General features: G+C 33.5%; 4 protein-coding genes across 4 annotated transcripts; 3 read left to right on the top strand and 1 right to left on the bottom strand.

Annotated features, from left to right (window-relative positions):
- Positions 1-11,895: 11,895 nt before the first annotated feature.
- Positions 11,896-17,778, top strand: LOC132628048 (probable jasmonic acid carboxyl methyltransferase 2). The gene is made up of 4 exons (XM_060343738.1): positions 11,896-12,140; positions 12,702-13,106; positions 16,070-16,345; positions 17,229-17,778. Exons 1-4 carry the CDS (start codon positions 12,066-12,068, stop codon positions 17,601-17,603), a joined length of 1,131 nt encoding a protein of 376 aa, XP_060199721.1. The 5' UTR covers positions 11,896-12,065; the 3' UTR covers positions 17,604-17,778.
- Positions 17,779-31,207: 13,429 nt separating this feature from the next.
- On the top strand, positions 31,208-37,417 carry LOC132628047 (abscisic acid 8'-hydroxylase 4). The gene is made up of 10 exons (XM_060343737.1): positions 31,208-31,615; positions 32,522-32,843; positions 33,657-33,806; positions 35,375-35,540; positions 35,656-35,735; positions 35,995-36,081; positions 36,284-36,362; positions 36,448-36,554; positions 36,652-36,770; positions 36,904-37,417. Exons 1-10 carry the CDS (start codon positions 31,392-31,394, stop codon positions 37,031-37,033), a joined length of 1,464 nt encoding a protein of 487 aa, XP_060199720.1. The 5' UTR covers positions 31,208-31,391; the 3' UTR covers positions 37,034-37,417.
- Positions 37,418-39,363: 1,946 nt separating this feature from the next.
- On the top strand, positions 39,364-40,626 carry LOC132629145 (uncharacterized). The gene is made up of 4 exons (XM_060344875.1): positions 39,364-39,759; positions 39,849-39,881; positions 39,977-40,347; positions 40,502-40,626. The coding sequence occupies exons 1-3, from the start codon at positions 39,364-39,366 to the stop codon at positions 40,097-40,099; spliced, it is 552 nt and encodes a 183-aa protein (XP_060200858.1). The 3' UTR covers positions 40,100-40,347; positions 40,502-40,626.
- Positions 40,627-66,207: 25,581 nt separating this feature from the next.
- LOC132629144 (uncharacterized) lies at positions 66,208-66,954 on the bottom strand. The gene has a single exon (XM_060344874.1). The coding sequence runs from the start codon at positions 66,952-66,954 to the stop codon at positions 66,208-66,210; it is 747 nt and encodes a 248-aa protein (XP_060200857.1).
- Between the last annotated feature and the right edge of the window lie 5,135 nt (positions 66,955-72,089).

The following is a 72,089-nucleotide window of genomic DNA, read 5'->3' as shown; positions in this document are numbered from 1 at the left end:
GACAATAATGTTGGATATCTATTCTTTAGCTTTGCATAATTGATTTAGAGAGTGAAAATACATATATATAATTTATTTTCTTTGTCCTGTAATTAATACTTATTAGCCGACCGTACTTATTTTAGTATGACTTAGTATTTTTAGATTATGGTCATTTTCTATATGGCTTATTAATTAACAATATTTATTTTAACCGGTTTTATTATTTTTTTTAATACAATGTCATCACTCATATCACATTTTGTGTTATTTTCTTCAGAAACACCTTAATTATATACTTATATCTTACTAGGACCAAAAAAATAATTGACGTAAAAGTGTTTATGTTTTGTATGAAGACGATTCCCGAAAAACCCGAGAAAACCGAATAAATCGAGAAAATCCAAGGTTGAAAAACCCGAATTATTGGTTTGGTTTGGTGTATAAATTTAAAAATCCGATGCAATTGGTTTGGTTTGATATTTAAAAAATCCGAACCAACCCGATTCATGTACACCCCTAGCTGGGGTTGGTCTCTACTCTTTATCCCTCAAAATAGTGGTCTTTAAATTTTTCCCTTCAGGCAGAATTTACCTTGTGATTTTTTTTTTTTTTACTAAGCTGGGGTTCGAACTCACAAACTCGGGGTGTTAGGCGAGGGGTAAAACTTAAAGACCACCAATTTGAAAGATAAAAATTAAAGACCACCCCAAATGAAGGCCAATCCTTGCCAAAAAAAAAAATCGTAATTAGCGAATAAGTATTGGGTTCATATATTTATTGGGCCCAATGGTGGGTGTAATGCTATTAGTCATTTCAACTTGTATGGATTACCGACCAATACGAGGAGTAAAGCATCAATCTAAAAAGGATTTTGGGGTCATTGGCACTTACGTCCCAATTTTGTTTAGGTCTTTAATCTTTGGCCCTCATAACAAACAACTATTTCGCTGGACATAAGATTATATTTCGCATCATAATATCTCAAGTTATGCCTCGTGCTCCTAAAAAACTTGGCACTAAGCATAAGTTCGATTGCTAAGGACAAAATTAAAAACTAGCTCATTTGAAAGGCAAAAATTAAAGATCAACCCATTTAAAGGACAAACGGTGCAATTGCTTCTTTTCCTTCAGTTTCAGCCAGGTAGTGCTTAAGAGTGGTATTCAAAATTTGCATTTTTGAAAATATGAACTACAAATTGCATCCTAATAAAAATGTGATGTATAAATTAAATAGTTAAAATGTCAGTAAGCTAAAGCCATCTTTCAGATTGTCTATTATCTTAATTAAATTAGAACACATGCAAATCGCTCACATTGCTCTTGCATATTTTTAAAATTTCTCACAAAAATTATACCCCAGTGGAGTTTTCCAACCAAAATTAGGAAAATATTATCCGCGGTAGTCCCTCTTATAAGAAGTTTAATTTATGATTCTCTTTAGATAAGTACTTTTTTCATTTTAAACTTTGGTGGTGGGACGAAATGACGAAGGTAAAAAAAGTTGCGGTGAACTGAATTTCTTGTGTTTCTTTAGTAGAACACTTTTATTTCTTTCTTGGGCTTGGCCTACTTATTTAAGTTCAAGGAAGCCCAAATAAAAAGATCTTGAAGGGGGCAATTTGCAGGAATGCCCTTCGCTGGAGGTGGTCTTTAATTTTTACCCCTCAAAATGGTGGGCAGAAATTCTGCCTGTGCCCATGCAAATTCTGCCTTAAGGCCCAAATAGGCAGAATTTGCATGGCAGATTCAGGCAGAATTTGCAACTTCTGCCTCTCGAAAATTTTGCCTTGTGATTTTTTTTTTATTGAGTTGGGGTTCGAACCCACAACCTCAAGGTGTTAGGCGAGGGGCAAGGCTTAAAGACCATCAATTTGAAGGGCAAAAATTAAAGACCACCCCAAATGAAGGGCAATCTGCGCAAAAAAAAAAAAGAAAAATATCAACCATCAAGCAAATGAAATGGAAAAAATGTGGGAAAAAATCATTACTAGACAGTATTTAAAAATATTTGCATAATAGTAGCAACATTAGTTAGTTATCATTCCATGACAACTAAATATTAACACATAAAACAACTTCCAAATAAAAATCTCTAAATTTTAGTCGGATCTTATTTTTCCGGTCAAAGTTTTATCTCCCGCAACGGCCATTCCATTCTCTTTTGTCATTTCCTTTTCTCGTGTCTTTCTTTTTTATTTTCTTTTTATGCATGCAAATTCTTCCTTTTGTTCCATTGAATATTAACATTTTAACATGTTAAAACTTTAATTGGTGGTACTTGCATATTTTCTATTTCAATAATATATGTAACACAGCATGTATTAGTGGTACGTATTAAGTATAATGCACATCTACTAATTATTATTATTATTATTATTATTATTTATTTTTATATTTATATATATAAACACACACACACACGCACACTCCATGTATATCTTTATTATACCGTATGGTTATATATGTTATACCATGCATATTTTATCGTACCCCGTATGTATTTATATATTATACCATGAATAATTTATTATACCATATTTTATTAAACCACGTATGTATTTATATGTTATACCTGTATATACATGGTATAAAAAATATACATGGCATAACATATACTAAAACCAAAATGAAAAAAAAAAAAGGATCATCAATGGTAAACAAATTTCTTAAATAGTGGAGAAAATAATGATGAAAGAGAAAAGATTAGGATTATACGACTAGTCGTATAGTAATTTTTTAATTAGTGAAAAAGATGACGATGATGAAAGAGAAAATGGTATGATTAATCAAGATTTAAAATGAATTCCTTAATTGATGGTCCTTCTTTATTTGTGAGTTCTCTTAAGAATTAAGATTTGCTAAATTCGTAAAAAGATATTTCATTTTAGGAATAAACAAAAAGTGAGTATCATTTATGATAACACTCCTAGAGAAAAAAGAAAGAGACGATGATGATGAAAGAGAAAATGGTATAATTAATCAAGATTTAAAATGAATTCCTTAATTGGTGGTCCTTCTTTATCCTTGAATTATCTTAAGAATTAAGATTTTCTAAATTCGTAAAAAAATCTATCATTTTTAGGAATAAATAAAAAGTAATATCATTTATGGTAATAGTATATTGGTTGATTGAAATGACAATACCTCTTCATCTAGTATATTGTTGATTGAAAAGTCAAATTCTTTTTAAACGTTGCATGTATTTGGATGTGACGTGTCTTCAAACTTGTGGTTCTTAACTCATCTTTTATTCCAAGAAATTTGATGCATAAAAAACGTGTAATGCATAATATCTGAATCAATTTGAGAATGTGTCGAAATTAACAAGAAGTTTAAATTAACTTATTTTTTGGTACGAAAGAAATTTAAATTGACGTATATATTGATTGGGAGATATGAAACGTCAATCCTAATGTGAAACACATTGTTGGAATAGCATCATGTTAAGCCAATGAGTGATTTAACATGACAAAAGAATATAATTAGCTCTAGATTTCTGCAACTTTATAACTTCTTGGATATTGATGCTGAATTTCACAAATATCAGGAAACTATAAACAACTCAGAATTTATAAAATCAAATCAGTTTAAAAAAAAAAACTATGGAATATTGAGTGCCACAGGCTGCATGGTGCGTATATACAGAAGTTAAAACAAGTTTGATCTAAAACGAATAATAATTCTGTGAATGGCATTGTTCCTCTAATAGATTATTTTGCACGAGGTGAATTAAATGGGTGAATGGCATATAAATACAAAATAAGAAAAGTATTTACAGAATATGATGAAATTTTTTAAATTACGGAACATAACGAATTTTCATCTTTCATACAAACTTTTTTAAAAAAAGGAAAAATATTTTTTAATTAATTTTTTAATTTTTTTAATTGTTTTTAAAAAATTAAAAATATATTTTTTAAAAATAAAAAATAATTTTTTCTGCTTAAGGCTTCAAGGATTCGCTCAAAATTTTGTGTATGAAATATGTATGTCTCAGTCAAGATTTAAAAAGTTTGCTCAAAATTTAGTGTATGAAAACTGTATGAAATGTGTATCTCGTTCAAGGCTTACAAAATTCGCTGGAAATTTTGTGTATGAAAACGGTATGAAATTTGTATCTTGCTCAAGGTTTAGAATTTCGCTCACATTAGAATTTCGCTCACATTTTTGTGTATAAAATTCATGTTAGGTTTCTATAAAATTAATACAACTATAACAACATTATATACAACTTTCATACAACATTCAAGACTTAAAATAATCGCTCAAAATTTTGTGTATAAAATGTGCATATTTTGTGTAGAATAGTCATTTTAAAATAACTCCTTTGATATTCTATTTCGTTATTGGGCTCAGAATGTTGTGAGTAGCGAGTTTGAACCACTCCGTGAATTTGTTGAAGTTCGAACTGCATATCATAACTCTACTAATAATTCTTGAAGTTTAATCTCAAATAAAAGTTTATGGTGTTTTTTTTTTCGTATTTTAGCTAGGTGTTTTTTTGTCAATTTTTTTTTTATATTAAAAAGTGACTAAATATTGAATAATTTTGAACACTGCCTAAAATTTAAATAGTGGTGTAAAAAATGATTATCTACGAATTTCTCTCAAATATTACTCCAACTTAAAAGCCAAAATAGTATAATAAAATATCCAACTGAAGTGATTGATGAACACTCCTATTATTATATTATTAAAACAGGCAAAAAGGATGATGTGCCAGGAAGGGAGGTGGAAAAGCAAAGAAAAGACTGAAATTGAGCATGACAGCTATCATTTCTGGTTAGAGAGTTGTCATATTAGCAGGCGCTACATGAAGAAAATATGTGGATAATACCTCTTCATCAAATATATTGGTGATTGAATAGTCCTACAACAACATACCAGTGTTCCAGCAAGAAGGATCTCGACAGGATAGAGTGTACACAAATTTTACTCTTATTTTAAAAAATGGAGAGTGGTTCATGAATTATTATTAGTTTTTCAAAAATTACCTTGAGAAAAAATAGGATAATTAAAATTAACGTGTGTGTTGACATTTTCTTAATGATTTCAGGTCTCTCCGCCGAATAATGACCAGTCTATGACAGTAGACACACTAGCTAAGTATGAGAGTACCTCAGCGGCTGCGCCTCACATGAATTATAGCTGAAAATGAAGATGATTTTTGAAACTATATCCTCATGTATTCGCTATTTCTCTTTTCCGGAAAATATTTTTTTGGATTGAATCGTCAAGATTAAATAAGGCGTTTGGATATGCAATTTTATCTCACGAAATGAAATCACAAATCATCTAAAAAAATATGATTTCGGATTTCATATCATGAACTCAAATTTTTTAAATGTAAACGTTAGACCCATAAGTTTATATTTTGTAAAAAAAATTCATAAGTTGGTTGGTATATTTACCAATCATGTTTACCGGCCATTTATATAAAAAATTAAAAGATCTACAAGTTGGTAGTATATTTATAATAAAGTTACTCTTACTAACCATGTTGGAGGATTATATTAAAGAGTAATTACATTACAACTCATATTTAATTTTTCATTTTATTGAACTAAAATTTGATAAATTGGTGTTGTATTTTCTAGAAAGGCCTTTTAGTAGCGTATTCATTTTGTTATGAACTATGACTTGCTCAATTGGTAAGATTGTATAAGAATTGGAAAAATTTTGATGGTTTTCATAACTTGTGGGGTTTCTATGTCCATAAAAAAAATACAACTTAAGAAATTTAAATTACATGTCCAAATATAATTTCATCTCGTGATTTCAAATCATGTCCAAACGGCTCCTAATAATGTCCCTTTATGTAAGGAACCGCAATATTGTTGACATGACATAAAACTATTAGCATGAGGCATCTTGGTCATCACTTTCACCAAAAGAGCAAATTGCGCGAGAATATACTTTATAATGGAAGTGCTAAAAGCTTTAATATCTCTAAAATTTATACTCCCATCTTTATATTGATGCCGATTCACACAAATATCAAGAAATATCATAGATAGAACTCAGAATTTATAAAGCAAAATATCTCTTTTACTGGGAAAAGGGTCATATTTGTTTATGAGCTATGCGAAATAGAATACATTTGTCCTCCGTTATTAGTTGGGTCAAATATGCCCCCGACATTACTAGTTGGGTTAAAAGTTATCCTTATTTTTAAATGGTGGAAGCTTAGCACCTGGTGATGCCATGTGTCACGTAATTAATTAATATCTTAAAATGGAGGGTAACGTTGAACGTTTCACACAGTTCAGGGGCAAATTTATTTAACCCTTTTGCATAGTTAAAGGAAAAATTTGTCCCTTCCGCGACTCTAATTTTGATTTTTTGTTCTTCTTTCTCTCTTTCTGCCACTACCCGCACCACTAAACACCTTTCTTCTTCCTTATCTCTCCCCGGTACCATTGTCATCATCACCTCCACCACCATCTTCGATGGCTTCCCCTTCCTTTCTCTTTCTCTCTCCCCACCACCACTAGAAGGGAATGCGTTAAACGACTTGAACATGCAATATAGAATACTACTTGGAAAAAATATGGCCTAAAAGATGATGACCGCTTAATCCGTTTAAAATTTTATGAATTGGGTTTAAGATAATTTTATATTGGTTTAATTTTAGTTTAATCCAGTATAATTCATTTTAAAGTGATCTCTAACTTAGCCCAATACTAATCTAAGTTTAGCCCATTTTTAAAATTTACTTAAAGTTGGGTTTATTGCTTGAGATTTAATTTTTTTTTTTTCTATGCATTCACTTTTTTTTTTTTGTATCATCTATCTTATAAGTTTGTGGTGTGTTTGATTTGAACGAAAATATTTTATCTTCCTCAAAAATATTTTTCACGAAAAATTTGCAAAAATATTTTTCCCGTAAAAAATATTTCTAGAAATAATTTTCCACGAAAATATATTTTTGACAAATAGACCCTTCAAAAAAATTAGGTAAAGTTGGGCTGGTGATGATCCAGCCCATTTTTAGCCCATTCCAGCCTAACCCATTTGAACCAAATAACTTTTGGATCAATATTAGCCCGATCTATTTATTATGTCAATCCATTTTAATTGCATCAATTTCAGCCCAACTTGACACCCATAGAGAAAACACAGTATTCTATGTTCGCAAGAGAGAAGCGGATTCAGCCAATTTTTCTGCTCTTTTTTTTGTTCCCCCACTTGAATCTGTAATTTGAGCTCAACGATGCTTGTTCTTCTCCTCTTCTTCTGAAGGTATGGAAGTTGGGAGGAAGGATAAGAGGCTGCGATTAGGAGATGAGAGATAATTATTTACCTGATTAAAATGTTTGGTTTCACAAAATAAATCTGAACCATTCATCTTTTAATGGGACACGTGTAATCAATTTAATGCCCCATTGGAGGGGAGCCTTATCCCAGCTTAGCCCAGAAATTCTAGACCGTGCATGTCGTTGTAGTAGTATTACCTTCTCTTCTAGTACTTTTAACAAGTATTTTGCCTCTTACGTTTACTTCACTTTTTTTTTTTTTTTTAAATTAAAGACCACTAGGCTTTTCACCCCCTAGTGGCTTATTTTAAAATGGATTTCACGTGGATTTTTTATTCCCTGCAACTTCCAACAATTACTAGTACTGGTTGTCTGGGCATAGGACAATATAGATGGGCCGAGAAAATTCGGGCAAAGATATGGAAGTAATTGTACGGTTTTCACTTCAAATGGACTGGTCTTTAATCTTTGCTTTTCAAAATTGAAGGCATAAGTTCTAAGCTAGCATAACTTGTAGATATTATGAAGCGTCGATTTTAAAGGATAAAAATTAAAGGCCGGCACAAAATCCAATTTGCACAAAAGTGCAAATGACCAATAATCTAATTAGCTTACAGATGCACTAGCTAAGCTAGTAGCTATTATAATTATGTAAGCTCTTCAAATTAGTTTTCAATTTTTATCTTTAATCAAAAAATATTTTTTTAATAGAATTTATGAACTAAATCAAGACATATGCATTTGTACATAGATCATCTCATTAAGAGTAAATTAGAAAAATTTAAGTTAAAGTTATTCTAAATTAAAAAATTCTAATTCTCTCTTTTGAGACAAATATAGAGTATATTTTTTAAAAAACATGTCACATAAGTTAAAACGGACGGGATATTTGTTTTGAAGACATGCTAGCAACGTAAGAATAAATAAATAATGAGATAAGAAAATTAATTAATAAATAATGAGATAAGAAAATTAACTTCATCCAGGCCAGCTTACTTCCCACATGCAAATTATAGCCCCATGATTTTGGACAAAGTTTAAATTTTACACGTCTTTAGAATAAATAATATTTTACGCTATGAGGTCAATTAAATTGTATCTAAAACGTAAGTTTCCTTAAAATGTCAAATTTAAAATCTTTTAAGAATATTACAAATAAATTTTATGATAAACATTACTCCATCCGATTCGGTCGATGTGAACTTATTTTTTTTTTAGTTTGTTTAAAAAAGAATGACTTCTTTTTAAATTTGAAAATGATTTAATTTAAACTTCTCAACTCTTAATTTTTTTTTATAGCTATACAAATGTTATGACATGTTTAAAACCACAACTTCTAAAAGTCTTTTTTTTTTTTTTAAACTATGTCTCCAATTAAATATGTTCAAGTAAGTTCAATCGTAAGGAGTGCTAATTAATATGATAAAATGGGTAGCAAATTAAACCTAATATTACATATTAACGCATCCGGCTTCTCTCCATATTTTCTTCAAGTTCTTGCTTGAATTGATGACAAGTGTCCTACTTTAATATCAAAGACTTAGATTTAATTAACTAATGTTGAGTCTTAACCATGGTTAGAATATTAGATACATTTACGTCATATAATTAACGTAAATAAAAAGTCTTCAGTAAAATACTAGTACGATGTAGTCGAATTTGTGGTTGTGGACCACAGATTAGCCGAAGCCGTATCTAGTCTTAGGTTTAGGAACAGGTGCATCCTTGGTGAAGCCTATAAACTAACAAGCACAATTTCAGTCATTCTTCACCACTGCAAGTTAGCTCTTTAAATAAAAAAAATAAAAAAAAAGAGAGAGAGAAGAGAAAGAAATATAATACTTAGTAAAGAGCTAGCATTTTTAAAGATGGAAGAATGACTGACCCTTCAAATGGACTAGTCTTTATTTTTATCCTTTAGAATCCAACTTATACCTAGCGGGCATGAGTTCTTTAAGGGAGGGGTCATTTGCACAATTACCCTTTAGAGGCACTAGTCTTTAATTTTTGCTCCTCAAATTGGTGATCTTTAATTTTTAGCCTCCGTTTAATACCATGAGGTTTGAGGTTCGAATTCCGGCTCAATCCAAAATCGCAAGACAGAGTTTCGTAGCAAAGTTAAGCCTCAGGCAGAGTTTTAAATGCAAGGTAGAGTTTTGGATTTAAAACTCTGCCTTTGCTAATCCAAATCTCTACTTTGCGAAATTTCTTTTTTATTTTTACTGAGCTGAGGTCAGTGTATTAGGAGAAAGACAAAAATTAAAGACCGCCAATTTGAGGGCCAAAAATTAAAGACCAGTACCTTTGAAGGGCAATCCGCACAAAAAAAATATAAGGAGACTGACATAATTTATGAATATTATGATGCGTAACTTATGCTTAGGCAAAAATTAAAGACAAACACAAAATACGCCCAAAAGTGCAAATGACCAATAGTCCAATTAGCCTAGAAGATGCACTAGCTAAGCTAGTAGCTACTAGCTATTATTATTATAAGCTTTTCAAATTAATTTTCAGTTTTCTCTTTAATTAAAAAAAAAATTATGAACTAAATCAAGATATATACACTTGTACGTAGATCACCTCATTAAAGATAAAATAAAAAAATTCAAGTTAAGGTTATTCTAAATGAAAAAAATAACTATCTTTGGGACAAATATATTTTACAACATATCAACATAAATTAAAGGGAAAAGGTGCAAATATACCTCTCAACTTTGCAATTTAGAGCAGATATGCTCTCGTTACAAAAGTGGTGCATATATATCTCTGCCGTTACAAAAATGGTGTAAATATACCCTTGCAATTACAAAATGGTGCAAATATACCCTTTTCACTAACGGATTTTTTTTTAAAAATCATTTAATTTATTTTTTAATTAAAAAAAGTATACCTATATTTTCTTTAGTAGATATAATTTTCTAAAGCCACATGATAATTTTTTTTTCTGGTGGGTCGGGTCTGGTAAGTTTAAAAAAATGGGTAGACTTATTTTTTTAAAGTCACGAAGATATTTTTTGAAACTTACCAGACCCGACACACCAGAAAAAAAAATTACCATGTGACTTTAGAAAATTATGTCTACTAAAGAAAATATAGGTAGACTTTTTTTTATGGTAATGTACAAAAGAAAAGCTCAACAAATTACCAAAATCATTTTAATTTTGAATATGCACTCTCAATCTACAAGTCCATTCAATGCAAAAAAATCATCTCCTAATTTGACTTCTACTGCCAAATCCTGAAACCTTTAAACACATTTAGTAACAGAAACAATATAAAGGGCCAATCTTTTGATGTTTTTTTTCCCATTAATAGAAAGATTCTAATTTCTCTCAGATATTTAAAAAAATGGGTAGATTTATTTTTTTAAAGTCACGGAGATATTTTTTAAAACTTACCAGACCCGACACACCAGAAAAAAAAAATTATCATGTGGCTTTAGAAAATTATGTCTACTAAAGAAAATATAGGTAGACTTTTTTTTTATTAAAAAATAAATTAAATGAATTTTAAAAAAAATTTCGTTAGTGAAAATGATATATTTGCACCATTTTGTAACTGCAGGAGTATATTTGCACCATTTTTGTAACAACAGGGGTATATATGCACCACTTTTGTAACGAGAGACATATCTGCTGTAAATCACAAAGTTGAGGGGTATATTTGCACCTTTTCCCTAAATTAAAACGGGTGAAATATTTGTTTCGAAGACATTCAGCAGCTCAAAATTAAATAAATAATGAGATAAGAAATGAAGTTTAATTTAAGACCGCAACTTCATATCCAGGCTAGCTCAGTTCCCACAAGCAAATTATAGCCCCCTGAATTTGGATAGAGTTAAAAAAATTCGCATCTTTAGTGTAAATATTATCTTACTCTATAAAGTCATTTAAATTATATCTACATGTACGTTTCTTAAAACTTCAATTTAAATCTTACAAGATAATTACGATAAATTTTTTGGTAGACATTACTCTCGTGAACTTATTTCTTTCGAAGACATTTAGCAACGCAAAATTAAATAAATAATGAGATAAGAAATGAAGTTTAATTTAAGACCGTAACTTCATATCCAGGCCAACTCAGTTCCCACAAGCAAATTATAGCCCCATGAATTTGGACAGAGTTAAAATTTTTCCCATCTTTAGTGTAAATAATACCTTACGCTATAAAGTCATTTAAATTATATCTACGTGTACGTTTCTTAAAATTTCAATTTAAATCTTATAATATAATTACGATAAATTTTGTGGTAGACATTACTCTCTCCGTTTCAATTTTATGTGAACTTATTTCTTTTATAGTCATTTTGAAAAAGACCGACTCCTTTTTAAATTTGAAAACGATTTAATTTAAATTTCTCATTTTACCCTTAATGAGAGGTTTTTATAACAACACAAATATTATGACATGTTTAAGACCACAAATTCTAGAAGTCTTCTTTCCTTCTTTAAACTATGTATTTAATTAAATAGGTTCACGTAAGTTCAATAGTTAGGAGGAGTAATAATACGGTAAAATGGGTATCAAATAGTACTTTAATTACAGATTAGCTGACAATAAAAACAAAAAAAATCTGTACGTCATATAACATAAATAAAGTCTTCAGTAAAATACTAGTAGTACGATGTATAAAAGTCGAACTTGTGGCTGTGGTGGAAGAGGTATCTTCTATCTTGTCCAAGGTTTAGGAACAGAAGCAGGCGTGCAGCCCTGGTGAAGCCAATAAATAAATAAGCACAATTTGAGTTATTCTTCACCACTGCAAAGCTCTCTGAAGAAATAAGAAAGAGAGGAGAAATAAATATAAATATAATTCTAAAGATGGAAGTCCTGCAGGTACTTCACATGAACAATGGAGAAGGAGAGACTAGCTATGCCAAAAACTCCAACATCCAGGTTCCATTCTAATTATCTTCATCAAATGATAAAAACAAGTCGAAAATATTTATTTTCCTTATCACTTCCATTCATTTAATTCATGCCTCAAATTTTCTTTTACGTGAAATGAAAAGATATTCTTGATTTTGTCAACATATATTGTTTCTCTAAATAAATCTCTGCATGCATGTGAGTGTGGCCAATTGATATTACAGTTAGCTTCTCTAAGGGAAGAATATTATTTTAGCCCTTTAATTCTCCAAAAGTGGAATTAAGTAAAGGCGGAAAGGCCACCAACTTGGCCTACTTTATAAGCTAATATAATCTATATTCTTTTTATCTCTAAAGTTCCAAGATTGGATTGATACTTAAATTAATTATCTAAGAAAGTTGAGCCAACTGAAAAGTTACATTATCTTTTTTCAAATGAAGATTCTTTTTTATATGAAAGACTTTTTTCAAACGAAGGCTCTTTTTTATATGAAAGACTGTTTAGATACTCGCTTTAATTTGCACATTCTGCTATTTTCCACTAAAAAATTGTACCAATCTTATTGAATTTGGTATATGACTTTGTAGAGGAAGATAATATCAGAGACGAATTCAAGACTTAAGGAATCAATTTTAAACATTATGTGCAACAACAAAATGATGCCAGAGAGCATTGGCGTTGCAGATTTGGGTTGTTCCTCTGGACCGAACGCTTTGATGGTCGTCACAGAAATGATAGATATCATAGATGCCACGTGCCGAAAATCGGGCAGCTCTTTCCCGGAGTTGAGAATTTCTCTTAATGATCTTCCGGGCAATGATTTCAATGAAATATTTAGGTCCTTGCCGGCATTTTTTCAGAAAATAAAAGAAGAAAAAGGTTCAGAAAGTTGCTATGTTGCTGGAGTTCCTGGTTCATTTTATGGAAGGCTTTTCCCCCTAAAGAGCTTGCACTTTGTTCACTCTTCCTCCAGTCTCCATTGGCTTTCTCGGGTCAGTGTGAAATTTCATAGTTTTTTGTTTCAATTTATGTTCTACCGTTATTATCTGATTAGTCAACAAGATTTTTTCTAATTGATCAAAAACTTGGATATCAAGTATAACTCAACTTTAAAAGAGTAGCTCATAAGATAAAGATTACCCAAGACATATATGAAGACCAAGTGTCTCATATGATTACACCAAGAACATGGGATTTGGTCAACACCCTCTTCATGCCCAGGCTTGGGGGCTGGAGCGTGGAAACCATAATATGATTACCCAACATCGGGAAAATAATGAAATGGAATGAGCATGACTCCGACACCATGTAAAAAGTGAATATTAAGTTGTCTAACTCAATCCCAAAGCTAGCTCATGATCATGTGTGAAAATTGCTAAGACCATATAAGAAGCCAAATTATCTTATATTGTCTAACATCTCACATCCGATAAACAATGAAATAGTATCTCTCATCCACCACCAACGTGAGATAGTAGCACTAATCACAAATTCGCAATTGTCTTAAATATATTTTGAATCATTAATTATTGTAATTTATATTATTACTACTTTTTATATAATTTTCTGTAATCAAATTTTAATTAACTTAAAGTTTAAAAAAAATTTATATCTGGATTATCATATAAAAAAATTAAATAATTTGATCCACGAACTCCAGGTCCCGCCACACATGATTTAATTGACTACCTGACGTTAAATCCAGACAAGTTAGTTAACAACGTAACCACTTACTGAGTTTTCGAAGTAAAAAATTACAGATAAGTAATGGACCATATCAATGACCAAATGAAATCAGATAAGACATAGTAACAAGAAACAATCAATTATTGTTACGTGTCAATTCTTGTTTGAAAATGTGGTCTCTAAATGACGGAGTAGTATAGGTTGCAGTTGCAACATTAAGATGTAAAACTCCAATATAATATCAGTGAGAGACCTCTGGTGGAAGATATATAGAGGGCTTTGTGAAATTTAAAACAAGTCTAATTAGCCACGAAAGGAAAGTTTAATCGCATTAGGAAACTTGTGTACTGACTACTGAGTTTAATTAAGTAACTATCTTAGCTTGACTTTGATTATGCCCATTTGGTTAAAGAACTTTAATTTCCACGAACCAAAAAATGTACATAACTGCGTTTTGATTAAATTAAAATTAGATATGTTTTGACAGATACGGTCTTAAGTAGTTTGGTTGATAGTAACGAGCCAAGGTATGTACCAGGTAGGCAGGTACCAGGGTACTTCTCTCTCTCTCTCTCTCTATATAGGGTCTTACCCATTTTTTAGTTCACTTAAATACCCTTGTTATTTTCTACTATAGCATTAAAGTTAAGGACTTTGTCGTCATTTCATCAGAAACCCCAATTTATCTCCTTCTCCCAATCACAAAACTTCCGCCCCCAATTAGATTTTTCTCCGCCTGTGATAATTTGAGCATCCAGCGATCCTAACGTTTTTAATCAATTCTGAGAATAGCAACAATACAAATCATTCTCCTCCTCATTTCCATTATAACATGTGATTATTTCAAAGATTACATAGAAAATAAATGCTGAAAATGTACAGAGCAAAAGTTTAGGGGGTTCCACAATTAGTCCAAAATTGAAATCGACATTGGTGGTTCTAATGGAGTTTAACAAATGACCCTGATGTTGCAAATGTCTAGCACTACAGATCTAAACATAAAACTATACCCAAAAGAAAAAGAAAAGAAAAAAAAAAAAGAAATGGCAGAGGAAAAGAGGAGGGAAGGGGGGGGGGGGGGTGGGGGTGTTTCGCAGGAAAACAAATTAATCAAGATGAAAGTTTCGAAAGAGATTGACGAGAAGGTTTGGCGGGATAGTGAAATTGAGAGGAATCAGATAAGAGGACAAAAAAAAAAAAGAGGGTGTAATGAGAAAAACAATGATTAAATTCTTATCTCCATTATAAGCAAACCTTCAGATCATAGAGAAAAACCATGGCTGCCTGTGATGAGTCTTTTCCCACCAGATTCAATGGCTGGAGTTTTAAGAAGGAAGAGGTGAATTAATTTGGGTTTTGTGATGAAATGACGATAAAGTCCCTAAGTTTAATGCTATGGTAGAAAATAGTAAGGGTATTTAAGTGTACTAAAAAGTGGATAGACTACTAACCTACAACCTTCATGTTTTAGGTTAGCAAAATCCATATATATATATATCTGAGGTCCATTAGATTTAGAAAACATTTTCTAACCGAAAAATTATGATATTTGGATTTAAAACAAAATTGTATTCTGAAAGGATAATTTTTTTTTAATTAAAATCGGCGTCTTCACAAAAAACTAACAAATATTTTTGAAAAACATTTTTTTTAAAACTCATGAGATTTGGAGTTTATGGTTCTCATAATAACGAGAACCATTTAAGTTAATATAAAAATATAAGTGAGCCCACTATAATTAGTAACTATGTATAGATATTTGATAGATTTCACCGGACATAAGTCATTTGTATTTTCATATTTTTTTTTTCTTGTTTTTTTTTTTTAAATCAAAATAAAACCAAATTGATATGCGATGAGGTGATTTTGTTGCACTTTATTAGTTGCAATCGGTGGAGGACAATCACAAACTTAGGAATTGACTCACCTTGATAGCAGACCTACCATTTATGGGAACCAGTCATATCAGACACCTTGCCTATCTCATTTATTTGAATCGTTTTGCGTTACCGAAAATGTGAAACCCAACATTTATTATTTTCTCTTGGATAAAAGATGATACAACATTTATACAATTAGATTGGTTGAAAGATATGCCGCCAATTCTATCTAATAAGCATTATTGATAACTCATGATGAATGATAGGTTACAACATGTTAAATTAACCAATAAAGTAAAAATCTTTACACTATCGGTCATGTAACTTAAGTGTTTTGTTGGAATTCAATGTAAACATTGATTTTGATAATTGGAAAAATCATCCAACAGGTTCCACTTGGTTTGGGTATTAATGCAAGGACAGCCCTAAACAAAGGGAAGTTATACATATCAAAGACTAGTCCAAGTGACGTCATCAATGCATACGTGTCGCAGTTTCAGAACGACTTCTCTTTATTTCTCCGATCACGATCGCCGGAGATAGTTCCCGGAGGGAGGATGTTGCTGTCACTGATGGGGAGGAGCTCTATTGATCCCACCATTGAAGATGGTTGCTACTACCAATGGGAGCTCCTTGCACATGCACTCTCTACTTTGGTCTCCAAGGTTGCTTTCTTCAACTTATCCTAGTTTTTTTGTTAAACGGTTCTTTTTTTTTTTTTTTAGTATACTGAATAATTTGAAAAAAACGAACGAAATCTTAGTCTTAAGATTCAATATGAACATCCTTCTCATATTTTTTTCGAGAGTTCAAATTAGTGTCGCATTTGATTTGACAATTTTTACGAGTCTTGTCGAGATATATATACCTATAAATTAGAAATAGAAAACATTTTTTTTTTATGTGGTATTGAATTTTGATGAGTTTAAGCAGAGCGACATAAACAGTAAGAATAACATAAAGTCAACCCAATCTACTCAGATTTGAGATATGTATAATTGTTACATGTATAAACCAATCTTTGATTTATAGTATTCGCTATGTTCAACGCACAAGAGATCTAATTTTGTAATTTATAAATATCATTTCTAGTTATACGATCCTCTTCTCAGGAGATCGACAAAACTCAAGATAATGCATATACTTGTCCTAACTAATCTCATCTCATCTTCCATCTTATTTTAGATAACTAGATTTGAATATACACGTATATACATGGTTACAAATCTAGTCATCTAGAATAGGATGAAGATGAATGAGATTGTTACAGCAATTCTATTCAGTGTTGGCTGATAAGGAAAAATATTTCTCCATTTTTGTACTTTTCATGTATGTGATAATAACTTGAAAATGAAGTAGCTTTTGGAGAAAAAATGTTTGAAATGTGATATATAGTTAGAAATTGAAAAAAAATAAAAAAAAATTAAGCCATATACATCTTTTGTCCTGAAGATTAATATGTGGCATACACACATATTACTCAAACTACCATCAATTTGGGACCAGTTTAGCGAATATTTATTAATCGTACGACTTCCTTTATTGCAGGGCCTAGTAGACGAGGAGAAAATAGACTCCTTTAATGCACCATACTATGCACCATGCCCTGAGGAATTGAAAATTACTGTTGAAAAAGAAGGCTCATTTAGGATTAATCGTATCGATGCTTTTGAGATTGAGTGGGACGCGAACATTTCTTCGAATTCACCAGCACAATGTGAAGACAAAAAAATATTATTATCAAGGGGCCAACAGGTGGCTAAAACAATAAGGGCTGTGGTTGAATCAATGGTGGAATCTCATTTTGGAAGTGAAATTATGGATGACTTGTTTAGTGTTTATAGTGATCTTGTGGATGTTTATATGTACAAGAAGAGAGCCATCTATGTTAATTTGGTTGTTTCTCTCACACGCAAGGACTGATTTATGCTCAAAGTAGTAGACTAAACAAAATGATTCTATGTAAACTCCACATGTTAATAAGTGGTCCGATCATTTCTTTTTTCAGTTTTTTTTTTTCAATTTCAATTGATTCAATACGTGTCAACTGCTTATTGTAACATTGTGCCTCAATTAATGAAATGCTTTTATATTAGAATGCTTGAAATGTTGACACTAGCTTACTAACAATATAATGTTATTTTATTATCACTTCTACAAGTATCTAGTTTAATATTAACTCATCAACTTTTCCGAACCTATATATATTATAAAGCTAGGCAATGAAAGAGTGATGTGGCACATCTCTTTGGCCAAAAATGTTATTTATCTATTTTCTTCTTTTTTGGCCTTTTCTCTCATTTTCCCCCTAAAACATAATAATAAAAATAAAAATAAGTTCTATAATTTTCCTCATTAATTACTAGTAAACTAAAAGATACAACGTGAGTTATTATTCTAGAGGACATGCCTGAAGAGTTGGAACGTATATGAGTTAATTTCACGATAATATCAAATATAATTAAGAAACTCAATTGTCTTCTCTTTAAATGGACATTGCAGTTGCTCTTTTGTTGTCAGGTTGTGTATCTAAGGAAATGTACCGAAGGAATTTACACTAGGATGAAGTCAGTAGTGCTTGAGTGATTTTTTTTTATTGGAGAATTTCGAGTTAAAATGATGATCGTGTCGTTTTACATTGTTATGCTTCTGGAGTAACTTTAGTTCAAATTCTTTTTCTCAATCTCCTTGTTGCAGTTCTCCAAGCAATTTGCAGATTCATTCAATGTGGCATTTAGAATGTGGAAAATATACGCAAAATATACAATGAAACCCTAGGTTTCGTATGAGAGAGAAGAGGGAGAAGCTTTGTTCATCTGAGTGACAACAACAACAACAACAAGCCCAGTATAATCTCACCATGTGGGGTCTGGGGAGGATAGAGTGTACGCAGACCTAACTCCCACCTTGAAAGGTAGGGCGGCTGTTTCCGAAAGACCCTCGGCTCTTTGTTCATCTGAGTGAAAAATTAAATAAGAAAATGAAATGTACATTGTATCTCTAGAACATTCTAAATCTGTATATATGTGTTGCAAAACCAAATATACAAGGACTAATTTGCAAAATAAAAACTACAACTTATCCACCAGTTGGGGCTTGAACCCGGAATGAATTTGTGGGTCTTGAATGAATTGGGTCAATGTCAACACCCCCCCCCCCCCTAAAGCTGGAAGGGGTAGACACTGCCAGCTTGCCCAATAAAGTGTGATGAAGAGGCCCTGACAAACTCTTAGTCAAAATATCAGCAAGTTAGTCAGCACTGGGCACATAATGAAGAGAAATAAGGGAAGCATTAAGACAATCATGAACATAGTGACAATCAATCTCTATATGTTTGGTCCGTTCATGGAAAACCGAATTTTTGGCAATTTGAAGGGCAGCCTGACTGTCACAAAATACCGGAACAGGACCATCAGTAGGCAAGCCAATGTCACCAAGAAGTCTAACAAGCCATGCAACCTCAGCAACCACCTTGCGCAAGGCCTTGTACTCAGGCTCAGCAGAAGCTAAGGCAATGGTGGGCTGTTTCTTGCATTTCCAGGAAATAGGACAACCACCCAACGTAATATAAAACCCAGTGACTGATTTCCTTGAAGAAGGACATGAGGCCCAGTCAGAATCAGAAAAGGCAGCAAAAGAGAAATCAGGTGAAGAATTTAATAAGATACCCAAGTCAGGAGCAGCCATGAGGTATCTGAGAACATGTAGGGCTGCTAGCATATGAGGTACTCTTGGGCAGTTCAGAAACTGCCTAAGGTGTTGCACAGAAAAGGATATATCAGGCCTACTGTGTTGCAAAAAATTAAGTTTCTTAATAAGTCTTCTGTAGGTGCTGGGGTTAGGAATGGGATCACCAACATCAAATGACAACTTAATAGAAGGATCCAAAAGAGCAGTAACAGAGGTGAAGTGAGAGCAGTGGAATTTAGCCAATAAATCTGTGGTGAACTTATGTTGATTCATGAGATATCCAACAGAGTGAGGGACAATTTCTAATCCCAAAAAATAATGAACCAGGCCTAAATCCTTAATCTTAAACTGGGAGTCCAAAAAGGACTTGATGCTGGACATTTCAACCAAATCAGACCCTGCTAGTAATATGTCATCAACATAGACCACAAGAACAACCAAAGAAGCCCCATAAGACTTTGTGAAAAGAGAATAGTCATTCTTGCTGGGAATGTAGCCTCTAGATAGCAAAGCTTCAGACAGTTTTGAAAACCACTACCTGGAAGCCTGTTTGAAGCCATACAATAATTTCTTGAGTTTACAAACCAAAAGGGAAGAGGAAGAAGATGGTGAAGAAACATGAAGACCAGGAGGAACCTTCATATAGACATCCTCAAACAGGTCACCATGCAAAAAAGCATTGTTCACATCAAGTTGAAACACTGTCCAATGTCTCTTGACTGCCAAGGACAAAAGGCATTTGACAGTAGTAAGTTTAACAACAGGGGAGAAAGTCTCATTGTAGTTTATACCTTCCTTTTGAGTGTCACCCCTAATGACAAGTATAGCTTTGTACCTTTCAATTGAGCCATCTGACCTTTGTTTGATTTTGTATACCCACTTATAAGGGATTGCTTTCTTGTGAGAAGGAAGGGGGACAATGTCCTAAGTGTGGTTTTCCTCAAGAGCTTAAAATTCCTTTAGCATTAAATCTTGCCAAGCAGGATTAGAAACAACCTGTTGGTAGTCCTGAGGTTCATGCATATTTAGTGTAGCAACAGGAACTTTGGAATTTAATGGGAAAGAAGAAGAAGAAGGAGGAAGTACAGAGTTGCAAATGAAATCAGACAGTAGATGATGAGGGAATTTGGAATGTCTAGTACTTCTTCTAGGAGAAGGATTAGGGACAGGTGCCGGTGAAAGTGGGGCAGGAGCAACATCAGGTAGGGTATGGTCAGAAGGAGGGGGGGTTAGGACCACCTAGTGGAGAATTATCAGAATCAGGTAGCTGTGAAGGTACATTAATAGGAGGAGGAAGGACATCAACAAATGAATGACAAGGAGGAGGAGAGAAAAAATCAGGGGACTTATGGTAAGGGAAGATGTGTTCATGAAACATCATATCCTTGGAGACAAAAATAAAGTGGGTGGTGAGATTGAGCAACTTGAAGCCTTTATTACCACAAGGATAGCCTAGGAAGACACAAGGAAGGGATCTGGGAAGAAATTTGTCTCTAGTTGAAGTAGGAACAATGGCTTAACAGAAACAACCAAATGATTTTAGATCGGTATAGTTAGGAGGATGACCATAAAGAACTTCAAATGGGGTAGAATTGTGTAAAACTGTTGAGGGGAATCTATTAATGAGGTAGGTTGCAGTAAGGACACATTCACCCCAATACTTCAATGGGAGTTTGGACTGAAATAGGGAGGCCCTCGATACTTCTAGCAAATGTTTGTGTTTCCTCTCTACTACCCCATTTTGTTGTAGGGTATGAGGGATTGTGGTTTGATGAAGAATACCATTATCAGAGAAATATTGCTGAATTTCAGAACTACTACCTAATTCATAAGCATTATCAGATCTGAAAGTTTTTACATTAGGTTTAAAATGAACCTTGACCATCACAAAGGCTTTAAGAACTGAAAATGAATAACACTTTGATGAGAGTAGGTGTGTCCAGGTTACTTTAGAAAATCATCAACTAGGGTAAAAATATATCTGAATCCATTATAAGTTTGAGTGTTATAGGGACCCCATATATCAATGTGAACTAGCTGGAATGGGACAGATGTATGAGTTGTGCTTGTTTGGAATGGTAGTCTCTGTTACCTAGCCTTGAGACGGATATCACAAAAGAAATGTTGCTTAGAGGATATAAGATCAGACAAATAAGGAATAGATTGTATTCTATGAAAGAACACATGATCTAACCTTTGATGCCAAAACAAATTAGTCTTATTGATAGCAATGTGGAATTACAAGGAGAACGGTTAGGCCTAGAGGAACTAGCAGGTACAGAACTATCACAATACACAGGACTAAGAGCCTGTTTGGATGGGCTTATGCCTATAAGCTGTTTGCAGCTCATAAGCTAAAAAAAATAAGTTGGGGTAGTCTAACTTTTTTTTTTTTTTGGCTTATAAGCTGCTTTATATAAGCTAAGTCAAATGGGCTTAATTATTTTTTTGAGCTTATTTTAAGCACAAAATGACTTTAAGCTGGCCAGCCAAACACTCAAAAAAGCTGAAAACAGCTTATAAGCAACTTATAAGCCAATGCAAACGGGCTCTAACATTGGGGAGAACAGAATTGGAAAAACCAGAAGAAATAGGATGAGACACTAAACCATTACAGTTGAGAAAATACAATCCATTTGCAGCTTTACCAATTTCCAGTTGCTTCTTCAGAGAATGGCACTGTAAGATGCAAATCGATATTGAAAAAAGTGCATTGCAATGATACTGTACAAGTAACTTGTGAACAGAAATGAGATTCAAATGAAAGGAACGGACTAGTAAAGCATTATCTAGAGTCTTATCAGATCTAAAGTGTTGGGAACTAGTGGAGATTACTTTAACCTTATAACCATTAGGTAGGGTGATAAAAAAAGGTGTAACAAGGGGTTTATTATTGTGAAGAAATTTTTTGTGAGGTGTCATGTGATTTGTTGCACCAGAGTCAATAATCTAAGGCTTGGAACCTAAATTTGAAACTGCACATGCATGAAATGCTACAGAATTGACATCAGGATGATTGAACACACCTGTAAAGTTGGCAAAACCCAAGTTCTCAGTGTCAGCATCCTGATGGGGGCTTAGCAGAGTATGTTTGAACATTTGTTGCAAATGTTGATAGTGTTGATACTGATCTCTGGTGAAACCATGGCCACTATTATCAGGTAGAGAAATGGAAGAAAGGATTTATGGATTGAAAACAGGATCAGATTGGACACAGGATGCAGATTTCTTATTCTTGGTGAACTTGAAGTCTGCTAGGAACCCTTGAAGTCTGTGGCACTTCTCCATAAGATGGCCAGATCTCTTGTTGTATTTGCAAAAACGGGGAAGAATTGGGGCTAGTAGGAGGAGCCCTTTTTGGGTAAAAAGTGTCATGACCCAGCTAGGGGCCACGACGGATACCCGGGGCTAACCACCAAGCACCACTCATGTTACTACTCATCATACTCATCCTGCATTCATTTTATTATTCTCTTACGACTAGTCATAAGGAAAACCATTTACAATTTGAAACACATATACATTTATATACATAAGCCCCCTCGGCTATTAAAATAGTATACATATACAATGAGAAAGGTTATGAGATCATAACACCCACACATACGTATCTACGAGCCTCTACTAGAGTACTAGACATATGGACGGTACAGGACCCCGTCGTGCCCAAAATATATGTATATACACAAAATAATAATAAGTGGCACCTCCGGAACGATGGAGTGCTCTCAAGGTCTGTTGATAGGTCCTACGAATCTGGATCACCTCCCTATCTACCTGTGGGCATGAACACAGCGTCCAAAGAAAAGGACGTCAGTACGAACATTGTACTGAGTATGTAAGGCATGAAAAGAAACTGGCATAATAAAGAAATCATGAACATGAGGTAAATATATAACCTGCTTAGCCTTTTAAAAGTAAATGCATTTTATACATATCCCATATATCATCGTCGTTAACTCGCGTCCGGGTAACCATCATACCCCGCCCACTAGTGGTGTCATGTCTGGCCCTCTAGGCACGGTGTGATCATAAGCAGCCCGCATTAGCGGTGACATTGTTACACCCCGGAAAAATTTTGCGTTACCAAAAACTGTAGACGGCTTAGAATGGGCCAAAAGGCCAATACAGCGCGAACGCGCCCCCAACGTGGCGCGAACGCGCTGAACAAAAATCTGAAAATCAATTTCAGAATGAAGGTTGTGTTATAAGAAGGTAATAATGACATATATATGACATTTGGAGACCATATGGTGTAAATTAGTTCATATGTTAATTGACAAAAAGCCCTCGCTGCTGCAAGCTAAGTGGGGCCCACATGTCAAAGTTTTATAAAGGATATATGAAGATACATACGAGTAGTATATGGAAAGTTGAGCAAGTCCTAAGAAGGACCCATGAGCCAAAAATGGGCATAAGCCTTCCAAAAGGACGATTTAAGGAAACGTTTTCGGATGATCTGACTTGAAAGGGCAAAACCGGCATTATAAGTTTGGAATTTGGGAAAACCCCCAGAAATAAAAGTTGTAGATAATTGAAAGAGCTTTCTAACCATAGGTCGTGGGCCCTCATACGATATCGGGATCAAGAGTTATGACCGTTTTACTGAACGAACATCCAGTCAGAAAATTTAACCCTGCGCGAACGCGCCCAAAGGGGGCGCGAACGCGCAGAAGGAAATTATTTAACTCTACGCGATCGCGCCAGAAGGCAGCGCGAACGCGCAGAGCATTTTTCCAGCTGCTTCTGGCAGCTTCTAAACATCATAAAAAGGGGAAACCCCCCTCATTTTCAGATCAACACACGAAAAACACACCCCAAAACTCTCCAAAAATCTGGAGAGTTCTCCCAAACTCCCCAACCAAAATTTTGCCCAAAACCAGGTATAATTTCCCAATTCCAGTCCGGGTAGTGTATAATTATTGGTGCAGAATCATATAACAGTGTGTGGTGGCCTAAATTTAGCATGGAAAAGTGGAGATTAAGAAATATTAAAGGGAGAAAGGTATGAATCTCTTTCTATTTGTGCTAATACCGGTTTATTTACGAAGAATACGCGATTAAATAATTGTATACTGAGTTAATTAGTTATGAAAGCTGAAAAACAGCGTGTGGGCTGTTTTAGGAGATATTTTGAGTTGGAAACATTATAATTGATGTTGGTATTGTTGTTGTTGTTGTTGGCTGCTGAATTAAAAATTTGGGCTAGGCATATAAACAGGGGAGATGCTGCCCGATTTTTGGCAGAATATAAAATAGTATAATTTGAATTATGGTACAAGTGTACGATGAAAAGGCTAACATTAGTGTGAATTATCTTAAATGTAGACTTACAAGCTCGGACACATAAGCGTAGCTAATAGGACGTGGAACAGGTATGTTAAGGCTCGTTCCTTTCTTTCAAAGGCATGATTGCTAACGTTATGAATTTATAGATGTTCCATATTTTCCTTGTCTTTAAAGGTTAGAAGTCTATGGTTCCAAGGCAATGATTATTTTTCCGATAACCCGTCAATGTCTTCCAAAATGTCTGTATTTTTTTTCAAAACAAAAGGTTTATGGTTTTGTAAGCTTTTATAACAATGACGATGGATATGTTTTATAATGACAATGATGAAGTCAAAAATGAGAAAATGTCTACGATAGATACGTTGACGATATGTTCCTACCATGAATATGGCAATATGAGGTTTATGATTTTACTATATGTTTTCTCTTAACGCTACTCTTTATTGATAGCCTCGCCTTATAATTTTAGTTCCTTCAAGGTGAGACATGGCGATTATGATTATTCCATAATATAATCGGGGGTTACCGACCTTACGTCACCCCGATAGACTTATAGCATTTCTTGGGCTCTCCTGCATGCTGCTCATATGATATATGTATATGTATATGGGAAAAAGGGGCCAGAGCGCTATAGACGCTGATATATAAACATGATACATGTATATGCATATGGGGTAAGGGGAAAGGTAAGGCGCTATAGACGCACAGCCACCTGATCAGTTGGAGTATGATACATGATATCGTCCCGGACGCGGGATGCCCGGACGCGGGATATATGGGCGAGCCGACGTATTTCGGCGCTATGACATGACATGATATGATATGATATGATATGATATGATATGATATGATATGACCAGGTAAGTATGCATGGCATCCGCCTAAGCGGCACTCATATGTACAGGTTACTCTTTATGTTATGACATGTTCTATGTTCCATACAGTTATTATTCATGCCTTACATACCCAGTACATTGCTCGTACTGACCCCCTCTTTCTTCGGGGGCTGCGTTTCATGCCGCGCAGGTACACCCAGGTGAGTTGAAGCTAATATAGAAGATATTCCAGCAGAGTTGGCAAGCTCCACTTGTTCCTGGAGTGTTACCGAGTCAGAGTACATGTACCATGATGTCCGATAAATGTTAGAGACTTTGCAGACAGATTCGTGGGTATAGGATGTCGGTATTGTGAACGGCTCCACTAGCCTATGTGTCATTTTATGTTATGTTATAAAGTCCATATGATCACAGATTATATTGATTGAGTACGATGAAAAAAAAAATGAAAGCTTTACTATGTTTTCCACTCCTTATTAATGCAAGAGTCTAAGGAAATTAAGTACGTAATAAGAGTCAGCGGGTTCGCTCGGCTCCGAGTATGGGGTCGGGTGCCCATCACACCCTAGTAAAGTCGAGTGTGACAGACATGTCCGGTCATCTAGGCGCGGTGGAATCATATGCAGCCCGCCTTCGCGGTGACACGTCCGGCCATCTAGGCACGGTGGAATCGTATCATCGCATACATCTCATAAACTCATCATAAAACATACATTAGAATCCAAGATAATCTATAACCATATCGGGGTGACGTAAGGTCGAGAACCCCCGATTCTAATATGGAAAAATCATCATCATCATACCTCACCTTGAAGGAACTAGTATCATAAGGTGGGTCTAGCAATAATAATTAACGTCATATCATAGGCTTTAGAATCTCTAGACTTAGGCTCCTCATTACCATTATCGAATTCATAACGCATCTCTTATTCTTTGTCTTAGAAGGAGCTCCATATAACACTGACTCATATTTTCCGGAATGTAAGAAAGTCATAGAAAGAAAAGGGAATTCATTTCATGAGAATCGTGCGTTAGAAGGAAGGGACTAGCCTTACATACCTTTTCGTTTGGCTACTCTATCACTTTAGCGTTCTCTTCCAATGCTGACGTCTCTACCTTCAAGAGAGTTCGTATTAACATTAGCTAATCGATCACATGAACGTGCTTAACTAAGGCTAGAGAAAATTGGGCAGCATTTCCTTTGTTTATACAACTTTCTCCATATCATATATCAACTCCTAAACGTCTATAATAACATTCACAATATCCTAAGCAATAATCTCCATTCACTTAAATTATACACATTTCCTAATTTCATTTCAAGTCATCTATAATCATGGTCATAGTGCACTACTACATTTACTCACATATAATGTTTATCCCATGTTCTCAATGTCATTTGTAACAAGATCTATTCATAATACATCAAGAGTCATGATTCATGTCAACTATTATTCAAGAACACCATTGATTCTACATTTAAGCTCCATATTCTATGTTCTTCCGTAATCCAAGTCTTTCAACCCCTCAATACTCTCAATAATAGGAAATAAACATAAAACTCAGCTTAAACACTTGGGAACAAGCCTTAAGTCACTCTACTCCATTAGAATGGAATCTTTCACTTGCATGCCAAAGAAATTCTTACTCTCCACAAACCCTAATAGGCTTTATAGTATATGAATCTCTTAAATCTTGGCTTTTGCTCTTAATTTCTTGGTATAGATTGTTGTAGAAATAGAGAGAGAGTTTTAGAGGGTTCTAGAGAGATACAGGGTCTGTTCTTGGGAGAAATAATGAAATAAAACGTGGGAGCTTATATTTATAATCAGGGCTGGAAGCTTCCAGATCCGCGGGTCGACGACTTGTCGACGTGTTAATGGTCCATCGACACGCGCCGTCAATCCTCCACCTGAGATGTCTGATTGCGGAACCTCGTCGACGGTGCCAGGCGACGGCTCGTCAACATGTCGACGGTCCGTCCCTTGGGACGTCGACGTTGACTGATTTGAGCAGTTTTCTGAACTGCTCCGTCTTGCTCCAATTCGATTCGTTCCACTTCTAATTCGCTCATAATGCCAAGAATACATACTTATACTCCTACGTTAGTTCATTTACTGTGCAACGTCGTGGAATTTTTCCGAGGTGTAACAAAGGAACTCTATTATTTGTGTAAGTAGTTGGGTCAAATTGGACTCTTTGAGAGAAGTTTCTATTTGGATTTGAAGTAGAAGGAATATTCCTGTTTGAACTACTACTATAATTGCAAGAACCACTAGCACTAAATGAAGCTGAATCATTTGAGAAGCTTGAGATGGGAGCAGAGATCTCCTTTTGCTTCTCATCATGTTGTATCATAGGGTAAGACTTGCTCAGACTTGGGAGAGCAGGCATCATGAGAATATTACTCTTACAGGTAGAATACGAGTTATTCAAACCACTGAGGAACTGAAATAACTTTTGTTCCTCAATGAACTTAGGTAGAGCTCCACAAGTAAAAACAGGTCCTACATACGCTGTATTGAGCTCATCCTAAAGGCTACAAAGTTGGTAAATAGGATGCAACACTAGAATGCCCCTGGGAGGTGGCGCTGATCTGCCTTTGAATCTGAATGTATTTTGATCCATTAGAGGAACCAAACCTCTCATTTCTGTCAGCCCAAATGTCTTTGGCAGTGTCAAAACACATTACACTTGTAGCAATTTCTGTAGAAAGTGAGTTTGTAATCCACGCAATTATCATGTCATTACACCTTTCCCAGAAGTAGTACAGAGGGGAATCAGATGATGGAGTAGCAACTTTGCCAGTGATGATCCCTAATTTGTTCTTAGCATATAGGGCAGTCGACATGTTCTTACGCCAAATTACAAACCCAATACTATCAAAGTTAGGTGAAACTAAGTGATTGCTAGGGCTATATGAGGGATGCACATAAAATGGGTGATTTGTTGATATACTAGATTCCTCAAATCCTTCAGTACTAGTGGTACCAGTGTTTTCACTATTTGACCCCATTAGTTATCGAGTAACAAATATTGCGATACACAGATGAATTAGGGTTACGATTCTAACAATTTTCAACAGGGAATGAAATAAATTTGATGACTAGAATCAGTCCTAAGGCGAAACAAACACTAAAAGTAAGAAATTGAAACTGTTACCGCCCTTTTTCACAATCTGAAGAAGCAAGGCCTTGAAGCAACAATAATCGAATGCCTTGAAGCAACAATAATGGAACTTAGCAGCTGCTCGTACACTTCAAGATCACGTGACCCGATTGAAACCAAAATCAAACAACCCGATCGAAACCCTAGGTCTTATAGATCGAAAACTCTAGATCTTCGTCTTTTCTCCAGATTTCTTCGAATTTAGAGCTTTACTAATCGATTGAACAATTACAGATCTTGAATGAATCGTAATGTAACCAAAACAAACGGTGTAAAGCAGATTTTGAGAAAAAAAAACTGGAAAATAAAACCACAAAGGGTACTATCGATCGAAAGAGATGTTCGGAGGATCTGGATGACCCGCTCTGATACCATGTTACATTTAGAATGTGGAAAATATATGCAAAATATACAATGAAACCCTAGGTTTCGTATGAGAGAGAAGCGGGAGAAGGTTTATTCATTTGAGTGAAAAATAAGAAAATGAAATGTACGTTGTATCTCTAGAACATTCTAAATCTATATATATGTGTTACAAAACCAAATATACAAGGACAAAGTTGCAAAATAAAAACTACAACTTATCCACCAGTTAGGTCTTGAACCCGGATTGAATATGTGGGTCTTGAATGAATTGGGCCAATGTCAACATTCAACTCCAAAAGGTTTGTATTAAATTTAAAATTAAGTAGGATGCATATTCGTTTTTAAATTTCTTCCATTATGCTTTGCAATGAAAAGGTATGACTTCTACCTTCCTGTTCCCTCCTGCTTACCAGGACTAAGAAATGGGTAAATAATTTCTATTTTTTGCTTTTTCCCTCTATCTTTTTTATCTATATTATTTATTGTAAAAATAAAGTCTTATTTTATACTACTTAACCTTTCATATTTCATATTCAGAAAAGCTGTAGTCGGAAAAAATATTGTTTTCTCTTTTATATAAATGCAGGAAAAATTCTTGAAGTCTCAATTAGTATAACTACAGGATATATTTTTTAAAAAATTTTGTCAGTTTGTGTGTATATTTTGAAATTGTTTTTCTATATTTTACTTTCAGATGTTCTCCAGCGAGGTTCGAGGCTACCAAAAATGTGGATCGTTACGTTTTATTTCCTTTCATTATCCTTTTTCTTTGTATTTATTTCTCCCTCTTTTAAAATTATAAAATGACACTTCCTTTGTAGATAGACAAATATATATACAACTTTTCCTATTATTACATAAATTTCTACTACTTTCTTGAATAATTTTTCACATATAATGTTGGAATACTAAAAAAATGAGCATACTTTTTCAAATTAGAATAATTTATTCCTATTAGCCTAACTTTAATTATACGCAGGGGATCAAGGTGAAAATAAATATATATCACATAATATAAAATCATATATATGACATGTACAATTAGTTAAAAATTTACTAAAATAAGATAGTAATTGATTTGAATAATGACAAGAGCAAAATAGAGACTGCACAGGATAGGGAGGGAAGAATGTCTATTATTTGGAATTGAGAGAGCTATTTAATTTTTAAAGCAAAACTGGAAGTAGGGAAAATGATTTGCAACCATAATTTAAGGAATCCTTTTCTCTTTTTTGGATGGATCTAATTTCCTAAGGACCAAGTTGCGATAGAAAGTTAGAGAAATATATATAAAATGTGTAATAATAAAATACATTATTACTTAAAATATTTGGGTTTGAGGTCTAAAGAGAATATTTCAAAATATTCGCAGTTTCAATTTTTCAATTATAGCTAATTAATTTGTAAAGGTAATGGAGTTTTTTTTATGAGCGCGAAGCGCGATTAAATTTACTAGGTACTTTATACATTTGAATATGCGGACATTAATTGATTTTCTCAATGGGGCAATGTAACCACTTATAATATTTAAAAGAATATTTGTATCGCCCCACTTCCCCATTTAGAAGGGAGTTCGAAAGAATAAAAAGGGAAAGGAAAATAATTCCTTCGTTTAATTACAACTCTTAACAATAATATAACAGTATGTAATTGTACGAATGATGTTAAGTTGTAACTACTTCCATCTCAATATGGACTGTGACACTTTGACACATGCGGGTTGATAAGGGTGGGTCAAGCAGAACTTGTAGACTTCTGGGCTGACAAGCTTTTGAAGAAGACGGGCGTGTACATGACACCTTAAGTGAATCTCACTTTGAAAAGGAAGAGAAAAGCGAAGAGCTTTATAATTAAGGCATAACTCAAGTTCACATAGAATGTGCTCATTTAGGACTCAATGTAATGTAGTCCGAAAGACAAATTCGTGCTCACAGGGGTTCAAAACAGACAATACGTGTTGGAATACATGATATGATAATCCAACAATATTTGTATGAACAAAGAAGCTACAAAATAATACAGGACTAGTTTATCGTGCAACTTGACTAAGCAAGAAGCTAGTGGAGGAATTAGCTGGCTAAATGGGGATAGTTTGAAAACCAAAAATCTATCGTATCTAAGAGCACTAAAATCCCTTAAGTGGAAACATCCATTTACACATTCCATAATTATAAAGACTCAATTTCAACCTCTTTGTCTTCTTTATTTTCCTCACTGTTCGTTTAACTTTACCATTCAATATTCAATAATTATTTCTCAAACTTTTGGGAACGATAATTTCTCTACAAATAGAATTAAAAAACTAAGGCATGAACAATAATCTTTCATTTAGGACTTAATTAGAATTCTATAGGGGTAAAGAATGCAGCTTCTTCTTTATCATAATTTGTTTTTTTGGTACATAGTTCCCTTCTTGGGATTGCAATACTTATTATTGCACATCTTATGGCATACTACTAGAAAAACTCCGGCGAAGATTCCGGCAGGCAACTGGGGAATACCGTTCGTCGGAGAAACCATCCATTTCATGGCTGCCATCAATAGCAACAAAGGCTTCTATGATTTTATCAAAATTCGACGACTCAAGTAAGACTTAGTAAAATTTAAGGAAATTCGCGTTTTTGGTTCCTTAAATATCGTAAATGTCGCTAAAGCATATTTAATTTTCAATTATTTGAAATATGCTCTTTTATCCGTCTTCCTGTGAATTTTCACAAAATTTCATGAACAAACGTCATTTAATCACCCAAATTTTATGTCAAGTTTGTAATGTTATTTCATATTTGAGGACAATATTGTTCTAACAAATGGTCTAAGTATTACACAATCATGTATAAAGGGATAACACATAGTTTACTTAATTGAAGATTAAACGTGCTTAGTCATATATCACACAAGGATCAAAATAAGAATTTACCAATAATTGAGGCTTGAAACGCTCTATTATCCCTAGAATGTATAATTAATGTCATATAAGTTCAAACTAGGATAAAGTAGTGTGTGGGTTTAGGGGGTGGGGGGGGGGGGGGGGTTATCCATTTGTTCAAATTAATTGAGCAAATCGAACCCTCAAATAGTTGGTGTATTTTTTGTGCCGTCGAACCTATTAGTATTAGGAGTGGAAGTGGAACATTGAATACCATTATTAGCCAAATAATACTGAACATAATATTATACATATAAAAATTGTTCAATTTCCTTGACATAATGGACTTCTAGTGTAGCGATATGGTTCAAATATTGATTTTAGTTGCAGAGTTGAATCCCACCTTTTTAATCTCTTAGGAATTAGAATTTTATACTCTTTCGCGGATTATTGAGGTAAGTCATCTTTGTAGCTCTTTCGTTGGATTTTTTTTCGTACAAAAACATTGCTTAGTAATCAAATATCATGAGATAACTCGCTAAATATTATTTTTTATGACTTTCATCATGTCAAACTGACAAAAAAATTAACAATTCGGTGGAATTTGAATAGTACTTTGTTTGTAGGTACGGGAATTGCTTCAAAACAAATTTATTTGGGCAAACACATGTATTTATCTCGAGCACAGAGGCAGCAAAGAAAATTCTAAGTAACGAGGCAGGAAATTTCACGAAGAGATACATAAAGTCAATTGCGGAACTTGTGGGAGGCCAAAGCCTTCTTTGTGCATCACATCACCAGCATAAACTTATTCGTAGTCATCTTAGTACTTTGTTCTCAACGGCAAGTCTTTCAACAATGGTTAGACAATTTGATGAATTGACTGTTGATAATCTTAGCACCTGGCACCATAAATCCAGAATTACTGTACTTCACGAAGCTCTAAAGGTTGGTGTCCCTATTAGTCTAATTCTAAATTCATTTTTCACATTTTATTTGGACTCAGCTTGGGCCTGATAAGCCCAAAGTATTAAAGGAAAGTTATAAAGTTGGCCGCTTGGCCAGATGATTTACAGCCGTCAGTCAATATACACAATATATACATATATTATATGTCTTCCGGATATATTTTTGGTGGACGGTTATTTATGTTAATTCTCATTTAATTAAGCTTCATTTCAACCCCAAAAAAAGGGTAGAAAATGGTTATGTGTTTGTAATTTGCCAAGCTATTGGCTTGGGTCATGACTCGGTTTTACCTGGCCCAATGGATTGTCCTAAACTGATCCAATTTGATCAAATGAGTCAAAATAGCGTAACCTATTGGATCTAAATGCAACCCAAACAAAATTTAAATTTGGAGAATGAAAATTATGTAATTTTAGGAGAACTTTAGCTAATATTTTTTTTAAAAAGAAAAATACAGTAGCTATTACTTTATTTATTTTGTCGGAAAAAAGCAAAATGGAAAAGGAGGTCATGTAAGACGGGTTGGTTTGACACATCTTAACCCAATTCATTTTGACCCAAACAACTATTGGGAGGTCGGGTAATGACCCATCTATTAATTTGACCCAGTTTTTGATTTGTTCAAGTTTGATCCAACCTGCCTATTTGCGAGCTCTATATTTACTATACTAGTATACTTGTATAACATCAACTGGTACAAAGAAGTACCCTATAACATGTAGCAGTAGCAATTACATTAAAACATTTGCAGTAGCAACGTGATTGCATTTTTTTCTTCTTCTTGTATTATAGATAACCCTCGAAGCAATCTGCAAAATGTTAATGAGTTTGGAAGAAAAAAAGGAACTAGAAATGTTGCATAAGGATGTTGGGTTGATTTATGAAGCAATGTTATCATTTCCCCTAAGACTACCATGGACCAGATTCTACAAAGGCCTACAGGTAATATTGACCATTTAGCAAAGCCCATTAAATTCTTAAGCAACATTTTTTTGCACGGATTGCCCTTCTTTTGGGGTGGTCTTAAAATTTTGCCCCTCATATTTGTGTTCTTTAAGTTTTGCCCTTCACTTGGATACCTGAGGTTCTAGGTTCGAACCCCCGCTCAGGCATAAAATAAAAATATAATTTCACAAGGCAGAGCTGGGGGGAGTGTATGCCGGATCCGGCATACAATCCTTAAGGAAAAACTAAAGTTATGCCGGATGGGGCAGACTTTGCCTTGAGACATATATTTTTTTTTTACTTTTCAAGACAAACTTTTAATTATGCCTTAAGGAAAAGTTTCGCCTTATGGGGCATACATTTAGTTATGCCTTAACTAAAAGTGTGCCCCATAAAATATAACTAAAAGTATGCCCCATAAGGCGGAACTTTTCCTTAAGGCATAACTAAAAGTTTGCCTTAAGGAAAAGTTCTACCTTATGAGGCATACTTTTAGTTATATTAAGGAAAAGTTCCGCCTTATGGGGCATACATTTAGTTATGCCTTAACTAAAAGTGTGCCCCATAAAAATAACTAAAAGTATGCCCCATAAGGCGGAACTTTTCCTTAAGGCATAACTAAAAGTTTGCCTTAAGGAAAAGTTCTACCTTATGAGGCATACTTTTGGTTATGCCTTAATTAAAAGTCTGCCCCATAAGGCATAGTTCCTTAAGGAAAAGTTTTGCCCCATAAGGCATGACTAAACTATGCCTTGAGGAAAAGTTATGTCCCATAAGGCATAACTAAACTATGCCTTGAGGAAAAGTTATGTCCCATAAGGCATAACTAAACTATGCCTTGAGGAAAAGTTATGCCCCCTCCGGCATAACTTTAGTTTTTCCTTAAGGACTTTATGCCGGATCCGGCATACAATACTTAAGGAAAAACTAAAGCTATGCTGGAGGGGGCAGACTTTGCCTCGAGACATTTTACTTTTCAAGGCAAACTTTTAATTATGCCTTAAGGAAAAGTTCCGCCTTATGGGGCATACATTTAGTTATGCCTTAACTAAAAGTGTGCCCCATAAAAATAACTAAAAGTATGCCCCATAAGGCGGAACTTTTCCTTAAGGCATAACTAAAAGTTTGCCTTAAGGAAAAGTTCTGCTTTATGAGGTATACTTTTGGTTATGCCTTAATTAAAAGTCTGCCCCATAAGACATAGTTCCTTAAGGAAAAGTTTTGCCCCATAAGGCATAACTAAACTATGCCTTGAGGAAAAGTTATGCCCCCTCCGGCATAACTTTAGTTTTTCCTTAAGGACTTTATGCCGGATCCGGCATACACTCCCTCCAGCCCTGCCTTGCTAATTTTTTTATTTATTTTATGCCTGAGCAGGGGTTCGAACCCAGAACCTCAGGTATCCAAGCTAAGGGCAAAACTTAAAGACCATAAATATGAGGGGCAAAATTTAAAGACCGCAAATATGAGGGGAAAAATTTAAAGACCACCCCAAAAGAAGGGCAATTTTGCGCGAATTGCCCCTTAACCAGGACCAGCTAAAGCCCATCTACATTCAATTGCAGGCCAGAAAGAGAATTATGAAGTTGCTGGACAAGATAATAGAGGCAAGAAGAAAGTCCAAAAAGAAGTACGATGATTTTCTAGATCATATTTTGATTAAGGATGATCAAACCATACAATTAACAAATGAGCAGATTAAAGATAATATACTAACCATGATTATTGCAGGTTTGTTTTTATTTAATCTACATGCATTATACATTAGAGTTTTTTCTCCTGTTACTAATTGAAGCCCAAAAGGATTTAATTGGAATATAATTATATAAGTCCATTTTTATGGCAGGTCAAGACACCACGGCTAGTGCAATTACATGGATGATCAAGTATTTGGATGAAAATCCCGAGGCACTTAACAGACTTAGGGTAACAACAAATAATATTTAAATATGTGATTTAGTAGTAGTTAGTGGTAGAATCTTACAGAGTGTATGGTTTGATTCTCATCAGACTTTTCTCTTTCTCTTTTTCATGTTAATAGAATATTCTACTTTGTCGGACTCGTGTCAATTTTAATCTAGTATCTAGGACGGGTTAGATTGTTTTTTTTTTGTTGTTGTTGTTGAAATTTTTGAAAAAATTATTCAGAGGCAAAGTTCTAATTTTAGTAAGTTGATTGGAATAGGCTGAACAACAAGCTCTTCAACAGAAGGTTTCTCGTAAAGCATACCTCACATTTGAAGACCTGAATTGTATGCCGTATGCATCTAAGGTATTATTTATTTAGTACTTCACTTTTTTACTTACGCTTATCCTCAATTTAGCCCCTTATTGTCTTTTTCCTGTTATGAATTCTAAGTGTTGATTTCAAATTCATGTAAACTGAAATTCGACTTATAGTACTATTTCTCACAATAAGTATCCAAATATTTAACAAAGTAGTGATTTAATTCGAAGTATCTTTGTGCCAACAGGTTATTAAGGAATCACTTCGAATGGCTTCAATTGTGCCCTGGTTTCCAAGAATGGCACTTCAAGATTGTGAAATTGAAGGTTTAATTCGACTTCTATACACACAACTAGAAGTAATATATTGAATGCAAAATATATTAACCCTCTAATTTCTATGTGAATTTAGGATTTACGATCAAGAAAGGTTGGAACATAAACGTGGATGCTAAATCAATTCATTTTGATCGAATGATATTCCAAGATCCTGATAAATTCATTCCTTCAAGATTTGATGTAAGTTTCTCCACATACAAACAACGAGTATACTAACATATGAAATATATAGATTGGAATTTTCATATTAATCTTTTTATGTTACAAAAATCTTTAGGATGATTCAAAACCATACAGCTTCTTAGCATTTGGAATGGGAGGAAGAACATGCCTTGGACTTCATTTGGCTCGAGCCATGATGCTTGTTTTTGTCTATCGTTTAACCACATCCTACAGGTCTGGCTTATCCTTATCAATTTTAAAACCACATTAAACTCATAATGTTTATCTTATCTAGAATTAAATAGAGAAACAAAAAATACAACTAAAAATTGGGTTTAATATTTGTGTTTTGTTTTTTTCATATCAGGTGGAAAGTATTAGATTCAGATGAAAGCATAGAAAAATGGACACTTTTTTCAAGATTAAAAAGTGGTTGTCCTATACGTGTTAAGTCTATAGAGGAAGAGAGGGAGTTCCCTAATGCATCGAAAACATGAAGCCAAAGTATCCACATTGCAATTATTTGAGTTTAGACGAATTGCCAATATTTCATAATATCGAGCTATGTAGAAGGGAATGTTGTCAAAAAAAGAGATGTAGAGAGGAATTACGGCTCGTGTGTTTCTCATCAATTTTAGGGTTGAAAATTTTTCACCTCCAAGCTTAGAGGTTATCCACTATGCTACAATATTTTGATTTTGGCATGTTACATTTCAAACTTTAGACCCATATGACACATATAATACAAATCTATGACTTCCAGACAGGATGTAATTATGGGTAAAAATCTTGTGACGCTCACATATTATAATCTTGAGGGCAATTTGTTGTCATCTTTTAAAAATGGTTTCTATTTGAATGGATAAATTAGACTATAGAAATATGATTGATCCGATCCGCCTTAGCTTTTGACACTCTCAATTTAGCCCATAAAGTTAGAGAAAATTTGGGCTAAATATGTACTTCAAATTTATGTACGAGAAGCTTTGTTAAATAATTTTTTTAGTTTTTTTTATGTCATATGTTAAATGAAGCCACTAAAAAAATAGCTATAAAAAATTTGCCGTCGCTAATTCCTATTTTTTTAGTAGTGAGCAATGACAAAGAAAAAAGTTTTATTAGGTAATTAAATAAATAAATTATAAGAAAAATATGTAGCTGGACGGATTGGGCCATGATCCATTATTTTGTCTATCTTGACCTAGCTCATTTTAACCCATATAAAATTTAAAATTTGAAATTTATAAAGTCATTCTATTTCAACCCGCTCAAATTCAACTTAACTTCGCTCATTTGACACCGTTAGTTCCTACGGTTTGAGCTTGGATATGGTACTACGTAGGGGTGTAAAAAGTAAATCGACAAACCGCACAAAACCGATAAACCGAATCAAACCGAGAAAAAAACCTGACTAGTGGTTTGGTTTTGAAAAAAACAACTCAACCATAATTGGTTTGGTTTGGTTTTAACTAAAAAAAAAGTCAAACCAAACAAAACCAACTCGACATTACATGTATTCAATTTTTAAAATATTTTATACATAAAAATATTTATTTGTAACGTAATGTATAAATATTTCTTAAATTTTTTTGTAGTTTTTTTTAATCTATTATCATATTATTCAAGCTTGAACTTAGAATTTTGAATGACAATAAGTTTTATATCCTATGGATGTTAGTAACTCAAATAAAGTCCAAACCAAAACCAACTCAACACTAATGCTAACAAAAAAAATTCAATTTACCACTAGGAATGACAATAATATTGGATATCTATTCTTTAGTTTTGCATAATGATTTAGAGAGTGAAAATACATAACTTACGTTTTTTTTCTTTGTCATGTAATTAATACTTATTACTTATTTTAGCATGACTTATTAGTATATTTAGATTATGGTCATTCTCTTTATGACTTGTTAATTAGCAATATTTGTTTTAACCGATTTTATTAGCTTTTGTCGAATATTTTAATACAATGTCATCACTCTTCTCACATTTTGTGTTATTTTCTTAAGAAACATCTTAATTATATAGTTGTATCTTACTAGGACTAAAGAAATATTTGAAGTAAAAGTTATATGTTTTGTATCAAGACTATTCCGAAAAAAAATCTGAATAACCCGAGAAAACTCGAGGTTAAAAAATTCGAATTTTATTGATTTTGTTTGGTGTATAAATTTAAAAACCTGACGCAGTCGGTTTGGTTTGATGTTTAGAAAAGGAAAAATCACATAATAATACCACTTGAGGTTAAATATTATAAATTATATTAATACTTTTCCTTATTTACAAAATATACTATTTTAATTACTACATATACCAGATTTTAGTTTAATGTGTAGTGCCTTGATTTTAGGCTTTTAATAAGGAAAGAATCTGTATTTAAAATTTTTGACTTTATTGTAGGATACGATCAGTTTTTACATTTATCAAAAAAATACTCTTTCTCATAAGATCAGTTTTTCACATTTATCAAAAGGGTCTATTTTTTCTCTCTCTCTTTTTCACATTTATCAAAAAGGTCTATTTTCTCTCTCTCTCTTTTTCACATTTATCAAAAAAGTCCATTTTCTCTCTCTCTCTCTCTCTCTCTCTCTCTCTCAAACTCCCTCTCTTCCATTTTATACTGAGTTTTAAAAAAAATTACTAAAAATCAAAATTTAATCTTTGTTTCCTAGTAACTATCAATTTCAACTTCCAGATGAAAAATTATACACCAGTTTCGTTGTTTCTTTGTTGATATCAAATCTTCTACAACTCACATTGTTTCTTTTTTTTTTTTGTTTATTCATCTTTCTTGTTTGAAGCACATAATAACAAGCTTTAAATGGGGACTCCAACTCCTAAAATCAATAGGCTTTTTGCTTCTTCAAGCCCGAAGATTGGTCCGGATCCATCTTTCGACTTGCATGCATTCACTCAATCTCCTGTTAAGGAAGATGGAAAACAACTTATTGTTACCCCCAAGGTAGTTCAACAAAAAATGGTTACACGAAGCAAAGGAAAAAGGAAGGGGAAAGAAATTTCGCTTGGAATGTCAAACGAAATCGCTTCTGATTCTGATTTTGAAGATGAAATCGCTTCTCCTTCTTCTAAGAAAAATAAGGTTGACAGTGGTAAAACATCAAATCAGAAGAAAGAAAATGAGGTTCATATTGTTTTACAAAAAGAGGTTAAAAAAGGTCAAACATCAAAGAGGACCCGTGCAAAATCGAAATTGAAGGTAAAAAGCAAGTATTTATTACTTTAATTGTTGTTTATGATCAAATTAACTGGTATGAAATTTGGTTAACACAGTCACTAATTGTATAGGTTCGTGAAGATGTGAAATTATTTCAGAAGAAGGTATTTGTCGGATATTATAAATTATAAAGTTCATTATTTTTTTTCTATTGAAATAAACAAATGATCATAAATTTATTGTTTACTGCTTATTTCAGGTAGAGGATGATTTTAAACAGTTGAAGCAACAGTTAGATAAATCAATATTGGACATACTTACAGAGATCAAGTCCTCACATGGCAGGCAGACGGAAAATAATGAATATGAGTTTTTTTTTTAAAAAAAACTTAGATGGTGTTTCCTCTATATTATCAATCCAATTTTAAATTAATAAAGCATACATTAATATACAGGGTACCGGAGGTGTTAAGGTTGTAGATGGAAAAAGAACCTATAGTGGTGACGAGAATGACAAGCATCATGACATACAAGCTGAGGTTGATGAGCAAGCGGCAAAGGGTGTGGTTGGTGGGCATGATGGAAGTGTGCCAATATCTGGTCAAGCTGCAGCATATTTGAAGACCCAAAGTAATCCTTTAATTTCAAGTAAATTACATTAATGTCCATATTTGACATCCTTAAATAGATATATCATAGATGTATAAAATGTGTATGAATTTTTTTTTTCAGTTAATATTTTTTATACTTAATTATCATACATATTTTTGTATGAAACGTGTAGCTGGTATGCATGCTGGAATTGGTGAAGCATGTGATAATGATCGAGATGATCTAGAAGCATTGAAGAGTCTACATGATCAAGAAGGATTGAATATTCAAGGTCATTCTTTTGCTTCATATATATTTCTTAGAATCTGCCATACTTACATCCTAAAAAACATATATGAAAACTATATGTAAAGTGTATCAACATAGCTTCTAGTTAGTAGAGAATATATTGGCATCATTTCTCTAGGCTTTTTCATTTTAATTACATGACAATTGAAATTACTTTGTATGAATGTATGATCTAAATGGAGTTTTAGCTCAATCTTTTGAGTGTAGTCCATTCGGTGTTAATTATCTTAGTATGTATCATATTTCTCACCCATAAATCCATCTATGAAAACTGTATAAAAAGTGTAGCAAAAAAAGTATTTAATTATCAAATCAATATTTAACTTCTGGACATATCTATTGATGCAAAATGTAGTTGGTGTGCATGATGGGTTTGATGGAGCCGGTGATAATTGTCGATTTCATCAAAGAGCCTCAATGATTCATACTGAACATGTTCCTAATTTAGGTAAGGACTTCACTGTTCATTGAAATGTATTTGTTTGACAGAGGGTTTCATGAAGTAGCTTTCCATTTACTTTCATGTATATATCTGATAGTATATGTGTTAATACTACCTGATAGCTTTCATGTACATTCATGTTTGACTTGTGATTTGTCTGAATCATGAACTTATTGTGCATGATGGAGATGATAAATTGTATAGATGCTAACACTGTTAGTTTAATACAGTTTCTAAAGATTTATTAAATATATTGTATTAAATTTTTTGAAATTTTGAATTTTGCAGATACTTCTTTAGATGATGTGGTTGTTGGAATTGATAAAATGGGTAGTTGCTGCAATTTTGTCTCCAAAACCCAACTCTAGACGACATTGAATTGCCTGCATATAACGAGACCCAGATTGTTGCGATTGAAAACAGTTACTATTCTAACAATGTCACTCCTAAACAACAGCCAAGACTCAGAAAGACTGGAAAATACAAATCATCTTCGTATGTTGGTTTTAGTTCAGCTAGCAGCAGCTCGGGTAAATCACCTATATATTTCAACATAAAACATCCTTTTGCAAATTACAATGGATTCGAAGTTGATGATGGACTGCTCAATGAATTTACATCTTGGGCATATGCTAAAGTCTCTAAACGGAAGAACAGGTATGTATAAAATATATTATTTATTTAACTATTTCTCTTGCAAACATTTATGGTTTTTGCGTTCCAGAATTTCAGCATACATTTTAAAGGACAACAAGATTGTCAATCCTTATGATTTGGGAGTTAAGAAAGTTGACAAAATGGAATGGTTCTACAATGTCATTCAAACTGGGAAAACGTGGGAAGACTCGGTATGTTGTCTCCAAACTTCGGATTTGTTTATTTTCATTTCTTATATGCTGTATGAAAAATACTTTCAAGTTGAATTTTTGGGTGTTGCAAGAATGGTAACTTAAGTTGAGATGGCATTAGGATATGTGTGTGGCCATTGTTGGCACAAGTGCTATGCGGATTATATGATTTTGACGTTTATATGTATGAAATTTGTGTGGAATGTTGTTTTGAGATATCTATAGGTGTATGAAATGTGCATATATCAGTATGTATATTATAAAAACTGATAAATGACTGTTAAACTGAATACTTAATAACATAAATACTTTACCATGTCTCACTTATATTTTAATTGACATCCTTTTTTCAGCATGTTGATGTCATTATGTACTACTTGAGGAAAAAGGCAAAGTATGGTCCAAATAACCCAGTGAGATACACAACAACATATTGTTTTTTCATAAAATGGGTTGAGGCTATCCACAAGCAGTACAAGGAATACAAAAATGATAAGCGTTTTATTACTGCTGATCATAATGTGGCAAAAATTATTCGTTGGTTTAAACTGATTGCAAATATTGCTTGGGATAGAGTTGATAATGTGCTCATCCCAGTCAATCTAAGCGAAGAATACCATTGGGTGTTGATTGTTTTATGTATGAAAAGAAGGTGTCTCTACGTATATGATTCATTCCCGGGTGGGGCTATGCATACTAATTCAATTCGAGAAGTTGTTGAAAGGATGACCACTATGATACCTCTTTTTTTAAATTGAACTGGATTTTATAGGAAAAGGAATGACATAAACTGGATGACTGAACCAACATATGTTGGGAAGAGCTTTGATGATCCTTTGGAATATGTCTTTGTGGATCATTTGCTAGAACAACATCCAGAGTCTAAGTATGTATCTCTACTTTATGTAATGTTTTTAACATATTTGAATAGTGTTCATATATATTAAATATTTAACTCATACATTATGTTTGTGGGTATTTACAGTGATTGTGGGTTATACACATGCGCATTTGCTGAATATATCAGCCAAGGTGTATTTGAAATTTCTGAAGACGATTTTGATGCCGCTCTTCATCATCGGAGGTATGGTGCCTTGCTGTGGGATTATGCAAGAAAAAAGCAGGCAGATGGAGCTATTAGTGAGAGTGAAGTAACAGGAAATGTTACCAGCAGATTGGGTGGTCCAAAAATTTGCAAGGAACCAGTACCTGAAAGGGAGAAATTACCGAGACTGAAACGAAAAGTTTAGAATTTTTAGAATTAGAGACTAGTCTTTAGTTTGTTGGTGTAAGAACGATGATTTTTGTTGGTGTTGGCCTAAGTAGTTGACTGTTTTTGCTGGTGAATTAAGTTTGCTTAATATGATACTTTTATTATTCTTACACCTTATATCATTAGTTTTTAATTTGTTTACCAATGTAGTTATGTTAATACAGTTCTTAATTTTAAATATATTAATATACACATGTTTTCACATAAAGTATATAACCAACATTAAATCAATGATCCACCATATTTGTTCTCTAATACATAAAATATACAGTATCCATAATATACACATGTTTTCACATGAAGTATATAAACGACATTAAACCAATGATCCACCAAATTTGATCTTCTAATACACAAAATGTACAATATCCATACATATTTCATACATTATTTATACAATAATGATACAGTAAACAAATAAAATTCTACCAACTTAAGTTTTATACATTATTGATACACTAAACAATATAAGATTTTATACATCATGAAACGTGTTATATATATATATATATAGCATACATTATTTATACTATCTTGATACAGTAAAAAGATATGAAAGTTGTTGTGTTTCATATATATATATGAAACTTGTTGTGTATACGTTATTTATACAATAATGATACACTAAATAATACAATATCCATACATAATGTTGCATACATTATATATACATATGTTTCTTACATTATTTATACAATAATGTATACACTAATGATACAATTTTCATACATATTTCATACATTATTTATAGAATAATGATACATTAAACAAATAAAATTCTACCAACTGCATTTTCATACATTATTAAAACACTAAACAATATAAGATTTATACATAATGAAACGTGTTATATATATATATGGTGCATACATTATTTATACAATATTGATACACTAACAAGAATTTTGATCATTCAATAACATAATACGTTCCTTTTATATGAAATATGTTATGTGATACATTATTTATACAATATTGATACACTAAACAACTAAAGTTCTACCAACTAAAGCTCTTCATACATTATCTATACAATATTGATACACTAAAAACAACTAAAGTTCTACCAATTGAAGATTTATACAATATTGAGTTGTTAAATAGAATGCTATGATATTTCATTCGTTTTGATACAAATTTTACAGTCAAGCTATTTCATACAGTTAACTCATTGAATAATATCTGATACATTAAATATGCAAAAAAAAAAAAAAAAAAAACCTCCAACAAAGTACATTGAAAAACAAGTTTATTACTATAACAACATGGAACAAAAATAAAATAAATTCCAGCCATGAACAAACAGTGCAAGTTGCCATATTCATGTGTATGTCAGATAAAATAAAAAATAATTTCTTGCTATCCATATTCATATAGACAATGCAGTGTCAAAATAAATTTAGAATTTATAAAGTAATGAGTGTCTACTAACAGTGAATGTAAAAAAATAAGAAAATTGGCTATATGGAATTTAATTTCATTTGGGCAAATTGCTACATGTCTTCTTGTTGTGCCCCTCTATGCCACACTTGCTACATGTCATCTTTGCCCTCTTAAATTTTACCTCATAAAATGGTTTCATTCTCTTCAACGATGGCCTCCCTGGAGGTCTTTTAGAATATGGTGGTAAAACAATTTGTTCCAACACATCAAATGGTATCTCCCATGTACTCTCGCATGGAAGAGGTTCCACTGGTATGACATATGTATCTTTGAAATTTTTATTGCTGTAGTAGGCAGAGCAGTAGTCCTCTCCATGTTGGTGCCTGTACATTATAGCAGCCAAACCATGTCCACATGGTATCTCATCAAGTTGAAACCTTCCACAACTACAAATCTTACTTCGAAGACACACACTAAATTTCTTCATACCATCCGTCACTGTATGTAGGAATTCAGTGGAAGCCCTTACCTACCATAAAAAAGTTGGTTCACAATTTAAATTCAGAAATTTAACAAAAAACATACAACATAAATACATAAATCATACCCTATTCATACAGTTTAAATACTTACAGTTATGCGGTGTGATAATTCCTTGTTATCCTCATAAGCTTCATTGTACTCATTAGTAAGATCAGTGAATGTATTTCTCCCTTCTTCACTGTGTTTTTCATTCCAAGTTTCAATTAATTGTCTCATGTAATCCTTTAACTTACAGATTGGAAATTCTCTAGCTTTGGTAATACTGCTGTTTATAGATTCAGCAATGTTAGAAGTCAACGTCCATGTCCTCTTCACTGTTGCATGTACCCGAGACCATTTATGATACCCACTATCAAATAAGTGTACACCCAACTTCTTATCTATTGTGTCCAGCCTTCCCATGAATTCAATAAATTCTTGAAGAGTGTATGCTTTAGCTAATGCAGAGTATAGTTTCCTGACCTGTTCTTTATTTCCCCTGCATTTCTTAAGTAAATTATTCCACAAATGTCAAATACATGCATAATGAGTCAGCTCGGGATATACTAATGCAGAAGCTTTCCATATACTATCATGTCTATCTGATACAATGCACATATTCTCCCTTTCACCAAAAGCTATCCTAAATCTCTCAAAGAACCATCTCTAAGATACATCATTCTCCGAATCAACTATTGCATATGCTAGTGGCAGTATATTACCAGTTTTTGTATAAAAATTATACGCAATCAATACAGTCATATATAATTGAAATTTAAGCATAAAATAATTAAAAAAAATTTACAAACCTCCTGGATCTAGTGTGCTTGCTATTAGCATAGTTCCTACTATAGGCCTACAATACTCCCATCCCCTAATACAAGGTTCCAATGCTACAAATGCATACAAGAAACGGTCTTCCGCTGTTTTTTCCAAACTAACAACTGACCCCGGATATGTCTTTTCCAGGATGTAAAAGTAGCTGGGTAACTTATTGTATGATTCAATTGGATCCCCTCGCAACATGGTTAATGCCTTTTTCTTGGCTCTATAAGCTTGCATGTAAGTCATTGTTAAACCATGTTGTTTCCTCATATCTGATGCTATATCCTTTGGTGTGTATACTCTTTTTGGATCTTCATACTTATCCGTTATCATAATTCCAACAATCGCCGTAGTTGCTTGACGTCTTGAATAAATTCTATCCTTTAATGAGCATGAAGTTGTTCACAAAATGATCTAATTTTGAAAAGCCCTGAATCATTCAAACTTGACGATTTAAAACTCCAAGAGAAATTGTCCGCAGGGCGCTCAAGACAATAGCTATTGTTGGAAGAAAGAAAAGAATCATAAACCGATTTTATATACAGTTTTCATACATATATCATACAACAATCCTAAACTTAAATAATTGAAAGGATTGTTTAAAAGTTATATCTTACATATTATTCAACATATTGAAATAACATTAATTTTCATACCTTTTAGAACTAGATCTTCTCACCCGAAATTGGAATTGTTTCGAAAAGGCATAGTTCTTCATAACCGCAACAATTGTTTCCTTGTCCTTATAAATCTGTTTTTCAGCAACAAATTCATATCGATTGTCGCTTATAATTCCATTCCCTTCACATTCCACAGCCTCAAAATCAACACTGGGAACCATGGCATTCAACTGAAGAGTTTTTCCATTGTGTGAAGGTACGGATTGTATAGAATTCGAACCGCTGCCTCCATCGTCATGGATTTCAATTAAATCCAAAGCTACATCCCTCAATGTAATACATAAAGGATACTTACTGAAGAAGTTTTTGTTTTCCTTTTTTTGGTCTAAATATACATGGACACCCATATCGTTGTGTATGGTCATTAGCGGGCATCTGTCACTAACAATGTATTTAATCTCCAATCCTTGAATTATTGTACCTATTCCTAGTTGAGTAGCAATCACTGTGACCAAACCGCTGAACTTTGATTTGGAATCGTATAATATTCCTTCAACTTCAAAATTTACGTATCTACCGGTCAAAAAATTAAAAGAAAATACAATTATATGAACGACGATTATGATACAAAGATAATACAAAGTGCATACATAGTAACGACACATTACATAATCAAATATATACATACTAGATTCATCATTCATACATATTTTATACACAACTATACATATCATATGGTTTTAAACTGCAAAAAAATAAAAAAAATAACATGAAAAAAAAAAATTAATAAGAAACTCAGCATTAACATATGAACACCTGATGCATCCCATCTTCCATTGTGTTGTACCATTATTGAATGAATTGTGTCATCTGCCATTGAAACATACGAAATTTTTTATCCGGAACTTTGACATTGAATGTTTTATGAATTCTGAAATTTTCAACTACAGTTAAATGAATTTTCAAGACTCTTCAACCGTGATGGGGAAAATATGGTTTCTATTTAAAATTGTCGTGGATTGCTGAAATCGGGGAGAAAAAATAGGGGAGAGAAATTATGGGGAGCAGGATACTAATCGGTTACACCGTGATCTTTGGGTTTTGTTGTACTGTATATTAACTTCTTTTACTGTATGTGTTATTTTGTATAGGGTTTGTAAGTTTTCTAATCTTATTTTTTGTAAACTTGAAAGTTTTGGTATTTTTTGTAAATATACCCTCTATTTATGTATATATATATGTATTTGCCCCTTTAAAAAATTCGAATCAACCCGGTCCATGTACAACCCTACTACTACGTACTAGTGGGCTATTTTACTTGTTTATCAACTGTTTCCCAAAACCCAACTCAAATATGAGATCTGTCATTTTTTTAGTAAGTCTTATGACATCAGAGAACTATAGGAAAAGCTGGTATCCATGAATATTTTTGGCTTCCGCTAACCTCAACATCATATGGCATCATCTTGCAGGATATAGTCAAACTGTAGACTAATATTAGACAGACAAATTTTAATGTAATGATGCAAGCCAAACCTATAATTGATTCAACGAATTCTATCCATGCATGCAACTATATATGTACAGTGGAATGTAGTGACTGAGATTTGAACTTGGAACCTCAAGGTGAATTTTGAACACCCTAAACCACAAAACCAACTTCTTCTTTTGTCTTTTAGGGTGTTCAAAATTTATATATCTACATAAATACCTTATATTTTCGTTATAATTTTTTGCCGAGGGCCCTAGATCCGCCCCTGTATATGTAAGGGGTTTTTGGAATCTTTTCAACCTATTTTGAAGCATCCTCATACAGAAGAGCTGAGATCATAACTAGTGATTAAAATAAAAGATGTAGGTAAAAAGTTTTAATTACTAATTAATTAAGGTTGCGCTACATATAGTCCAGAGGCCTTAATTTGCTAACTAAATGGAGAAGTAGATAGCCTTTTATTTACTGGGAGTGTTTATCAATCACATGTCAACTTAAAGGGATCTTAGGACTTTTAAGTCAGCCGGCTAAAACAATTTCACCCGCCTAGCGATAATAATACCCATCGACGGTGTATACTTACTGTATAATGAACGTACACACTGATTATACACATATTATATAGTGATATACAATGATTATACACCACAAATTTGTAAAAAAATAAAGATTAGGGCTATTTTTTTGTTGTGGCCTTTGTTGGTATGCTGTGTAGTGAAAAACAATCCCTTTAACAACTTATCATACAATTAATTAGAATTGAAGTCTCGTCTTTATTAAAATTTGTGTGAAGTCATTAAAGCGATTATTGTAATTCATGTTGAAAATTCTATCACAAAATTCATCAACAACTATCTAACTTGCTAAAATTTGTCTTTTAATCGGTAGTAATATATATTGTGGTTGTTTCCGTACTTCTATTTATTGACCTTATATCTTAATTGACTAATGCCTGAATCATAACATTAAGGTCTAAGCCAAATTGAGCAGGGTGAGCAGTTCGCGATATTATATACTAAAGTCCAAATTCTATCAAAAGTGCAATTTGCAAAAGCCCAAGTCACAAGCGAAACTGTATAGAACAAACTTGACCAGAAATTAAGGAAGCAATTTGCCGATGAGCCTCAAAGAACTGCTGGTACGAAGATCAGAAATGATTGTTCAAATGACCTGTTCTTGTTTAGATATATATGTCCTAAAAAGATAAAATAATTCTTTTATTTAGTTGTTCTTTTATTTGTAGGAGACTCATAATGTGATGACACTCAACTCCATTAAAGTATAAATATATATTGCATGCATGCACAGACACAAACAGAAAAGCTCCAACCCAACAACTTGTTTTACAGCTTCCCAAATATGAACTGGATAAGCCCTCATCTAATTGAGGGCAATTGGACAAACGACACTACAATTTATGACTTTTTTAAATTAAATTGTAGATGAACTCTATTTTGGTCTCACAATTTCGTAGAACATAACAAAGCCAGCCACTCCAATGATGAATTTATACCATTTAACAAAAGAACCAAATTCTGTTCATTTATCCCTTCACAACCCCCCCCCCCCCCCCCCCAACAGCCCTCTATTCCCACACCCACCTTTCTTTTGTGGGCCGGAGATCGAGCGTGGTTTTCATTGGGATAGCCCTTATTATAGGGATCTTAACATGCATAGTCATACGGTTAGAAAAAATATTTATCTGCCTACTCGCAACCATCGATGGTGTATAATCAATGAATCAAAAAAGTGTATAATGTATAGGTGGAGGGGTAAATTACACAATTTTCTGGGTAAATTCCGACATAAAATCTTCAGATTTTTTGAAATAAAAGCTACATATCTAAGAATTACATAAAAAGTAGGATAAGTGACAATAATTAACTTAAAATATCAAAAAAAAAAAAGAAAATCATGTTCAAGAATAACTTTTTACATTATATTAGTGAAGTTATATCTAACCCAAGTACATTGAAGTGTGGTAAAATATTATGAGTATCAATTATTTACATGGGAGGGAGGGGGAGTTCTAAATTTGTTAGCATGATTTTTAATTTGGGACCTACTAACTCACTGACAGAGCCTGTGTCCTCTCAAAACCACCAACATAGCAGAATGGATTAACCTATAATTGGTTCAATCATTAGATGCTATGATTGAGCAATCAGGACATCCAATAGAATATAGTCAATATATACATCTTGATAAAATTGATCTTTTTATTTATTTGTCCAAGAAAATTTGATCTTCTTTTTAAACACAATTGTTTTTCTCCTTCCAAAATTCAAACTAATATAAATTACTCCGGATTAGTATCATCAATGTTATATTATTTTGGAGACGTTGATGTATGTTTTTCTTAGTGAAAAGCGTAAAAAAGGGTGGCTACACCATATAATCTAAGGGTTCGACAATGAATTTAATGACATTCTAAATCTATAAAGTTTAAGTTTTGAATTCGCATTTAGCTGTATATTATGAGAAAAGCTCACTAAACTCAAAATAACAATTTATTTGAACGTTGTTTTCTTAAAATCAGAAGTCAAACCAAGTATATATGTGCGCTTTTTCCACATTACAAATCATTAATTATTTTACTTATAGATTGAATTGCATTTATAATATATATGTAGCTAGTATACTAAATATTAAGGAGTTAGGTTTTCATATAAAATACAGGAGAGAAGGTTTTATATATTTTTATACTTTGACGTGTGTGTCCTGGAATCATTTTTAGTTTCTCTTTGATGAAACCACCATCACCTTCTTCCTTTGATGCTAAGTAATTAATATCATATAGCTAGTTTCAGTCCCTTTCACTGAGTTTCACATATTCTCTTATGTGTTTGTGGCAGAATTTCAACCAAGTACTTTGTACAATATGGTACATGAGGTGCATCTAAGTATATAAGGAATATATTCCACTTAAACTAATTATATAAAGCACCTTTTCATTTCTCTGTCTTATTTCCTCTTCTCCCCTATTATTCAACCTTCTCTTTCCTCAATGATAGGCAGTTTGGTTGTTCGCTGATTCAAGTAATACGTGAGTTGAATTTCAAACATTGCGAGACAGTTTGATTTTTATTTACCATTGATTAATTTAAAGGGAGAACTGCAAGAAACCAAACCTAGTACTCTTCAGTCTTCACTCTCTCAATTATGTTATACATTTCCTTTCTAATTTGTCTTAAAAGAATGCCTTCTTTATATATTTAAAAATATTTTAATTCTATTTTTTATGAGATGATTTATAGATATACAAATGGCTAAAATTTGTTTTAGACCATAGATTTCGAAGGTCTTTCTTTAAAATAAATAAAAACTCTATGCACATATACTATGATTTTCACATATATTTATGATTTATGATAGTCATACTCAAGTTTAATTTCAATCATCATTTTTATTTGTACAATACAGTTTGGTTACGATAATTTATATTTGAAAGCGAGAGAAAACATACAACACCGATATAGACTTAACTAAACATATCTACTGTGTCAATAGAGAGGGACCATGAGTTATCAAAACAAATTACAAGGCACTTTTTTTTTTTTTGTGATTTCTACTTAAAAAATACAAATTTTGCTAACTGTGGTCCGGATATAAATTTGAGTTGTCACTACTAATTCCGTTAAGGTTACAACTTACAAGAGCGAGGTCCATTCTTAATTTATTGAGAATCTAGAAGTTCAGTCCACACTTGGCATTTATATATGTAGCACATACTTAAACATATATAAACACTGATTAATTAATCTCTCGTGACTTGACTCTAGAAGTTTGCCTACCATACCACTAATTCCCTTTCTAGTTAAGATTAGCATATAGTACTTGTCATCAAAGGCTTCCTTTTATATTTCAAGTTTATTTTTTCCTGATTTTTGTTCTATATATATAATTTTCAGTACGTGTAACATCAAAGAATATGAACAAAAAACTAAACCATTGCTATCTAACGCACTGCACTAAATTATACGTTCAAGCTAATTAAACAAACTTAATTTCATATTTAAAAATTATAAGTACCAAGACTCGGCAGGTGGAACAAAAGTGGGGACGGTATTTAATTTCTAATTATGAACTTTTGTTGCAATTTAGGTAGCAGCATGTACTAAACTTCCCATCCTGATGTTGACTAAGCTCCTAAAACTAGCACTTTTTCATAATATAAACTGCTCTTTTTTTTTTCTTTAAAATTTGGCACTTTAGGTTAGATGCACATAATCTGATGGCTTCTTATTATTAATAAAATATACTCATTTATTTTCATAAGGATATTGAAAGAAGCAACAAAAAAAGAAAAAAATCTTATCAAAGGTCGTGCTAGATTTCTTTAATGGGACAAACATTAAACGACAATTGCAGCCAGCTAGCAGTTGAGTGAAATGAAATAAGAAACCAAAAAGGGAACAATTTATGTTTATAGATAGAGACATTTGTATAATACTATCCGTTAATTAATATTCATAGTGTAGATTATTTTATAGAGTGCTGAATTTCTTTATTGTGCCTTTCAAGTGTCGGCTGTTTTAATTTTTTAGTTTTTGGTTTTGTTTAGATTAATATTTTCTTGGCCGCACCTATTTTCTTGGCCGCACCTATTTTCTAAGGGACTAGACGGTATCTATTTTCTAAACTCTAAACTTGAACTGATTATAATAATATATCCATTTTTTTTTTCTTTCTCTAAATACATTCAATTTGATTTTATATATGGAATTTGTTTAAGGGGTTGTGAATCAAATTGAGTGAGGCTAAAAATAGAGTCTCGGACATTTTCTTTGCCCCTTGACTTAGGTCACTTAGGACTTAGGAGTCGTTTGGTTGGTTGGGATAAAGAATTATAATTCCTCGATAAGTTGTGAGATTATGTTATTTCACGTTTGGTATAACTTGTGATTTCACTATTAACAATCCTGGGATTGACATAGTATAATTTATGGTAGTATTTTTACACCGCAGTCTACGTGAGATTACTAATTTTGGGAAAATAACAAAAGCCACATTTGCTTTCTCCCAAAGTTTATGAAGAAAGACCAGGTTAAAGTTGGAAATACAATTTTTTCCAAATTTATAATGTTTAAACCAAAAAACACACATGATCTATATTATACCCTGTATATCGCTTAGTCCGATGGTAAGCGCATAAAATTATATGTACTAAATAATAACATTATTATTGATCCTCATATTATAATACTATCAATATAATTTTGGGATAACTTGTTCTCAACCAAACGAGCCCTTAAGGTTTAGATTATACTTTTTATTGATTACAAGAACCAGGATGTATACTTTTTATTCATTAGAAGAACCAGGATGTTTTTTTTTCTCTCCCAAATAAAAAGGAAAGAAGATTTGTAGAATGAATTATTGAATCATATGAGCAAAGAAAGCTGTTGAAACACAATGGATAACATGTACCCGGAAAAACAATGGACAACAAAAAAGATTATTCTAGCATGTATATAGTTCATGACAGACAAACATCAATTTAAATTTTATTGAAACAAGAATAATGTGTTAGCTAGCCACAATAATTTGACTGGAAAACAAAATAAGTCGCACGCACTTTAAGATCAACCAAAACAAAAATCCACTAGAAAAAAAAAAAAGAAAAAAAAAGAAGGAAAATTAAAGCAGTGGATAAAGTCAACAACTTTGATAATAATAAATACATGATCATTATATTAAAGTATGAAGCATTTTGAAGTTTTCTGGCGAATAATTTGAACCCTTAGATTGAATAATGTTTGAGCAAGTGTACGGACAAAAGTTTCTCATGTTCCATGCCCCATTAGATAATTTAAAAAGTTTCTCATGTTCCATGCCCCATTAGATAATTTAATTTGCATCATTATTCAAGCTGATAGACTATGTAAATACTGTAAATATTCTCTTCCTTATGTATAGTAATTAGGTCCTATAATTTAGCCTAGTATTATTCTGATAGTGAGATACCTACTTTGTCTATAATGACTTTCATACATCAATACAAATCACGGATTGATTTCCTACATGGTATCAGACTAGGTTTCTCCTAAAAACCCTAGCTTCCTAAACCCTAGCCGTCCACCTCCCTCTTCTCTCCTAACACTAGTCGTAGCCGCCACCCCTTCCTCCTCCCTCTTCTCTCTTCAATGGCTGACAACAAAAATTTCCATTCTGCTTTAACCGTCACGAATGTGAAATCTTTAATCCCAATCACTCTAGACATGGAAACCGGCCATTATCACGAATGGGCGACACTATTCAAAGTTCTAGCCCGCGTCCACTCCGTACTTGAACACATCATACCACCAACTGACACCACTGAACTCACCGCGTACAAGGCAACAAAGGCGGCTAACCTTCCGCTCTGGAAACGGCTAGATGCGATGGTCCTTCAATGGATATACGCCACCGTATCCCATGATATTCTTACCTCTATTCTCGTGGCGGATGATGTTGCAGAGAAGGCTTGGAATCGAGTTGCTCAACTTTTCCAAGATAACAAGCACTCAAGGGCAGCGTACCTTGAAACTGAATTCACCACCACAAAAATGGCCGACTTCGGCTCGGTTATGGCCTATTATAATAGGCTCAAATCTCTCGCGGATCAGCTTGCCAACGTGGGGTCGCCGGTGTCCGACCAACGTATGGTAAGACTCCTTGCAGGCTTACCAAAGACATATGCACACTTTGTCACCACCATCCAGCAGAAGGATGTGCTGCCCTCTTTCTCTGAAGTGTGCTCCAGACTCAAGCTCGAAGACGCAGCAGCCAAGGAACGTGCCCGCGATTCCAGTCCCGCGGCTCTACTTGTTGATAATGATACTCCCTCCCCGTCACCTGGCGGCAACAATAATTCAACTAACCGTCGTGATAATAATCATGGCAGGAATTCTAACAGGAACAAGGGAAAGGGGAACAACAACAACAACAACAACCGCGGGAAATCCGGTCGCGGACAGACCAACAACGGCCAGTGGCCGACAGGACAGCCACCGGCAGGAGGCTACTACCGGCCTGCCTGGCCGCCCCAGCAGTGACCAATGCCCCCCTGCTCGTATCCGACGAGACAGTGGCAGCAGCGTCCCACCACACCGCGGCCCGGCAGCGGCATTCTCGGCGCGGTTCCACGACCTCAGCAGGCCTATTCCATGCATGGTCCGACCTATTCTGGGTACACTCCGACAGACGTGGAGGCAGCCATGCACACTCTGTCCATGCATCTACCGGATGATAATTGATACATGGACACCGGAACGAATTCCCACATGACTGCCAACTCAGGTACTCTCACGTCTTATTTTAATTTGAGCAATAATTCTGGAATCATTGTTGGTAATGGTAGCACTATTCCAATTCGAGGCTATGGTCATACATCCCTACCCCCACCTAATCCTCAATTACGTCTCCGAAATGTCTTGCATGCTCCAAAACTCATCAAAAACCTTATTTCCGTACGTAAATTCACTAAGGACAATAATGTTTCTGTTGAGTTTGATTCTCTTGGGTTTTTTGTAAAGGATTTACCGACGGGGAGCGGCCTAATGAGATGTGAGAGCACCGGGGAATTGTATCCTATCATTGCCACAAAATGGACCACTCCACCATCCACCTTCATTGCCGCATCACCTAGCTTGTGGCATTCCCGACTCGGCCATCCGGGAAATGCTATCCTTAGTTCTCTTCGTAGTAATGCCTTAATTGAATGTAATAGGGCCCGAACTTCTTTTTGTACCTCTTGTTCTTTGGGGAACATGTTAAATTGCCATTTTATGATTCATTGTCATTTACTACTATGCCGTTTGATATCATTCATAGTGATTTATGGACATCTCCTGTTTTAAGTTCTAATGGGCACCGCTATTATGTTTTCTTTCTTGATGATTATAGTAATTTTCTTTGGACTTTTCCAATCTCTAACAAATCCCAAGTCTATTCCACTTTTCTATCTTTTAAGGCATTAATACGGACTCAATTCGAAAGAGACATTAAAAACATTCAATGTGATAATGGGCGGGAGTTCGCAAATGGGCATTGTCAATCGTTTTACGCCTTAAATGGTTTAAATTTTCAATTTTCTTGCCCCCATAACTCTCCTCAAAACGGCAAAGCGGAAAGAAAAATTAAATCCATTAACAACATAGTGCGCACTCTTCTTGTCCACTCTTCCATGCCCCCTCTTTTTGGCATCATGCTCTCCAAATGGCCACATACCTCTTTAATGTATTTCCCACCAAAGTCCTTGGGTATAAATCACCAACGCAAGTTCTCTATCAATGAACCCCCTCCTATTCTCATCTCCGGGTTTTTGGGTGTCTATGCTATCCACTTTTCCCATCTATAACTATGCATAAGTTACAAGCAAGATCCACCCCGTGTGTATTTTTGGGCTATCCGTTGAATCATAGAGGATATAAATGTTATGATTTATCCACCAACAAAATCATCATCTCAAAGCATGTCATCTTTGAGGAAACTCAATTTCCCTTCTCCAAATTGCACTCACCAACCCCAACTTCTTATGAATTTTTGGACCATGGGATTTCTCCATATACCCTGCATTTTCTGTCACAGCCGCCTCCACCCGTCGTTCCCTCGGTCCAGCCCCTCCCCCCCACTGCCGAGCAGCCCCTCCCCCCGCTGCTCCACCCGTGACTGCCCAGCAGCCCTCCCCTCATTGCCCAGCAGTCCAACCCCACGGTCACTGCCCCACAGCCCCTACCCCCCACTGCCCTACCCGTGACTGCCCAGCAGCCCACCCGCATGGTCACTAGAAGCCAACATGGGATTTTTAAGCCCAAACAACCGTTCAACTTAAATACTTCTAGCACTCCCTCCATCTCGCCTATCCCATGAAATCCTGTCAGTGCTCTAAATGACCACAATTGGAAAGCTGCCATGGTTGATGAATATAATGCTCTAATTAGTAATAAGACGTGGGAGTTGGTTCCACGTCCCACTGATGTGAATCTTATTCGTTCTATGTGGATTTTTCGTCATAAAAAGAAATCTGATGGTTCTTTTGAGAGGCACAAAGCCCGTCTTGTCTGTGATGGCAGGTCTCAACAGGTTGGAGTTGACTGCGATGAGACTTTCAGTCCGATTGTCAAACCGGCTACTATTCGCACTGTCTTGAGCATTGCACTTGCACACTCTTGGCCCATTCATCAATTGGACATCAAGAATGTTTTCCTACACGGTAATCTTAATGAGACTGTTTATATGCATCAGCCTATTGGGTTTAAGGATCCAAAGCATCCACATCATGTCTGTCTCTTGAAGATATCGTTGTACGGACTTAAGCCAGCTCCCCGTGCATGGATCCAACGCTTTGTAGACTATGTCTCCACTATTGGTTTTTCACATAGCCGATCAGATCACTCTCTCTTTATTTATTGTCGAGGTTCTGACATTGCTTACATTCTGCTATATGTTGATGATATTATTCTCACAGCTTCCTCAGATGCTCTCAGAAAATCCATCATGTCTCTGCTTAGTGCCGAATTTGCTATGAAGGATTTTGGCCCACTAAGCTATTTTCTGGGTATCGCTATTACCCGGACTTCACACGGCATGTTTCTCTCGCAGAAAAATTATGCAGCAGATATTATAGAGCGTGCGGACATGACTGCCTGTAAGCCAAGTAAGACACCGGTCGACACCAAAGCCAAACTTGGTGCCACGGCCGGGCCTCCTTGCGATGATCCCACCCAATATCGTAAGTTGGCCGGCGCGTTGCAGTACCTTACATTCACAAGACCAGACATCTCCTATGCAGTTCAACAAGTATGCCTTCACATGCATGATGCAAAGGTTGCACATATGCATGCTCTTAAACGCATAGTCCGATACATTCAAGGTACTATTGAGTTTGGTCTCCATCTATACAAATCCTCCATTGCCTTTCTTGCTTCTTATACAGATGCAGATTGGGGTGGTTGTCCAGACACTCGCCGCTCCACATCAGGTTACTGTGTCTTCCTTGGCGATAATCTCCTCTCATGGTCATCCAAACGGCAACCTACTATGTCTAAGTCGAGTGCCGAGGCCGAATACCGTGGTGTCGCTAATGTCGTCTATGAGTCCTGTTGGCTTCGCAACCTTCTTTTAGAGCTCCGTTGTCCCATCCAGACAGCTACATTGGTTTATTGTGATAATGTTACTGTCATATACCTATCAGGTAATCCAGTTCAGCACCAACACACTAAACATATTGAGATGGACATACATTTCGTACGTGAGAAAGTTGCCCGTGGAGAAGTTCGTGTTCTTCACGTCCCGTCCCGTTACTAGATCACAGATATCTTCACTAAAGGTCTTCCGCGCATGCTCTTTGATGATTTCAGGGACAGTCTAAGCGTACTACAACCTCCCGCTTCGACTGCGGAGGTGTGATAGACTATGTAAATACTGTAAATATTCTCTTCCTTATGTATAGTAATTAAGTCCTATAATTTAGCCTAGTATCATCTGATAGTGAGATACCTACTTTGTATATAATGACTTTCATACATCAATACAAATCACGGATTGATTTCCTACACAAGCCATTATAAATATGAATATATTATGTTTTTTTTTTTTTTTGAATTTACAGTGTAATATGATGGTGCCTATTAGCATTTTAATAGTAAAATATATTAAAGTTCCTCATTGTTCTTTTACTGCTCATGTTCGTGCCTCATTACACGAATGAGTTAGTGGCAAATTTATTTCCCATGTAACCTTTGTCAATTCTTCTCCCACGTTACCAGATTGTGCCCTTAATTTACCTTTAAACCAAATCAGTTAGTGGTAAGAATATGGCCGCTATTCTTCCTTTGTAACTCATGTAAACTCCATATAATAATTCTTCCATTATCTATCTATTTTACTACCCCATTCATTTCCTATTCAATTCAAGGATGATTTTCCTAGCTATAAATACTTAGTCATCTTTACTTTGTGGAAATAGAGATATAAATATCGAGTGTATGAAAAGTGAGTTAGAAAAAAGAGAGTTTATTTAGTTGAAGGAAGGTGTTATTTTTTGTGGAGCTTTGGACTCAACATCTAGTCCAGAGTTTGTTGAGTTATACGACGTGATCAGGCTGTTGTATCCTGGAGGGGACAAGTCAGAAAGATTACTACTGGACCGGTAAATTTGCTGCAGTGGGCTTGAATCTCCTTAAAGAGAACGAGATATCCGCGCCTCAGCCGAAGATATTTTTATTTCTTCATTTTATTTTTTCAATTGTAATTTTAATTTCATTGTATTAGCATCAACATAATATAGTTATAATTTCACTTTGTATACTACTGAAATAGTATACACAAATTGTCATGAAAAATATTCCTCTCTTTGCTTTTAGTACTTCTGCCTAATCACAACTCCACCTCACCACTTGAAAATTGTTGAGAAAAAAAAAGAACAAAAATATATTAATCCAAATAAGAATTAATTAGATGTCTTTCTTCCTAAAAAGAAGAGGAAAAAATAAGAGTCAAGATGCCTTTTTTTAAATGTTAAATTATGTTGCAAAGCTTCCAACAAGAGTGGATAAGAGTAAGCCGCTGTATTGTGGTTAGGCCCCAATACTTGCAATAATACAAATTAAATAAACTTGGAGCTTATTCTAATTGTTCAGTGCACTAAAAAAGAAGAAGAAGAATAAACCAGAATAGCAGTATAGTTCTTGGTGAGGAAATTTGGAAGAAAGTACAAAGCACGAGCTTCTACATTTTTTTAATTTATTTCGTTCTTATCTTCTCCCTTTTCAGAAAATAAATATAGTACAAAATAGCCCAAAGAAAAAGAAGCTTAGGAGTTTCGAAAATCTTCCTGATGTGAACCATTGGTTGTGACCATATACACATTGTATACCTCCTAGATTTTCCACCTTATAAATTTGTTAGTTGTTAGACATGCGAGAAACTAATAAAATAGATAACTTTGGTAGCACTTAATATTTCAGAAAATCTTACTTAAAATCTTATAGACTATTTTAAACTTACGTAATCCTTCCATTATAAGAATGTCAATCCAAGCCCTTTTGGTGATCTTCTGCAAATGACGTAAATTTAACTTCAGTTTCAACAATATAATTAGAGGAGAGATCTCACACTTGAAGTCATTTTCAATATTTATATTTATTTCTTTTTACGTGCCAAAAAGAAATTTGTAAATTGAAGTTTGAGGGTGAATGTAACTATTTTTTATGTGAACTTTGATGTAAAATATTCCTCTTCTTTTTCTTTTAAGAAAATAGCATTTGCATCCTTTAGAAATTCAATAAAACGTATTTCCAGTAATAAATTTTTTATAGTTAATACTAGATGGCCTATGCCCGTGCTGCGCACGGGCCCAACATTTCGGATTATAGTGTATCTATATATATATAGTTGTGTTTAGATAATGATAATATATATATATACATACTATGTTCAAAATACGATTAATATAACATTATAGTTTGTGCTCCGTATCTAAAACTTTATTTTATTCGTGTTTGCTACGAAAATTTATTAATACTTTTTAAAAGAGAAGATTTGTTTAAAAGAAAACTATTTTCTTCTCTTTGAAATAAAATAATAGCAATATTTAAGCATCAGTTGATACTTTCAATTTAATTCGATTAATTTAAAAGTGTAAAATACTTATTATTTTTTATCAAATTTTGATTTGGATAATTCTAATTCAAATTATTAAATTAATTTTACATGTTTGAAACGAAACAAAGTAGAAATTAATTTTCTATTTAAACGAAGAAATGCTATTTTATAATTTTTGGTAAATATTCTCGGTTTAACTCATTTTACTTGTCATGTTGTCTTTTGCATGGTTTTTTAAGGAAACGCGAATTAGAATTAGAATTTGACTAATTTATCTTATTCATTATTTGATCTTCATTTGATATTAATCTCTTTTCACATTTATTAGAGTAAGAATAAAAATAAAAAAATAATTAAATTGTATGTTATTTTTTAAATATATATATTTTAAGTATATTTATTTTAGTAAACATAATAAATATAATAAAGTATTTCTATCTACTTTTTAGAAGAGTTGGTAATATAAAGTATAAAACGATATTTTTTTTGCCTTAAATAAAAAAGTGGGTGGGACTACAAAGGATTTTTTTTACTCTTAAATAAAAAAATAGGACCGAACACGGACGACGATGTTGCCTCTATAAACTGGCTCTTCTATATAGTAGTAATAGTAAAGTAATACATATAATTTTTTTATCAAAATTTGATTTGGATAATTCTAATTCAAATTATTATATTAATTTTATATGTTTAAAATGCAACGAAATAGAAATTTGATTTTCTATTTAAATTAAGAACTTCTATTTTTTAATTTTTAGTAAATATTTTTTGTTTAACTCATTTTACTTGTCATGTTGTTTTTTACATGTTTTTTAAGAAAACGTCAATTAGAATTATAATTTCACTAATTTACCTTATTAATTATTTGATCTCTATTTAATATTATTTTTTCTTCTTTGACATTAATCTCTTTTCACATTTATTAGAGTAAGGAAAAAATGAAAAAGTAATTAAATTCTATCTTATTTTAATATATAAGTATCTTAAGTATGTTGTTGTACAATAATTTCATGTGCTCCCACTAATGGGTTGATACGCATGTGGCAATGAATCCATCATTATTGATTTAATTGTTTGATTTTCGAAGCACTTTTTTTTAACATTGTTTGTTTTTTTAATATGGGATTCATTTTTTTTTAATATTAGGTGTTGTTTAATATATATGGGGCCCACATTTTTTTCCGAAGAATTTGGATGTGGTGGGTTCCACTTTTTTTTCTTCTCTTTTTTTTTTTAATACTAGTTGGTGTTTAATATGGGGCCATGAAGAACTTTTTTTTTTTTAATTTTTAGTAAATATTTTTTGTTTAACTCATTTTACTTGTCATGTTATTTTTTACATGAGTTTTAAGGAAACGTCAATTAGAATTATAATTTCACTATTTTAGCTTATTAATTATTTGATCTCCATTTAATATTATTTTTTCTTTTATGACATTAATCTCTTTTCACATTTATTAGAGTAAGGAAAAAATGAAAAAATAATTAAATTCTATCTTATTTTAATATATAAGTATTTTAAGTATATTGTTGTACAATAATTTCATTTGCTCCCACTAATGGGTTGATACGCATGTGACAATGAGTCCATCATTATTGATTTAATTGTTTGATTTTCTAAGCATTTGTTTTTTAACATTGTTTGTTTTATTAATATGGGATTCATTTTTTTTTTTTAATATTGCTTGATTCTATTAATATGGGGTCCACTTTTTTTTCCCGTGAGTTTGGATATGGTGAGTTCCACTTTTTTTTCTTCCTTTTTTTTATTGCTCGATGTTATTTAGTATGGGGCCCACCCTTTTTTTTAAGGGACAACGGACGATGAAGCATGGGTTATATAGTTTTTTTTTTATTGGATTCACCTTTTTTTTTTTTTTTAATATTGCTTGATTCTATTAATTTGGGGTCCACTTTTTTTTCCCGTGAGTTTGGATGTGGTGAGTTCCACTTTTTTTTTTTTTATTGGTCGGTGTTATTTAGTATGGGGCCCACCCTTTTTTTTTAAGGGACAACAGACGATGAAGCATGGGTCTAAACCCATGCTTTATATAGTTTTTTTTTTTTTTTTTTTTTTATATTGCTTGGTGTTGTTTAGTATGGGGCGCAACCCTTTTGAACATTATTAGTTTGCACTATTTTTATGCATAATATATATATATATGTTCAAAACACGATTGATATAACACTGTAGTTTGTGCTCGGATCTAAAACTTTATTATATTAGTGTTTGCTAAGAATACAAAGTCTGAACTTTTTTTTTGACATTGTTTATTTTTTTAATATGGGATTAACTTTTTATATATATATATATATATTGCTTGATTTTGTCAATATGGGATACTATGTTCAAAACACGATTAATATAACATTGTAGTTTGTGCTTCGTATTTAAAACTTTATTATATTAGTGTTTGCTACGGATACGCATGGTGTTTAATATGAGGCCCACAATTTTTTTTAACATTGTTTATTTTTTTAATACGGGATTCACTTTTTTTTTAATATTGCTTGATTTTGTTAATATGGGGTTCACTTTCTTTTCCCGTGAGTTTGGATGTGATGGTTCCACTTTTTATGGGGGGGCCCAAATTTTTTATTTTTTTTACAATTTTTTATTTTTTATTTTTGTGGGCTGTTTAATATGGGGGGGGGGGGAATTTTTTTTTATTATTATTTATGGGGGGGGGGGAATTTTTTATTTATGGGGAGGGGCCCACGACGGACGACGAAGAGTGAGTAAAACTCACTCTTCTAAATAGTAGAAATTTAGGAATTATTTGAAGAAGATGTATATAGTTATAGAAGAAATTGACTCCCTAAATTCCATGATACTGCCTTTTTTGGATGATATAGTAGCACTTTCCTCTCTTAGTTAATGATAAATTTTAATTTTGATTCTTGTGATATATGACTAGCTAGTATTATACGTTAAACCTCAAATATAAAGTTAAAACACATGCTTAACATAATGCATGTGTAATAAAGTCTTGGAATAGTTAATAATTATGGTTATTTGTGAATATTCACAAGCAAGCAAAGGATTACAAGTTCACATATCAATTAAATGAAATGTGCTTAGTCAAATATATATCACAATAGCCAATACAAAAATTTATTAACAATTGAGGGACCAAAATCAAAATCATTTTAAAGTTACTAGTAATCTTAAGATCTAGTTTGATAGGGTAAAGACACGTTAGGGTGCTTGATTAAAACATAAAATTCATTTCATGAGGCCAAAATGTCAAAAAGAGGATGAAGTTTCCACTAATGTTACCTCCTATGGTTATGTAATTATGATGATCGTGTGTTTCAAGCAGGGACAATGTCACTAATTGTTCAAATTATTAGTAACTAATAAGCCTAAAGTAGAGAAAAAGGTGACTTTTCCAATAGAAGATTACTTGCTTTTTGAAGGTAATTATTACTTCTTACTTTGGAGGTTGGAATAATGGTTTGGTGGGTTGTTGAAAGCCACTGATTTCGGATATTGGGATTAATTTCCAGTCACTTTTGCATCAAATCCTAACTTGATATCCATCAGTACAAAATATTGCTATAATAGTGTGATTAGCGAGGAAACATCTACTTAGGATTTCTTATCTCCTTTTTTATTGGATAATAAACTTTATGACAGACAAGATACAACACATATTTCATTGACATACAAAAGGATTTATTTTCAATGGAATAATTACATTTTCTGCATATATTTAGCATATAAAATATCATATCAAATATTAAGTCAGATAAGATATTTTGATTAAAATAAGGTCGGGTTAATCATTTTATAATTTTTTACTAAAAAACTTAGATGTCATATTATTAAGAAATGGTCGGATATATCACTTTTCAGCTTTAATTAATGACCTTTTGAGTGAAATAATAGAAGATAAAATAACTTTTCTGTTTAAGAAAAATAAGATTTTATTCACCTATTTCCCGTAATTTTGTGACTGTTTAAGCAATGAACTCCACCGTTGCATCATACCAGTAAATAATTAATGTTGAAAACGTAATCTTAATGTGACACGAGTACACATTTAAACATCAAAGGATCTAAAGAGAACACTGTGTATTCTTATTCTTTTCACTAATATTCAAAATTGTTACTACCGCATTACAACTTCAAATGGCAAAATACAAGACGAGGTTTTCTAACAGTTTCTAAGCAATTCATATAACATTAAAACTGTGGTTTATGGGAATTACGAGGAAATACTCGTGTCATGGTGCATGAGACTAAGAGTATAGTATGTTGTAAGACAGCAGGACCTTAAAAACTCTTGACCTCCTAATATATATATTTTCTCATTTTTTTCTAGCTAGAATACATCACCAAACAGCTTAAATTGATATTCCATGAATCTAGTCTCAAGATTTAAGACTCACATAATGCACCGGCAAATGAAATACAGGGAAATTTCCATTACTTAGCACAAGGTAAAACAAATGAATTAATTAGAAAATATTAAAATAGTATAATATGCAATGACATAGCAATATTCTTGGAAATTAAGTAGAAATAAAATGAAAAATAAAAAAGAAAGACACGAGTTGAGTTACACTGTTATGTTGTTTGTATTTTAGAGTGAAAGATCCGATTTTCAGTGATCACTCGAACAAAACAAAAAGATCCTCCACTCGAAGGGAAAAAAAAAAAAGGCTCATATCTTTCCTTTCTCCTCTCTAAAACATTCTCTTCCCACTCAAGGAAAAGTTTAAATCAAAACTAAATGAGCATACTCTTCTTCTTCTTTTTCAAATAAGCCTCGGGTAAACCCGATTCTATTGCAAAAGTCCGCAAACCACACGGGAGATGTAAACTGCGCTAAGAGAGCCTTGTACAATGAGTTCAGACTGAGAAGGTTGTTGGCGAGGGAAATCAATCCTAGGTCTCACGTGGGGGAATCACTCGCTGAACTAACTCAATCACCCTTGCCGATAATGTGTACGCTATTTCCAATAGAAAACATTAATGAAATTGATTAAAAGAGAGCCAAATTTATTTAGAACACATTTCTTAAAAAACAACCAAAGCTTGGGCCATGCCAGGAATGTTTGTTGAGTTGTCTTCATCCACCGATAAAGTCGTGCAACAAATATCACAATGAGAAGCCATAAACTTTGTAATCAAATCCAACAACACATCCAATGCAATAAGTGAAGTAGAGAAGCTTTTTTCGATACACCCCGGCTCGAAAAAATGTAATCAAAGTAGAAATGATAACAGAATAATGACAATAAAATGACAAGATAAACAAAATAAATTAAGCAACAGGTAGTAATAAATAAAAATTGAAGAATAAGCTACTTTGCGACTAGTACTAAATAAGGAGAACTTTGTTATCAAATGCTGTACCAATTTAGTGAAGGCTTAATTATCAAGAGATATTATTATTATTATTGGAAAGGATAATTTCATATAAAATGAAGAACAGGTACAGTACTACAAAGTTAAGCAAACTTGGCTTCCTAATTCCAGAAAAACAGGGAATAGGCAGAGTAGTAGCTCTCTGTACATTCATATCTCATTAATACTAATACTTCATAGACTGCGATTTTCTCACAATCCAAACAAAATGTAACACTTTTCAAAACGCTTCAATTCCAATTCGTTCATACTTTTCAGGCTCTGTTTCGGCTAACCTCTGTTTTTCAAAGAAGATTTGATTCTTCTTTATAAACGCTTCAATTGTATCCCGAAATTCTTCATTACTCAATGTTTCAACTTCCTCAACTTCAACCGTTGGTTTCCTAACTATCCTCCTCATATCAGTTTCCGATCGCCGTAGTCCTCGTTTCGGTTGATTCGCCGTAATTTGACGTTTCAATTTCTCTGATTGAGTCCTTTTAAACTTCTGTATCTGCTTCGTTGCTTTATCAATTGCTGTTGCCGCGTCATTGCATTGCGGTTCAGGTATGATCTGTTTGTCTTCCGTTATTGTTGTTGTTACATTAGGTTCCGTTGTTAAATCCGGTACGATCTGTCGTTGAATTTCCGTATTATGAATTTCTTCAATTTGGATATCATCAGTATCCGAATTGTTGCTGTTGTTTATGGCGTCGTTTTGACGGCATAAAACGACGATTGCAACGATAATCGCGTTTCCGATTAGGAAAACGACGTGTGGTTTGAAGAGATGAGATGACAATTGAACGAAAAACCGGCCGGAAAGTTTAACGGCCACTGGAATACGTGTCCAGGACCAGGAAATTAATACAACCGCTACTAGTACTTCAAAAATTTGTAGCATCTTCATCATATTTTGAAAACGATTATACCTAGCAACTGCTTTCGCTTTCTCAAATTTCACGTTATCAAACACTTCGTTATCCATTTAAACCGCGTAGAAATCAAACAAAATGAAAAATCTTTTAGGGCTGTGACGAGCGGTTTCTGTTATGAGACAACTCAGGAAAATTTGATTTTTCTTTTAGAATTGGGAGGGAAAATGGAGAAAGAGGAAAGGAGTTTGAAAAGAAAAGAAAAAAAGATCGTTTGATAAGCATGCAAAAATATGCATAAGGAATTGAAGTAGATTCAGAATTCATGTACATAGAAATCACACAGTGATACACCACCGGAAACACACACACTTCGCTTTGGAGAAAATAATTGACGGTTTTTGTTTAGAATATGTGAATTAAAGTTTGAATTGGTATATGGTGAAAATGAGGACTTAATGAATGGATTGGGATGTAGGGAAGGGGCATCATTATATAGGCGTAGTCCCCGTAGGGCATCATTCCTTTTTATCTTTTGTTTTTAAAAGTTATTGTTGAAAATTTGTTATGGCAATAATGAGTGAATTATTTAAATGTTGTGAATAGAGATAAAGGTGGTCGGAATTGTAATTAGTGATGTTAGGAGATTAAGACGAAATAATGGATTAATTTTGACATGGTCCCTCAAAAGGTTCTGTTTTTCGCTAGGTTTCTCCTTCCGTGGTGCATTATTCCTTTTAAAGTTAAGATTGGACAAACAGATGTTGATGCACAAGATATGATTATTCAGATCCCTAATGTCATATGATGCTAATTAGAAAAGAGTCCATAAATTGAGTCTAATATTTTGTTTAATTTTATACATGTAAGAAAAGAAAAGGAAAACAAAAGAGAGAGTCAATTGAGTTTAGTCCAAGTCAAAAGAATATACGGTACTAACATTTCGAAATAGGTGCGGTCCCTTCTATCTAGTTTTTCAAAGACATTAGTGCATTAAATTTTTAGGATTGAGTTAGGTTTAATGTCCATTTTTCTTAACATTGTTTCAGAGTAAAACTCATCTTAATTCACTATAACCATCTTATATATTGTTTCGCGCTTCAAATGTCCAGTCTTAGATGTGGGAGGGGGGTTGTTGATTTCCACATCGATGAAAACAATCGTTTACTCATGAGCTAATTTTTAGGTGGCCTAGGCCAAAGATCTATTTTTTAACTAGTGACTCTTTTACTCTATTAATTAATACATTAATAAGAGCTTTATTTTTTTGATGAAAAAAAAGAGTATAATAGTAAGTGCTCGAAATTACATGGTAAAATGAAACTTGGGAATGTGAAGATAGAAAAGTAGGAAATAGTAAATGTGAGATTTGATGTCTGTTGATCCAAACGTAAACTTTAATCCGAAAGAACGTGAACCGTGGTGCATGGGTAACTCATGATTTTTAGTTGAAAAGAAGAAAGAAGAAAGCTTCTATTTGAAACAAAAAAGGGACAGAGACGACAAGACTGCAAGCTCGTGTGGCTCTAATCTTTCTGCCTAAAATTCATAACTACTCTCATCACGTGTGTTTCACGCCCAATATTTCGTACAATTTCACTGTGTAATTTCTGCGATAATTATAGATTTTGCTATCGCGTGACTGCCCCAATTTTCACCGTACTAAAACTACCTGACATACCCACAAATACACTCCTTCCTAGTGTGTTTGACGGAGTTAATTATTTCAACTCTTTATTGTCAGAATTTCATACATTTAAATTTTATTATAGTTCTGGTTTACTTCAAAAGAAATTTCTTAGTAGAAAAGACTTTCTTTGTGAAACTTTTTTTTATCATATTTGTTTCTTTGCTTGTAGGAGAAGATTTAGATTTTTATAAATAGAAGATTTAGTCTTCTCATTCATAATACAATAACATTCACAATGTAGTCGTTAAAAAATTTCGTTTAGGAGAAGATTTTCTCTCAATAGTTTATGCTTTTATATTGGCCAAAGTCATAGATGGACCCCTGAACTTGTCCTGATTTTTCATTTAGATCCCTTAACTGAAACGTTGACCATCTGGACCCTCGAACATAAGATAAAATGTGTCATTTGAACCCCTCGTGCCAGCTGGGCACACGCGTGAACTGCACTGCTTAAAACAGAGCGTGAGTTACCAAATTTTTTCCTTTTTTAAAATTTTTAATCATTAAAAATTAATTTTAACAAAAACTCTATTTTAAAATCTATTTAAATAATTAAAAAAAATTGAAACACCCAACCTATCCTCTCCGATAGCCCACTTCACCGCCGCCACTGCCGTTGCTGCCTCCTCGCCCCCACCACCGCCACTGCCGCTTCAAAATTTATTTAAATAAATCTCCGACAAGAAACGACACCATTTTTTTAATTACTTAAATAGATTTTGAAGCGGCGGCGGTGGGGCGGCGGAGGCAGCGGCGGCAGTGGCGGCAGTGGCAGCGGTGAAGTGAGCTATCGGAGAGGATGGGTTGGGTTTTTCAGATTTTTTTAAATTATTTAAATAGATTTTAAAATTAATTTTTCTTAAATTAATTTTTTTGTTGACATGACTTATTTTTATTTGGTCAGATATTCCATGTCACTGGTCTATTTTTTCATGTCACTGCAAGTGGACTACACGCGTGTGCCCAGCTGGCACGAGGGGTTCAAATGGGACATTTTATCTTATGTTCGAGGATCCAGATGGTCAACGTTTCAGTTAAGGGGTCTAAATGAAAAATCATGACAAGTTCAGGGGTCCATCTATGACTTTGGCCTTTTATATTTAGTTTTTCATATGTAGGCCAATTGACTATATCCCAAGAAGAAACACGTTCTAGTTAAGGGCGCAAGGGCTAGGGGAAGAGGAGATGATCATGACTTGGAGCGCCCGGTTATTAAGAGGAAAAAGGGCGATGGAGATGATAGCGAGGGCGGTGGGGATGGGATGAGCCTTAGGCCTAGGGATAGTCTCCGGCATACTACATGTGAGACCCATCCTCGATAGTGTATATACATTAGTGTTGTATAATTTATCGTAAATATTATCTATTTTTTGCATATTTATAAATATTATCTTAGTCTTTATTATTGTTTATAGTTTCACATCCTAAATTGATAATAAAAGAAAACGTGACACATTCGAAATAAAGTTAAGCATTAATTTAAAAATAAGACGAAACCCTAAAAGATAAATAACTTAAAGCTAATGACTACAAGTCTTCAAACAAAAAAGGATTTCGAGCACTTTTCAACCACTAAAACGACAATCCAAAGTATTGCGTATTCTTGATGTGTTGAGCCTATTTTATTAATTTTACAAATATAACTAGAATTCTATATAAAATATTGAAATTCCGAAATCTCAAAGCATGATTAATATACGGCTAAACTGCGTAAAAAAGATAAACTACGTAAAAAGGAGTGAAAATGTAATGTTTTGGAAAATGGCGGAGTTCTATAGCGCAGTATTTTACTGCGTTATAGGTGAGAGAAATATTTGTATAGCGCAGTAAAATACTGCGCTATAGCACTTAACGGCTCCGTTTCCGTGAAATGCTATAGCGCAGTATTTTATAGCGCTAAAGGTACTTTTGTAACATTTTCTTTTGTTGGGATATTTTGATTCAAAATGATTTTTTTGAGGGCATTTTGGTTCTGGACTCCGAATGTAGAAGGTTAGGTACCGGTTCGGCCTAAAAAAATTGCTAAATATGTGCTAAAATTAAATTCAGAACCCATTTAGTCACTAATAAGTATAAATCTTGATTCCCTGGATTGGATGGACCAGCCCTTCAATGTTTTTTTGACAAAGCGTAACTTTCCTAGTACCCTTGTCCTAGACCGAAATGAATTATTGACCCCCTTCCCCATCAAAGAGAGTGACAAAGGCATTAAGGCAGTAACTTTGAGCTTATGTTATTTATGCATTTCCGCCCATTAATTTACGAAAGTTACGTTTTGTCGTATAACAGTTTTAACATCAAAAGAAAAAAGTTAACTTGGACCACTAATTTCCTTTTTGTAATTTGGTCTTTTGCAATCAATAACTTCCACACATTTCAATTACAATTTTCTTTTATAACCTGAATTATCGAACCTTACCGTGACACAAGGGCCAAGGCTACTTCTGTATTGAAAGAGGAGAAAAGCAGTTGAATTAAAGCTAGAGAAGAGTAGTATTAGTAATTAATCCCACTGTATCCAACTTTAGGAAAAGAAGAAAGGGGGGGGGGGGGGGGGGGGGGGGGGGGGCTGCACGCGATTCCTATTGAATTTTCAAAGAATAGTTTGTCATCATCTAGTTTTGCTTTTCCTCATGATTTTTTGTCTTTCTGGTGAAATTTATTCATTTCCATATTTCTACACAACTCTCCTTTGTCTACCTTTAATCTTTTCTTAAGAAAAAAAAAGGGACAAAGAAAAAGGTTTTCATGGATAAGAGTAAAGTTTTCATGGATAGAATTGTTGAGCTTTAGCATAAACAAGTACTGTTTGTTGTTACTAGTATGTGAAAAACTGTTGAAAAGTAACCCAGCTCCTTAAATGGGATATTCTTCTTTTAGGTACCAAAAGAACAACCACGGCCAAGCTTAATGTGATTCCTCTCACCAACCAGTACTGTTTCTTTGTTTTGCTTTAGATTAATAATGATCAAGGGGAAAATGTGATTGCATTTAGATGTTAAAGAAGATGTACTATTGGGTTAAAATCATTCAAAAATACCCTTAACGTAATATGATATTGTCTTCTATAAGCCAAACTCGCACGAATTTTGCAAAAAGATCTTATACCACTAAGTGTACTTTTATACATTATGTAGATCTTTTTCTTTTCAGCTTTTAATTATGCGGGGCTTCGTTCGCACATTTAATTAACAATTAACGTTGGTCACTAATTAAGTTCCACATGACCCATCACTTTATGAGCTCATTTGAACCGTGTCTCATCCATATCATTCGAGCATTTACGGCACCAAACCTCACTGCTTCTCTTTTTGTTTATGCGTCTCTAAAGCTACAAATAAAAGATAGAAAGTTGCTCCGTAGATGAGTAAATAGTAAGTTGGTCCGTAGATGAGCAAAAACATTAAGTCGGCCCCTACTCTATTACTCTACCATTTCCACACCCGTCTTGTCTAATCATTGGCCCCGACAGTTAATGCGTTAAAACAATCCAAAGATAGTACTCTTTAAAACATTTGTAGTGCGATATTATTCAATTTAGGCCAAGCTCCCAAGATT

This window comes from Lycium barbarum, chromosome 2 (assembly GCF_019175385.1).
Source record: "Lycium barbarum isolate Lr01 chromosome 2, ASM1917538v2, whole genome shotgun sequence".
Taxonomy (NCBI): Eukaryota; Viridiplantae; Streptophyta; class Magnoliopsida; order Solanales; family Solanaceae; genus Lycium; species Lycium barbarum.
This window is presented reverse-complemented; position numbering and strand designations above follow the sequence as displayed.

Bases quoted from the DNA above. Each gene is read 5' to 3' on its own strand.
- LOC132629145 (XM_060344875.1), top strand. From the start codon at position 39,364: ATGGGGACTCCAACTCCTAAAATCAATAGGCTTTTTGCTTCTTCAAGC. The intron at 39,760-39,848 runs GTAAAAAGCAAG...CTAATTGTATAG, and splicing joins GTGCAAAATCGAAATTGAAG to GTTCGTGAAGATGTGAAATT. The intron at 39,882-39,976 runs GTATTTGTCGGA...TGCTTATTTCAG, and splicing joins TGAAATTATTTCAGAAGAAG to GTAGAGGATGATTTTAAACA.
- LOC132628047 (XM_060343737.1), top strand. From the start codon at position 31,392: ATGCAGCTTCTTCTTTATCATAATTTGTTTTTTTGGTACATAGTTCCC. The intron at 32,844-33,656 runs GTTGGTGTCCCT...CTTGTATTATAG, and splicing joins TACTTCACGAAGCTCTAAAG to ATAACCCTCGAAGCAATCTG. The intron at 35,541-35,655 runs GTTTGTTTTTAT...TTTTTATGGCAG, and splicing joins ACTAACCATGATTATTGCAG to GTCAAGACACCACGGCTAGT.
- LOC132629144 (XM_060344874.1), bottom strand. From the start codon at position 66,954: ATGGATAACGAAGTGTTTGATAACGTGAAATTTGAGAAAGCGAAAGCA.
- LOC132628048 (XM_060343738.1), top strand. From the start codon at position 12,066: ATGGAAGTCCTGCAGGTACTTCACATGAACAATGGAGAAGGAGAGACT. The intron at 12,141-12,701 runs GTTCCATTCTAA...ATGACTTTGTAG, and splicing joins CCAAAAACTCCAACATCCAG to AGGAAGATAATATCAGAGAC. The intron at 13,107-16,069 runs GTCAGTGTGAAA...ATCATCCAACAG, and splicing joins GTCTCCATTGGCTTTCTCGG to GTTCCACTTGGTTTGGGTAT.